Below are 72089 nucleotides of genomic sequence, written 5' to 3'. Positions count from 1 at the left end.
TTTTACTTAAACTCAATTAACTAATAACTACAATATTCCAAAAACTACGTGTTCATTTCAACTTGCTTTCTCTCTCATTCGCAGTTGCTTTCTCGATGTTTAGCTTTAGCCTCCATGGACGTGGAATTCCAATCATGAAACCTTCTTTTCCCCCTATATATACCCCTTTAATCCATTCCCTTCAACCCCACACCAAAACCCGCTTTCCAGAATGGCTAAATCGTCATCATTGTTCTTATCTCTTTTTCTTTTGATTGCCGCCGCCGCTTGCTTTTCATTGGTGGAATCTCGTCCACCATTTGCATGTGATCCTCGGAATGGGTTGACGAGGAGTTTGAAATTTTGTAGGGTGAATCTGCCGCTTCATATGAGGGTTAGGGATTTGATTGGGAGGTTGACATTGGCCGAGAAGATTAGGTTGTTGGTTAACAATGCTATTGCGGTGCCGAGGCTTGGGATTCAAGGCTACGAGTGGTGGTCCGAGGCTCTTCACGGCGTCTCCAATGTCGGTCCTGGAACGAAGTTCGGTGGCGACTTCCCTGGCGCCACCAGCTTCCCTCAAGTCATCACAACTGCTGCTGCCTTCAACGAATCTCTATGGGAGCAAATCGGACGGGTAAGAATCCGGATTTATATATATATATATATGAATAATCTGTATCATTACATATAAACTAGTAACTATTCTGAATTTTCTTATATTATTAACGACGTATATACATGATTATTTCAATTTGACTATCCTAGACTTTAAAGGATAATTATATTCTCTTTACCGCTGATTACATTTAATGAGTTCACGAGTTTATATTTAATATAATATAATGATAATGATGGTCAAAATTATTGTTATTATATAAAAGTATATAAATATTAAAATGATTATTATTTTAATGATTTGACGATAATAGTCAGTGGAATATATCATCCACTAAATCCATGAGGATTGATAATATTATTGGTTAATTTTCATTTTCATTCATCTAACATAATCATTAAAAATGCAGAGAGAATCTAAGGATGTAGGGTGATATAATGTTAATGATATAATAAATATATTTTCCAATGCATCAAATTATTATTTAAATAGGTTGGTTTCGTAGCATCTAAATCAGCCTAAGCCTCGCATGTATTGCATTGGAGATACTGAACAATTGTTTACTTTTAGTCCACTTTTGTCTCTAGTGCGTACGTGTATGTGCGTGCTCGTTTGTGTAATTAGATTATATGTAGAGAGAGTGTGTATTAAAATTTGTTTATATAGAGTAAAATTTTTAAGTTTTCTATTTTTCTATTGTTAACTTAATTAACTTTAAAATAATTTATTTTAAAATTATTTCCATTTTATGTCTATCATCTTAATTATTAAACTTAATTAATTTAATTATTTAATGTATATATTAAAATTTTTACTACTGTGTCAATCTATGTTACCTTTTAAAAATGTTAAATCAGAATCTTATTATGGTATGGATAAAAATATAATTTTATTATTATTCAATTTTAAATTTTAAATTATAAAATATGAAAATAATATTTTAGAATGTTAAGGGTAGGGCCCTTTGCAGCTGCTCTCGATGTGTCCATGTTTGATAAAGGGAATATTTAGTTAATATGTCAATGGTGAATCTTTTAAAATATAAATGGCCAATGACGTGAATAAAACTATAAAAATAATTTAAAATAATAACATATATAATTTTTAAATTTTATATATTTTTAAATTGTTAGATTAATTGAATTTGAGATTAATAATAAAAAATGAAATTCATCTTTAAAGAAATAGATTATCCTCAAATTTAAAATTTTTAACCGCACCTATTAAATTTAATTAATTTAATAATTTAATATTTTGTAAAATTTATAAATTTTACACCATATAAATATATACGGGTTCTTTCTAAAAATCATAAAATTATATTAATATTATAAGCCTTACGAGAATACAATTGGCCCGTTGGTTAGTTAATTTTTTTTTTGCGAATAGGGTAAACATGTAAATAATTTGGAAAAAATAAAGTAGAAATTTATTTTAGAAATCTACGATGTTTATCGAACTCGTCATGCCGAATTGATGAATTTTAATAAATAAATATTTTTTTATTCAAACTCATTACGTCTAGATGACGAGTTTTAATAAAATATAATTTTTCATTAAATTATCACATTGGGATAAAAAGTTTAAATAAAAATATTTTTTTAAATTCGTTATTTCAACAAAATGAGTTGAAACAAAATATTAATTAAACTGATTGCCGGAAAAAAACCTAAATTTTTTAATGTTTTGGCCATAAATTTAGAGCCAAGTGTTAGAGAGTTGGGCGAAGATTGTACATGCCAATTAAGTTTGTGGCCATGTAGTACAGTTGATAAACCTCACATCACATTCATTCCATAATCTAAAAACAAAGTTCGAAACAATGAGTTTCAAACGTGTTACGTGTACAACTCTACTTACTACTTAATAACAAGTAATTGACCTTCTACAATCTACCTACCTATATATAAAATTAGATACAGAGATAAACGTAGAATTTTATGTTAAATGATGAATTTATAAGAAATAAATTTATAAAATATATTAAAAGTAAAAATATATTATTAGTAAAAATATAAAAAAATATTTAGATTACATGAGAATTTAAAATTTTTGGAAAAATTACTGCCACTATCAACTTCTGGTCCCCCATCCTTATATTATGTGTTAGAGAAATGTTTTTAAAGATGCTATCTTAACATAGTTAATGACAAACTTTTACTACATGAAATTTGCATGTAAGACCACCACCTTTAATATCCTTTTGTCCTGGCTCTGTTTTTCTAATGATGCTGACAACTCTGTCTTCATCAATGTTCAATGTTTCTAATGAAACATAAGAAATTAACCTAACAGTTGGAGATTAGCTCATTCGTAGGAATTAATAATTGAAGTCCATGATGAAAAAAAAATCATTATCTGCATAGACGAGGCTACAAAATGACAAATGTACTGATGAACTTGATTCGAATATGAATCACAGGTGGTATCGGATGAAGCTAGAGCAATGTATAATGGAGGAATGGCCGGTTTGACATACTGGAGCCCCAATGTTAACATATTCCGAGACCCGCGGTGGGGCCGAGGCCAAGAGACTCCCGGAGAAGACCCTGTTTTAGCCGGAAAATACGCGGCCAGATATGTCCGTGGCCTCCAAAGTCCGACGGGGACCCGCCTCAAAGTGGCTGCCTGCTGCAAACATTACACCGCATATGATATTGATAATTGGAATGGTGTGGACCGATACCATTTCAATGCCAGGGTAAGCAAACAAGCCAACATACCCCTCCAACTTGACAACTTGTTTTCTAGGGCAATTAATTGCTGCAGAAGATAGCCATTTTTATATTTAATTTCGGTTTAAAATAATTTACTGAACATGAGGAAAGTCCAAAAGTTATGGCCAAAACTGGCAACTTTCAATGTCCATACCTTTGTAAGAACCTTAAAAACGACTACTCAATAGCTTTGGACAGATCTTATAGATTTTATATAGAGCTTGCAGCAGGAGTTGGCTATGGAATCTGGACCATCCAGTAAGCCTAATCAGACAGTCCAGGATTAACGTGACCTCTCTTTCAAATACCCTTTTGGATAAATAGATTGAGATTTAAGGCTAATGGGTTACTTTGGGTTCAAATTAAGGCTTTTAATTGATAATAATGGATTGCAGGTTAGCAAGCAAGACCTGGCGGATACATATGACGTGCCGTTCAAGGCTTGTGTGGTGGAAGGGAAAGTTGCCAGTGTAATGTGTTCTTATAATCAAGTCAATGGGAAGCCCACTTGTGCTGACCCTGATCTACTCAAGGGTACCATCCGAGGTCAATGGGGCCTTGCTGGGTGTGTTTCTGTCACCTTAATAAATACATAGGAATTCGATATACTTTTTTGCGGGTTTGGTTTCTGATTTTTATGTTATTGGTTGGATCAATTAGGTATATTGTATCAGATTGTGATTCGGTTGGTGTAATGTATGACACTCAACATTTCACTGCTACCCCAGAAGAGTCTGCTGCAGATGCCATCAAAGCAGGTCGGTTCCGAACTTGCATACTTTGAGGCTATTGCATAATGTTGATTTAATTATCATTGTTTGACCATTTAATTCTTTGCAGGTTTGGATTTGGATTGTGGACCATTTTTGGCGATCCACACTGACATGGCGGTGAGGAGGGGCTTGATATCTGAGACTGATGTTGACATGGCTCTAGCCAACACTATTACAATCCAAATGAGGCTGGGCATGTTTGATGGCGAGCCATCAGCGCAGCCATATGGAAACTTGGGTCCGAGAGATGTTTGCACCCCGGCTCATCAACAACTTGCTCTCGAGGCTGCCAGACAAGGCATAGTTTTGTTAAAGAATTCTGGGTCTCTGCCATTGTCCACTACACGTCATCGCACCGTTGCTGTTATCGGACCCAACTCTGATGTCACTGTAACAATGATAGGAAATTATGCCGGTAACGATCCGTTTTTCTGGCAGTTCTTCATTTTAAAGCCAAGTTCATGAATCCTGATAATTCCTTTGTTTCTTTGATGCAGGAGTGGCATGTGGTTACACAAGTCCTTTGCAAGGTATTGCAAGATATGCAAGGGCCATTCATCAACCAGGCTGTTCAGACATTGCTTGTGGCACAAACAATCAGTTTGAATTAGCGGAGGCAGCATCCCGCAATGCAGATGCAACCGTACTTGTAATGGGGCTTGATCAATCTATAGAAGCAGAATTCAGGGACAGGAAAGGGCTGCTCTTGCCTGGACTCCAGCAAGAGCTCGTTTCCCGTGTGGCTCGAGCCTCTAGAGGCCCAACCGTGCTGGTCCTGATGTCAGGTGGTCCTATTGATGTCACGTTCGCTAAGAATGATCCTCGAATCAGTGCCATTATATGGGCTGGTTACCCAGGCCAAGCCGGTGGAACTGCCATTGCGGATGTTTTATTCGGAACAACCAATCCAGGTAATCTTTCATTTTCAGGACATTTTAACGTCGAATTCCCACTTTCCAAGCTAATTTTCATATATATAACAGGAGGAAAGTTGCCAATGACATGGTACCCACAAGATTATGTTGCTAAAGTCCCAATGACAAACATGGGGATGAGGCCATCAGGAGGCTACCCTGGAAGAACCTACAGATTCTACAGGGGACCTGTAGTGTTCCCCTTTGGTCATGGCTTGAGTTACACAACCTTTAGACATTCTTTAGCCATAGCTCCAACTGATCTATCCGTACTTCTTGATACCAACCTGTTTGCCACCAAAAACTACTCGTTGTCAAGTAACGCCGTAAGGGTGAAACACGCAAAATGCGATTCACCATCGTCGCTTTTTCACATTGACGTGGAAAACACCGGCAATATGGATGGAACTCACACCTTGCTCGTTTTCTCTTCACCGCCTGCCGGACAAAAATGGTCTCTAAACAAGCAATTAATAAGTTTCCGTAGAGTTCACGTCGTCGCCGGGTCTAAACAAAGGGTGAAGATCAATGTTAACCCCTGCAAACACCTTAGCGTTGTCGATGAATTCGGAATTCAAAGGATTCCAATGGGTTCACATAGTTTACACATTGGTGATCTCAAGCATTCTATTTCTCTCCAAGCAAATCTGGAGGGCATTAAGGCCTGAACTCTGAAAGAGTAAAAACATACTACAACTTAAGATAATTTTAATTAATCTTTAAGTTCACATAAGAAATCTCTCTCAAATCAAATGAGAAAAAAGAAAAAGCTCAAACAGTTTGGGAGAGTTTCACTTTCAGCTGCACTTCCAAAGGGAAGAAAGGGGTCATACTTTGTTTGGATTTTAATAATTGTAAAATATCTATTTTGTTTATGAAAACAAAATTGATTTAAACAGATTTGCTCTGTAATTTAGGGTTTGGATTATATTATTTGTAAAACTTCAGATTCAAAACTCTGAAGATTTATAGATAAATGAAATAATGATAAATTTTTCTATTATTTTACTCCATTTAAGATCTTGTTTTGAATCTTATAAATTTTCAATTCAAATAATGCAATAACAAAATTTTGCATTAATATGTACTAGAGAAGTCCTCTCGGATATCTCCGTCAAATCGACTGAGTTTGGTTCGAATTCAATTTTTTAATAAAATATGAAATAAACTATATTTTACAGATATTTAAAATTGAAACTGAATGAAAACTGTAATATTCGGTTTGATTTATTTAAAATAGTTATTTTATTTTATTTTATTTAAAGTTTTGGTTTGATTTGGAACAAACAGTTTCTCTATGAAAAATCAGAACCAAACTGAATTATATAGTCATATGTTTAAATCAAATTGAAACCAAATCGAATCGAACTATATAATTTAATTTAAATCAATTTTTTAATTTTCTCAATTTCGTTGATCGACCTTACAATCAACCATCAACGGTCAGAGCTCAAACACCATTACACCAATCCCCATACCCAAGCATCACCATAGTCATTACCTGAGTACCCAGCCCACAAACTGAAACTATATTCAATCTTCGACGTCTATGCTCTAGCTCACCCAAAATTAAGCTCCATACGCCCCCGACCTAAGAACATCCTCACCAAAGAACCAAAAATTCATAGATGTGAATCCTAAATCCAAAATTGCTCAACTTAAAAGATTGGAAAAAAGTGTTTTTAGAAAAGGAAAAGTGAAAAAAAGAAGCTTACCTTTCAATGTAATGATTAAAAAATTTGTTTAGGGGTTCAAATGGTAAAAATGTTCGCTCCAATATAGAGAACAAAATATCTTATAATCGTAATGATATGACACTATGATGTCGAGATAAATAAGAGAGAATCGAGGAGTTCTAATCTAGATCTAAGTCACTCATGATATGTACTAATAAAATCAATTTCGGATATTAGTTAAAGGCAATAAGATAAATTTTTAACAATATTTAGAAACATTTGACTGTCATCGAAGAAAACGTCTTGTGACCGATGACGATTAGGTCAATTTCTAAAGAATCAAAGAAAAATAGAGAGAGAGAGAGAGAGAAAGGAAATTGAATTTATAAAGCCTCCCAAAATTCTGTAAAAATCATTTTAGCCTTCCTCGTCGAATTCTTTCCATTTTCTAGAATTTGATTAGTTTTTGTTTTGTCAGTCGTCACAAATTAACACCAAATATCGCCGTATGTGAAAAAATAACTAAAGATGTCTTCTAAGTTCGTTTCTCATTTTAGAGTAGAATTCAAACTTATTTTTTTCCTAAAAGATTCCCAAAAGCCTAGATCTAAAGTAATGATAGATTCATAGTACTTAAAATTTAATTTTTTTCTTGTTATTGTATATTTTATTTTTTTAACTCGTCTCGAAATTTTATTTATATTCACCCATTCAAAAATTTTATATTATTAATATATGTATCTTTATTCTAAAAATTATTTCTGGATGTGACACTCATTCAAAATTAAAACATTTAAGTTCTACCCTCAAACGTGGTTAACTTAATCTTCAAATGGAGACATCACTAAATTATGTCGATCCACGACGTAGGATGAGGCTCTCTACCATTTTGATGGGCGAAATAAGATCTCAACCATAGGATCCAAAGGTATTTTCTTTTGAATTTTCTCTATTCTCTTTTTTTATAATGTTTTTCTTTTATTTCTTTTATTTTCACCCCTGCTTATACCATATACAATAGCAGAAGTCCGGATGCTACCAAAGGAGGATTGGAAATCGTTAGAAGCTATTGCAAGCGTGTCAGACGACAAGAGTAGGGTCCAATGGTTCTGATGTTGATGTGACGACTAACTAATCAAAGAAGTTAAAATTTGGATAAATTACAGGTTTAATACTTAAACTACCGGTTTTGATTTATTTTAATACGTAAACGTTCAGTTTTTTCAAAATCATACTTAAAGTTTAATTTTTATTTCATTTTGATATCCTTTCAAAATTTAACGTAAATTTTTTGAAAAAAATAAGAGTTTAAATATTAAAACGGATCAAAATTGATAGTTAAGATACTAAAGTGTTAAGTTTTTAACAACAGATATTATAATGAAACAAAAACTAAACATTAGATATAGTTCTGAAAAAATTAAAAGTTTAGATACTAAAACATACTATAACTAATAATTTAGATATTAAATGTGTAGTTTTCCTTTAATTTTTATTTTAGGTTAAAGTTAGTGGGCCAAATATGAGTTTCTAAGTTTAGTTGATTTATTCGATGGATTAATTTAAATTTTATTCGATTAACGAGTTTATTGTAATGTTTCTTTTAAGTAAATGATTTTTTAAAATTTTTATATAAGGGGGTTTTCTATGTAAGTAGACCTTTTAGTATAATCTTAATCCCAATCCCTCAAATTCGAAGTAAAGATCCGAACAAAATTTAATATTGGCATTTCACAGGTGGAAAGAGTAAAATAAAAGAAATATAATTAGAGTCAAATTCTTTGGGAAGACTTGGACTATATCATGAAAGCAACTAGGCTGCTGAAAACGTAACCTATAAGAATAATAATATAGGAATTTATGTCGTACGACAGTCTTAATAATTGGTTAAGAAAATATATTATCGAAAATATTATTATTTTTTAACATTTTCAGTAAAAAATTACTTAAATATTATTTTTTACTTAAAATATTAATGTTTTTAACATTTCCGGTAAAGTGTCTAATATTAACATTTACAGTAGAAAACAACAATATTTTAGGTAACGTTTTATCGGATATGTTAACAAACCCGGTAAAGCCTCAATAATAACATTTTAGGTAAAAATAATAATGTTTTAGGTAATTTTTTACTGAAAATATTAAAAAAATAATAATATTTCTGGTAATATATTTCTTTAACAGTATATTAGACTGCCGCACGTAAGACTTCTCCTAATACTATATATAAAGTCACTACATGATTTTCAAACTCTATAAAATTTGTTTGACTTCAATTTTATTTCATGCTATGCTTAGAATTTAACTCTAAGAAATAGTATGAATTCATTGAATAGTCTTAATAATAGATATTATCAATAAGATCGATGATTAACATAAAAGAATTCATATTTCAAGATGAATATGTTTTAATCTTAAATAATATGTCATCCGTCGTGAAAGTAAATTATTTTTTATTTGAAAAAAATTATTTTTTAAACATTGATGCCCATAATATATTTTATCAAAGTATAATATAAATGAAGACAACAATTAGAGTAGAATTTTTAAATATAAACAAATGATTTTATTTATTCTTTTTTTTTTTAAATAAGTAATATTTATTTAAAATTTTAATTAATCATTGACAACACAGACACACTCAACATATGCAATTGCTCAAACCAAAAAACTCTAACAAAAATAACTCTCATTTTAATCACTAACGTCACTTCAAAAAGAATTAAATTTTAAATTTTATTAAAACACGCGAACATGTGACATAATTTGATATTAACATATTATTCTACGAAAAATTAATATAAATATGACGAAAATAAAACAATTAACTAATGATTTAAATTACTTAAAGTTATTATTAAACTAAATTTTATAAATAAATTTTATATAAAATATATTTATTCACATTATGAGTGACAATATAATATTATGGAATTTAATTTTTTTTCTTTTTTTGAAAATAAATTATTTTTAATTTTAATTTTTATAAAATTTTTAAAGTCTTCTTCATGAATTAAATAGTATTAAATATGGATAGAGTCCAATACCTAATTGATGGTTCAAGTTTAGCATTCTGAGTTGATTTCTTTGACCTCCAACATACCCGTCCTTTTCGTCTGTAATGAATACTAGGGTAAATTATGTATTTAGTACCTAAATTATTAGTTTTAATCTATTTTAGTACCTAAACTATTAGTTTTAGTCTACTTTAGTACTTAAACTTTCAATTTTCTTAAACCATGACTAAATTTTAATTTTAATTTCATTTTAGTACTATATTCAAAATTTAACGTTAATTTTTTGGGGGGAAATTGAAATTTTAGGTACTAAAACGGACCAAAAATGATAGTTTAGGTACTAAATACAATTAGCTTTTTTACAACGGGTACTAAAATGAAACAAAAAATAAACTTTAGGTATAATTTGGAAAAAAAATTAAAAGTTTAAGTACTAAAATATATCAAAACAAAACTGGTAATTTAGATACTAAATGTGTAATCTACCATAAAACTACGAGAAAGATCTTTTATATTCTTTTTTTAACCTTAAAGTAAGGGTAGAACTAGAAATTTATTAAAGCGGAAATAAAGAAATAAAACAAGTCTAATAATATCAACTAATCAATGACCATATAATAATATTTAAGTTTCTTCAATTGAGAAGCCAATAAAACTTATTTTATTTACTTCACACGCACGCACGCACACATATACATGTATTAATAAAGATTAAGAAAAAGGCAAGGTCCAGGCTACTCATAGCATGCTTGGTATGACTCCATTACAATTGATATTGTTGTTAATCACTTCTAGTTCATTCATTCGTATTACCAGTATTAAAAGCAGATTTTCTATCCAAACCACTGCTATTTATGCTAGTCCGTCAGCTGTAGGTAGGAAATTTTATGGCATTTTTTGCGTTGTCTAGCCTCCTTTATCTTTTCACCCTGGAATCCCAGATCCTTTTTGGTGATTTTAATTCTACTTTTAGTGCAGATGATAGGAAAAGATGCTCATCCTCTACAAGGCCTAGTAAAGATTTTTAGAACCTTCTTTTCGACCATGGCCTTCGTGACTTGGGTTATAATGGCCCTGATTATACTCGGTTTAGAGGAACAACTTTTGTTTGACTTGACAGGTTTATTTATAATAACAACTGGGTTAAGTCTTTTCTGGAATCTTCTGTCCATCATCTTCTCCGTATCAGCTCTGATCATCACCTTATCGTCCTTCAGGTTGGGAATCACTCGTGTTCTTCAAACTCTGGCAATTTTCGTTACTTCTCTGGTTGGCTTTGACATGAGGACTTTGCTAGAATAGTTGAAGATAATTGGATAACCTCTTCTTCTATGAGCGCGACCATTCTTACTTTCACTAAAGCAGGTGATTCCTGAAACAAATCTATATTTGGCTATCTAGGAACTAAAAACCATATTATTATGGCCAGACTAAGGCGGATTCAGAAAGCCCTATACTCTCATTGTAACGTTATAATCCAATACGATCCGAAGATCGATGGACCATGACGTCACATGGACCACCGAAGTAGCCGAACAAAATTTTTCATTTAAAAGCAACACATTTATTTGCATAAATCCATATTTTGACAATCATAATCACATAAATTCATAATACCTGTTTACAAATCGGGAGCCCCCCAAAAATAACTTGAAATTAAAATTTACAAAAAAATTATATATAAGTTCAACTCGACATACATAGGTTCATTTACAATACATATCCTCTATTACATAAGCCAAGATGTACTCAAAAGCTGGTGATTGATGCTAAATGGTCTAGAAAAAGGCTCATCTAAAAGCTCATGCTCCTAACTCGCGCACAGAAACAAATTTCAAACATTGAGCTCACAAGCTCAGTGTCACAATAATAACCAAATTACACTACATGCATCCTCTAGTGTACATACTTAAAACATAATTAAAATATATTTGTTACCATACGAATATGCTAACCCAACATAAATACATAGGTAGGCATCATGGTACGGCTGAGCGGCTATATCTCGGAGCTCACACACCCCTCTATCCTACCTAGGGTGGAAATCCGAAATTCTACATCGGATTGCGTCACCCGCTAACTTGTTCCGTTGAGCCTTGGTACATCTACGCACAATTAGCAAAGATGTGCCTAATGCACTATCTTAGGGTTGGCCATTTCTTAACATACAAACATTCTCTTATTCTAAAGTGAGTCGAGTGTCTGACTCTTTTCTCGAACACTATACAAGGCAAGTCTTATAATTCCCTAGAGTATAGGGTTTTTAAGTGAAATTAACTTTGTTAATATCGTTCTTACTTGATTCTTATTGAATGAGTAAAGAGTGGTTTAGGTCCCTTAATCATATTTCCCCGAATTTATTATCTTTTCACATGAAGTGGTATCGATACTGGCTTATCAGTATCGATGTTGGCACAAAAGTATCGATACCCCCATAGAAGTATCAATACCAACAACTTAAAAACAACCATGAGAAAAGGAGTTGTATTGATACCCCTATAGGGAGTATCGATACTCGACCCTTGGTATCGATATTTCCATGACTATCAGTACCAAAATTACCTTCTGAAAATTTGATATCGAAACCACTCTTCCAGGTATCGAGACCAAACCTAGAGTATCGATACTCCATACATTAATATCGATATTTCCACCTAAAAACTTATATATGTTTGCTCAATATAAAAATAATATTGATACTTACACATACAATATTGATACTGGCATCTAAAAATGCCCTGTTTAGGCATCTTTGACCTTTCAAAATCATCCTAAAGGCCCTAAGGAGGTCCCCAAACATTATTAAAGTCTTATTGAATTTATTAGAGTCATAAAAAGACATTATTTAGTAATAAAACACGTAAATATGAGATTTACCATGAACATGCTCTTAATCATTCAAAATCTAGTGCAAGCTACATAAATGCATGATAAGGCTTATAAATGGTATAGGAAGGTTAAAAGGGTGTTACCTTGTTGTTTTAGTTGATGGAAACTCCCCAAAATCACCCAAGGGTCAACTTCTCTTTACCTCTTATCTTGGACCTTTCTCCAACTTCTTTCACTAATGCATAAGAAAAGATATTACTAAATTATTTATGAGACTATTGGGAACCTAAAAACATTTCTTGAAATTCATCCTACCCCCAAACACAAGCTAGAATCCTTAATTTCATAAACCCCAGCTAAAACCCATTTTTTGTTTAAAACTTAAAACTTGACATATGGGGCTTAAAATGAATCTCTTGAAATAGAGAATGATTTCCTTACCTTAAATAAATTCAGCCAAATGATGAACTCTTTAAAGATTCACTTGCATAAGAAGAAAATGAAGAGAGAAATGGGAGAGATGAGGAAGAGTGTTTGGTGAGGAAATGAGAGTGGTTCACGCTGATAACTTAGAAAATAAGAGGGTTTTGGTTCTTGGTTTAAAAAAGGGGGAAATCACACTTTAGGTCATCTTTCTTTTTACTTCTTAATAAACTTATCACAAAAGTCTAACCATTGGTCCAAATCAAGCCCAATTCTTATAATTTATATCTATCAAATCTAACGGGTCTTTTTGGGCTCAAATTAAAGGTTTTGGGTCAACCTAGACTACTAACTCAGGGTTTGGGTATTACACTTATTCTTCACGTTTCTTGTCTAACTTAAAATCGGAGTTACTTGTTGAGCTTGAAAATCTCTTAGACTAAGAGGAACTCATTTGGCAACAAAAATCCTACTCTGAATGGATTGCCCTAGGTAATCACAATATTCATTATTTCCACATGAAATCCATTTGTTGCAAACAAAAGAATAAAATCACTACCCTATAGCTTCATGATTGAACTTGGTGCAAAAAGAAAAGTACTTTTAAAGAATATGTTGCCCAATTTTCCAACAACTTTTTACTGATTCTGATTGTTGCCCAGTTACTTTTCCTATTAGAGGTTTTTTATCCAAACCTACCCCTTGAGGTCACTTCTACTCTTAACAATATTCCTTTTACCAAAGAAATACTCAGTGCTCTCATGGATATGGCTCTTTTGAAGTCCTTGGGTTGGGATGGCCTTCATGCATATTTCTTTCAGAAATAATGGGGTATCATTGAATCTTTAATTACTTCAATGATCCAAAAAAAATTGGGGTGTTGATTTGGAGCCTAAGCTTAATAGAATAATCCTTGTTCTTATCCCTAAGAATGAGAACCCTGAGTCTCTCATAGACTTTAGACCTATCAATCTATGTAATGTCCTTTACAAATTGATCACCAAGGTGATTATCCTAAGATTGAAGTCAATCTTTTCGATTCTGATTGATGAATATCAAACTAGTTTCATTGAAGGGCAGAACATTATCGAAAATATAATCGTAAACCAAGAAGCGGTGCATTCTATGAGCTCATCCAAAAGCAAAGAATATTGGATGGCTATCAAAGTGGACCTTGAGAAAGCTTTTGATCGGATTAAATGAGATTTCATTATTAACTCTTTAAATGATGTAAGGCTCACACTAAATATTAAACGTGTCATAATAAGTTATATATCCTTCTTTAGCTTTCAAATTCAATGGAATAACATGCTTCACATATGTTCTCTCTGAATAGAGGCATTCGATAAGGCAACCCCTTCTCGCGTTATCTCTTTATTCTTGTCATAGAATGCTTGAGCCATCTTATGACTCATGTCATCTCTCATGGTGCATGATAGACTTTTCGTTTTAGCCATGGTAGTACACCGTTGTCACAATTTTTTTTGTAGATGATCTCATTCTTTATGCGAAAACCAATCTAAAATAATCCAAGACTATTCCAAATATTCTCGACACCTTTGGCCAGTTTTTGGGACACCGTGTTAATAAACAGAAGACACAAATCTAGTTCTCGCCTAATACTGATGACTCTGTTAAAGGAATGATTAGCTCTTTACTGGGCTTTCAATAAGTTAATTCTTTGGGAAAATACCTAGGTGTTTCAATTCTTCATATGTAAGCTAAGTGCTCGCACTCTCTCAATGGTAGGTCGTGTGACTCTGATAAAGTTTGTTCTATAATCAATTCATGTCTATTTTATACAAACCTCTTTGTTACCCAAGAAGGTTTGTAGTGAGATTGAAAAAACTTTAGAGGTAATTTATATGGGGTTCAACGATTGGAGCTCCAAAAATATCCCTCATTAACTGGGAAACTCTTTGTTAACCACCAGATTATAAAGATCTCAGTTTGAAATTTGCCCCGATTCGATTCACAGAACAAATTGTACATCGCTTTGGAGAGCTATGTTGAAAGTTTGGAATGTTTTAAAATCAACCTTGGTCTAATTCATTGGTTATGATCGCTCAATTCATCTATTAAATGATGCTTGGGTTCCAAGTCTTGGACCTTTGCATCATTTCATGTTGCATGATATTGCCACTCAGTGTGATCTATCTTTCTCGGGTATCATGGATAACACAGGACACTAGGATATTTCTAAGCTCTCCATTTTCTTCATCTCTGAAACCATCTCCATATTCTTGGCATAAAATGTCGAGATCAAAATGGCATTCCTGATAAACTGATTTAGCGGTGGACTCCCAAGTTTTCCTTTGAAATTAATTCAGCTTGAACATCTATGGGACCCAAATTTGCCCATATGAGATTTGATTTGGAAGCTTCATATTCCCCAACACATTCGTTTGTTTTTATGGATGGCTTTTAACCAACAAATAATGACTAATACAGAGCGTTGTCAACATTCCATTGCCCATAATTCTTACTACCCTTGTTGTAATATAGTTGTGGAAAATGTTCATACTTTAAGAGATTGTCATTGTGCTAAAGTTGTCTGGAGGAAAATCCATTCACTTTCCCTCATTAATAATTTTTTCCATTCAAGTTATGATGATTGATTTTGTCTAACCTCAATACTCATGATCTTCACATTGAAACCAACACTTCTTGGTCATTAATATTTGCCTTAACCCTCTAACAAATATGGAAAACCTGTAATAAGGCGATCTTCAATAAACTTGATTCCTCCTCTGATTCTATTGTGACTATAAATATCACATGGGATCACTACTATTCTGAAAGTTATCACCATGTTGTATCCATTAAAGATCCTATAATGGCTTGTACTCATTGGCATCCTCATCTTGAAGGCTAGATATGTTTGAACACATATAGAGTCATTTCTGTAAATTTTATTATTGGTTCTATTGGTGGCATTTGTTGGATCCCTCCTTAATTGGAGAGGTTCTAGAAAATTCTAGAGCTTTCTAGAGAAGTGTAGAATTTTTAGAACATTTTGGAGAACTCTATAGAAGTGTAAAAATCTCTAGAAGTTTGTGGAAGAATGTTGAATCCTCTGGAATATTTTGGAGATGTGTTGAACCTTATGGAAGAGTATGGAAGGGAGTAGAAGAGTGTTGAGCTTCTTAAAATGTGTAGATCATTCTAGATAATTAACCTTCATCCTTGGATGTAAGTAATCTTTACCATTCATTGTGGAGATTTAGTAATATAAATAGGGTGGGAAACTTCATTCCTAACCATCCAAAATCCAAAAACACTAAGAGAGTCCGCTTCTTAGAGTGAGAAACTAGAGAGTCTCTTTGAGAGAGAAGAGAGATAGCTTGGGAAGTCTTTATCTTCAAGCTTGAGTGAACTACCAAGTGTGAGTCAAATTTTGTGAACACGTCCTTGTAATCCTACTATTCTTTTATATAGTGAAAGAATATCCAAATTGGAGAATTATACTCTTTTGTTATCTTTACTATCATTTAATCTCTAATTGTTTATCTTAACTTCACAAAGCATGAAAGACCATTATTCACAATAGTGGTATCAGAGCCAGGTTTATCCGTAGCCGTAATTAGATAGTACAGTTCAAGATGGAGGATAATGTCGCTCATTATGGAGACATGTTCAAGCTCACAGCTAATAACTACTTATATTAGAAGTCGATGATGGGGGACCACCTGTACTGCAAGGATTTACATGAGCCCAACACAAAAATAAGGTAGAAGGAAAGAGTGATGCTCAATAGGAGCTACTAAATCGGAAAACCATTTTTATGATCTTTAAGTACATTGATAAAACCCTCTTTGAGCATATTTCTACTTATACAAATGCTTATGAATTATGAACAAAACTTGAGTCCATGATTCAAAAGAAAACGCTTCATAACAAAGCCAATTTAGTTCTATGGTTGGTGAAATTAGAGTATAAGGATGGTCAAAATATGATTGAGCACTTAAATAATTTCAAGGGACTCGTAAATAAATTAACAAAAACCGAGATAAAAATTGATGATGAGTTGCAAGCCCTTCTACTCCTTAGTTCCTTACCGGAAAGTTGAGATACACTCGTTGTTACACTTAGTAATTCAACTCCGGATGGAAAGCTCACCATGTATACCGTTAGTTATAGCCTCCATAGTGAAGAAGAAAAGAGAATGGAATGAGTTGAGTATATTCATCCTGAAACTAATATTATTTAGAATCGGGGTAGGAATGAACTTCATGGACATAGCAAAAGCCGAAATATACATCAATCCTGAGGTAGTTTCAAGTCACGCTCGAATATTACATGCTACTACTATAGAATGATGGGCCACAAGAAAATAGAATGATGATCCTTCAAGAGAGACCAGAAGGTCGGTAATGTTAAGCCAGACCAAATCAGCCCAACGAAGAAGCAAGAAGAGAATAGTATTAATTTCATAGTATCAAAAGAATATATGTTATATCTTGTTGATGAAGGTAATATCCTAAATATTGCTTATGATGATAGTTCTTCTATTGTCGATTCTGGTGCTTCCTTTCATGTTACTCCACATGGAAGTTTCTTCTCATCCTACTAAAGCGGTGACTTTGGTACGATGCAAATGGGAAATCAAGACAAGAACAAGATTGTCAGGATATGAGACATCATCCTGACGATAAACACTTGATGCAAACTTATCTTAGAAGATGTAAGGCATGTTCCGGACATGCGCCTCAATCTTATCTCTGCTAGGAAGTTAGATGATGTTGGTCTGATAAATTACTTTGGTGAAGGAAAGTGGAAGCTCACCAAAAGGAAGCCTAATAATGGCTCGAGGAAAGAATGAAGGGTCATTGTACGTGATGCAAGCTAAGCTCTGCAAAGGAGAGGTAAACATCATCACTGAAGATGTAGAGATATGTTATAGACGACTTAGGCATATCAGTGAGAAGGGTCTTCATATGCTGGCTCTGAAACAACTCATTCCTGACGTGAAAGGTAAACAACTTGACCTTTGTGCTCACTGTTTAGCTAGAAAACAATACAGAGTTGTTTTCCAAAGATCTTCTCCGCCCACAGGGAGAAAAAAAATCCTAGACCTTGTACACACCAACATGTGTTCGATGTCCGAGAGATCAATTGGTGGTGTATTATACTTTATCACCTTCATTGATGACCATTCAAGGAAGGTGTGGGTGCACCTGTTAAAATCAAATGATCAAGTGTTTGACGCATTCAAAGAATTTCATGCCCTAGTGGAGTGTGAGACCGGACGGAAGATCAAGTGTGTGCAATCTAATAACGAATATGAGTATAGAGGTTCTTTTGAAGCATATTGCAATAAATACGACATTAGACTAGAGAAGACTCTACCCAATGCACCACAATTGAATGAACTATCTGAGATAATGAATAGTACTATTGAAGAAAGAGTTAGATGTGTGCTTTCTCATGCTAAGTTACCCAAATCATTCTGGGGCAAGCTATAATGGCAGTGGTTGACATTGTCAACCTCACACCATCGGTTACCTTAAACGGGAGCATCCTAAAAGAAGTTTGGACATGCAAAAAGGCTTTATACAATCATCTCTAGGTATTCAGGTATAGAGCATTTGTTCACATACCCAAAGATGAGATAGCAAAGCTTGAAGAAAAGACGAAGGAATACATCTACCTTCATTTACCTAAGGATGAATTTGGTTATCGGCTTTGGGATCCAGTCAAGAAGAAGGTTGTCCGCAACAGAGATGTATTCTTCGAAGACCAAACAATCGAAGTTATCAAAAATTTAGAGAGGCCGACAATAACACCGAACCTAATCCAGTTCGATGTGAGGATAATAATACACAAGAAAACAATGATACTGAAGATCATGAACCTATGTTAGAGTAAAGAACTAAAAGACTCATGATGAACCAACTAAAGAAGAGCCTCAATCTAGCTCTCCAAAAACACTAAAACCGAGACGATCCTCGAGAGATAAAAGATCATCCACTCAGTATAATACAAACGAGTGCATTATGCTCACTGATGAGGGGGAGCCTCAAAGCTATAAAGAAGAAATTAGTGATAGTCATAAAGAATAGTGGAGAAAAGCCATGCAAGAATAGATGCAATTCATGCATGAGAATCATACTTATGAACTTGAGGAGCTACCAAAATGGAGAAGAACCTTGAAGAATAAGTGGGTATATCGGATCAAGACTAAAGATAGCAACTCAAAGCCTCGCTATAAAGCTTGGTTGGTTGTCAAAGGATCCGGACAAGAAAAATGTATAGACTTTGAAGAAATATTCTCTGATATGGTAAAGATATCATCCATCTGAATGGTCATTGGTTTAACATTCATGCAAGATTTGGACATTAAATAGCTCGATGTCAAGAAAATGTTCCTACATGGCGATGTAGAGGAAGAAATTTACATGGAGCAGCCTGAGGGATTCAAAGTTCAAGGCAAAGAAAATCTAGTGTACCATCTGACTAAGAGTCTATACGGGCTTAAGCAAGCACCAAGGAATTGGTATAAAAAGTTTGACTCTTTCATGGAAGAACATGATTTCAAGAAGACGGAGAGCGATCATTGTGTCTTCACAAAAAAGTATGTAAGTGGTGAATTTCTCATACTTCTACTCTATGTTGATGATATGTTAATTATTGGATAAGATCACATAAAGATAGCTGCTTTAAAGAAAAAATTAAGCAAGAGTTTCACCATGAAAGATTTGGGATCGACTAAACAAATCCTTAGGATGTGAATAGCTCATGATAGATCAAAGAGACTGTTATGGCTATCCCAAGAGAGATGCATTGAGAAGGTGTTAGTAAGATTCAACATGCACAAATCAAAGTCGGTTAACACACCACTTGCTGGACACTTCAAGCTGAGTTCGAAGCAGAGTCCCACAAGTGAAAACAAAATGGAGGAAATAAAGAAAATTTCATACTCATTTATAGTAGGCAGTCTCATGTATGCAATGATATGCACAAGACTAGATATCACCCATGCAGTTGGAGTCGTGAGTCATTTTTTTGCCAACCTAGGGAATGTATATTGGGTTGTAGCCAAATGGATCCTCCGATATCTACGAGGAATTTCCAAAAGGTATTTATGCTTTGGGAAAGGAAAACATGTATTGGAATGATACACATATGCAAACTTGGTCGGTGATATTGATTCAAGAAAATCAACATCGGGATACCTTACTACTTTTGCAGGGGGAGCTGTCTCGTGGCAATCAAAGCAATAAAAGTGTGTTGCATTGTCCACTACCGAGGTAGAGTACATCGCATTTACTGAAGATTGCAAGGAGATGTTGTGGATGAAGAATTTGTTGTTGAAGCTGGGAATAGATCAAGAAAAGTATGTCTTAAAGTGCGATAATCAAAGTGTAATTTATCTGACAAAGAATTCAACATTTCATTCCCGCACAAAGAACATAGACGCTAGATATCATTGGATCTGAGAAGTTATCGAGGAAAAGCAAATACATCTTAACAAAGTTCATATAGATGAGAATTGGTCAGACATGATGACCAAAGTAATATCGATAAAGAAGTTCGATGATTGCTGTCAAGGTGTCAGCTTGCTACTAACTCTCAGTTTAAGTCAAGAGGGGGAGATTTGTTGGATCCCTCCTTAATTGGAGAGGTTCTAGAAATTTCTATAGCTTTCTGGAGAAGTATAGAATTTTCTAGAACATTCTAGAGAACTCTAGAGAAGTGTAGAACTCTCTAGAAGCTTGTGGAAAAGTGTAGAATCCTATAGAATATTATGGAGATATGTGGAGCCTTATGGAAGAGTATGGAAGGGAGTGGAAGAGTGTAGAGTTTCTTAGAGTGTATGGAACATTCTAGATAATTAACCTCCACCCTTGGATGTAAGTAATCTCCACCATTCATTGTGGAGGTGGAGTAGTATAAATAAGGGTGAGAAACTTTATTCTTAACCATCCAAAATGCAAAAACACTAAGAGAATCCACTTCTTAGAGAGAGAAACTAGAGAGTTAGAGAGTCTCTTTGAGAGAGAAAAAAGATAGCTTGGGAAGTGTTTATCCTCAAGCTTGAGTGAGCTACCAAGTGTGATTCAAATTTTTTGAACACATCCTTGTAATCCTACTATTTTTTTGTATAGTGGAAGAATCTCCAAATTGGAGAATTATACTCTTGTGCTCTCTTCACTATCATTTAATCTCTAAGTGCCTATCTTAACTTCACGAAGCTAGAAAGACCGTTATTCCCAACAGTATTTCAGAGGCTTTGAAGTTTCTTGGATATTCGGGTTTAATAAAATAATAGGTATCACTCAACCCCTGAAGGCTGAATTATGGGCAATTCTAATAGGTTTACAACTTGCTTGGGACCATGGGTTCTAGAAGCTAATTATCCAAATTGATAGTAAAGAAGTTGTCCAACTACTCCGTGATAGTAAAGCTGGATTGAGTTCCAACTCCCTTGTACGTACCATTGATCGAATATACTACAGAAGTTGGGTGATTGATTTTGCTTGGATTCCCCATGGCGGTAATACACCTGCTGATAAAATGGCTAAACTCGACAACATCCAAGACCATAGCTTACATGTCTTCGAAGAGCTTCCTCTGTCTCTATTACAATTTCTAGATTTTGATAAACGATGTAAGGTTTATCTTTGAACTATTTCCAATTCAAAAGAAAAAAATATATGAAATAATAGCGGCAGTACAAAAACTGTTGCTAAGGGCAAAAGCCTTTCTAATAGAAAAGAATGATATTCTGATGCTTAAAGACGGTTGTTACATGTAATGTCGGTATACACATTATTGACGGAAAACATAATCGTCGATACGTACTTGAGCTTTTACCGACGATTTAATCACCACTAATTTTACAATTGTTAATATAAAATACCATTTGTAATTAGCGGAATACAAAATTCAACTTGAATTGAAAAAAACAAAAAAAATTACTCATAATTTCATAAATTTGATGTGAAAAATTTTAAATAAAGTTTCAATTATATAATAGGACTCGAATAACTCAAAATATTTAGTAATTATTGAGTTAGTTTTTAAGTTTGAGTTGAGTCCATCGACTTTGTATGAAATATGCATATCACATATGGAAAAAAATATAAAGAAATATATACATGTATATCGTATGTAGTTATTAAAAACCATTTAAATTTGGATAAATTCGTATCATAACATTATAAATGTTTACGATTAAATTAAAATATAACTTGAATAATTCGACTCAAACAAATTTCATAAATTTGATTCGACCAACTTTTTTAAATAAAGTTTAATTTGTAAAATAAAACACGACAACTCTAAAAACTCAATTTTTGACTCGATTCGATCAAGTACTCACCCCATTTGCAATAGTAATTATTCTAATTCCATTAGTGATAGAAATGTTTATCCAATATTGCAGGTAAGCAAAACCCAAATTTTTGAACGTTTATTTTATTTCATTAAATGTATAGTGATACAAAGCAAACTCTTTAATAATGATAATAAAAGAAAAGATGACCAAACAAACCCCGGTGGCCATGCCACTCTTATTGGAAACAACCGAACACAGAAACCACACAACTCATTAAAGCAATCTTGTCTTAGTTGCAGACATCGGGGTTTGCCAAGAGATAAGCTTCAATAGCCTTGTAAACTCCGTCCATTCTTCCAATGTGCTGCTTAATTTCTTCTTCACTGAATACACCGTCACCCACGGTGTGAAACTTCATCAAGCTCTTGCAAACGGTTCCTCCATTTTCAGCTGCCACAAACTTATTGTCGTACGAGATTTTCTCAAGCTTGTCTCCCACAGGCCCACCTTCGATCAAACTGTAACTGTACGACAAGTTGTCTATGTCTTGTTCTTCGATCGCGTGCTTCACGTATTGAAACGGAAGGCCTATGCAAATAAAACGATTTCATCAAACATACTCGTCTTGAATGCATTTGAGAAAAAAACGTAATGTTAAAATTAGTTCTCAACGTTACACACAGTTACTTTGCTTTTATTCTTTTTTTTAAAAAAATATTTTTGCTTCCAATGTTTTAATTTTTGATCAAAATATCTCTTATTAGATGATAATGGTAATTAATTAACGATCAACACATGTAACTGATATGATATTTTTATATTTGTTTAATTGATGATGTGTTATGTGTCATATAATGATTACTTTGAGTGCTATAACGTATGTCACGTCATCATTTTAAGTGATGTGGTATATATTAATCATCACTTTAGTGATGTAACACACATCACGACATGAATTAAACACGTATAAAAATATCATGTAAGTAATATACATTGATCCTCTAAAAAGGAGTAGAAGATAAAGTGGCTTTTGCGCAAACTTTAGAGGTTAATTTTACCGTATGCCAAATAAAATGTCGAAAGAAAGTAGGAATTAAAGAAGTAACCTTCAGCAAAGTTGATGCAGACGATGCTTCCAGGGCCACCATTACCTTGGAGCTCGACGCTCTTGATTGCATGAGGGGCAGCTTTGGGAAAAAGCTTGTCGGCTTCAAGAACAAGGGCTTTGAAAAGCCTGGCCGGGGAGATTGGGGAGGTAACCTCAAACTCATAAGTAATAACACCCATTATTCCAAAGGGAGACTTACGGATTTTTTGAGGATCAAAGGAGGATTGAACGAGTGTTTTGAGGTGTGGGAAGATACCACAACTTAAGATGGTATTTATAGACTGATCTTGAAGCTTACAAACTTTTTTCTTTTTGAATTTTCAATTGGAATTATATCCAATGGGTATTAGTCAAAGAAGTATTAATCCCAGAATTTCTTAGCAATTCTCCAACTGACGACTTCAAATATTTCAGTTTTCAGATACTTACTACATAAATTTTAAAATTTTGCAAATTTTCAATATTAGAATTTATAAGGTGATAATAATTTTGATTTATCATACGTAAATATTATGTTTAGATTTCTAACCTTATTTAATTTAATATATTGAATTATGTCAAAAGTTATTCTAATTAAAATTCGTATGTATACTTCGGTTTATAATTTTTTAATGAATATATAAATAGTAAATTAGTAATTACCATAACTCAAAACGAACCAATGTTTGCTAGTTTATTGTCATTAATGAGAACAGAAAAAACAAAAAAAATAATTGCAGTCAACTACTGGGGAAGACTTGGATTAGAAAGCAAGTAGCCAGCGAAAAACGTTACTGAATAGATGATATATCAAGTTATTACGTTATTTTCAAATTCATATATAGTTGACTTGCAATTCTTTGTTACACAGTTAAGACTTTCATTCTAGAAACGATATAGCACGAGATTAACATTGTTTCATTTATATAAAAGGTTAAATGCACCGTTGCACCGTTGCCCCCAAAAAGTATATTATTTGTATTGAGTTATTTTTAAAGTATTTTTTGAAATAGTTTGTTTGTTAAAGTTTAAATCGTTATTTCATTTATCTCAAATCATTAACTCCGTTAAAAAAATTGGCGACTAATCAAAATATGCCATATCACCCATTAATTTTATTTTTTAGGGTTAAGTACTAAATCTTCCCTCGGCTATAAGATACTACTTTAATAAGTCTCTCGACTATTAAAAGTTATAAAATAGTCCTTCAACTATTGAGTGTTGCTTTGTTGAGTCCCTCGACTATTAAAAGTTACAAAATGATCACCTGACTATTTCTTATGTTCAAAACTCGCCATTTTCCGATAAAAATCTGAACGTTAACCTGCTAACTGTGATATGATAAAATCTAATCCCAGAATCTCAAATGAATATCAGACCCCAATCATCATGTTAACATTCAACTTAGACAACTGTCCATTTTTTAATGGAAATGGATGAGTTTGAAACATAATGAATATACAACTGACCATTTTTTAACTTTTAATAGTCGAAGGACTTAACAAAGCAACATTCTATAGTCGAATGACTATTTAAAACTTTTAATAGTCAAAGGACTTAATAAAGTAATACCCTATAATCAAGGGACCATTTGTGTAATTTATCTTAGTTTTTATTATCTAAATAAATGAAATTTAATTAAAATATAAAATGAAAAAGAAAAAAAATACCCCCTTTTTTCCCACCTCCACCGTAGCACTACCTTCCCTTTTTCCCTTTTTCCCTTTTTCCCTTTTATCCACTCTGTACCTTAATCTCTCTCCGGCTTCTTATACCCTCTCCATTAATCCTTCCAACTCCATTGATGTTGTATACCTTTGCTCCTTCCTATTCACCTCATTCCCCTTTCAAAAAGATCATACAAATTTAACATCGAAGACAATTATATTGTGTGAATAGCATTAACCTCATTACAAACTACGTCATGTTTCATCTTTCTACCCTTTTAACCGTTATCTACGTACTCTTTTGTAGATTGAAATGGGTTCTAAACTAGTGCAGGGATGCTACAATTTCGGTTATCCCTGTCAAGACAATCGAACCCCTCGACTTTTTATCATTGGTTTGTTACTGAAACACGCTCGAAGAACTGGATGATGGAGACGAGGACATGTCCAAAGGAGGCGAGATCGAAAATAGCAATGACGTCGTGCCTAAATTGAGCATCTTGTATTAATGGGCTAGTTACCTTTCTCAGCGACGACCCACAAAAAATGGGAGCGATGATGCTACTTGTTTATGAGAAGAAATCTTATGGTAAAATTGGGCCAATAATCCAAGTGGATTGATTAATTGGCTCAATAGATCAACACCAAATTTATTTTAGAATTTACGATAAATGCTACAGTATAGGCGAACTCGTCACTCCCACATGGCGAATTTTTTAAATATTATTTTTGTAATGTCCTAATCCACTACGACTTAAAGATCGATGGACTATTATGTCACACGGACCACTAGAGTGTTAACCCAAAAAGTTTTCTTTTAAAACGACATATTCATCCACTTAAATCCATATATTTAAATAAACAACAAAATAAATACATCATACTAGTTTTACAGATATGAGGAGTCCCAAAATGATTTGAACTTAAGTTTACAAAATAAACATGTCATTACGACTCGACGTATAAAGGTTCATATACAATAATACATGCCCACTGACAAAAGTCCAAGACATACTCAAAAGCTAGCGGTTGTCAGACGATGGCTCCTCCAAAGCTTCTGCTACTAATCTGGGCATGAAAACAAATTCTGAACGCTGAGCTCACCAACTCAGTACTGCACTAAAAACTAAATTATACTATATGCACCCTCTAAATCACATGATCATATCATAAACGTTAGCATATGAGTATTCTAACTAAATTATACATACAGAGGTAGGCATTATTTTGTGGCTGAGGGGCTACATCTCGAAGCTCACGCACCCCTCTATCTTACCTAAGGTGAGAATCCAGAATTCTACACCCGGCTAACTTGCTCCATCGAGCCATGGGGCATCTACGCCCAGTTAACAAAGAAGCGCCTAGTGAACAGTGAACTATCTTAAGGTTGGCCAAGACTTAGCATACAATCATTCCCTTGTTTCTAGAGTGATTTGAGTTTCCATCTTGTTTTCTGAACAACACATAAGGCAAGTTTTATGATTTCCCTAAGTTATAGGTTTTCTAGGTGATATATCACATTGTTAATGTCATTCCACTTGATGTCTTATTGAAGAATTTAAGAATGGCTTGGGTCCCTCAATAATGTTTCTAAATTTCTATAAATTTTTTATTTTGAAAACTGAGTTGGTATCGATATTGAACCTATTACTATCAATACTGACCCTATTACTATCAATACTGACCTAGGAGTATCAGTACTCCCCTTAAACTATCGATACCAACAACAACAAAAATTAGCTATAAGAAATGGGGTAGTATCAATACCCCTATGAGGAGTATCGATACTTAACCCTTGGTACCAATAGTCCCATTAGTATCGGTACCAAAATTGTATTCTGGAAATTCAATTTCGAGACCCTCCCTCAGGTATCAAAACCGAGCCCTTGGTATCGATACTCATAATCTAAAACCCATTTATTTAAGCCTTGCATAAGAACAATATCGATAATCTTCCTCCAATATCAATACTAATGCTCGAGAATGCCCTGTTTAGCATATTAAATCCTCTCTAAACCATCCTAGAGGCCCTAAGAAGGTCTCTAAACGTTATTAGTATCTTATTTTGTAACACCCTCAGACCGATATGAATGACCTGATCCAATCTGAAGTGTTACATTAGGGCCACCGGAGTGGCCCACGATAAAAATCCAAGAATTAAAAAATTTTATTAGATCTTTTAGAACTGTAAAAAATACAATTTTAGAAAAACATTCATATATTAAAACAAAATTCAATAATGTAGTCCATCAAATTAGCTTATAGACTCCATATGAAAACAAATATGACCAACATGCCCCCTAATTACACATATATTATACTCTGCAAGCAACTCCAAAAGAACTCCCAACTGATGTCGATACTGCACAGAGTCAGAGAGATGCAGAATTAAGCTTTCGTCCATTTTTCAGTCTTTTAGGTAAATTTTGCATGATTGTGATTCCTCCACTGAACCTTAACCATTATAATACATTTAGTCGATAGAACTTTCTCTGATCATAATTCCATAATCTTAACAAAGTAATCCTTGTAGAACCAATCAGACCTTAATTATCAATCCTTAATGAGAATAACTCTTGCTTACCTTCAGTGCAACATGCATACATAACTAGTTTCTTTCATACGTAACGAGATCACCTCGAGATTTACACTTTTACCACGTACATGAATGTTTTCCTTTAATCTCATATTAATCATACCAATGATGTACGAGGCTCAATGCTTATCGGATTTCAATTTTATAAAACATGGATGAGAATGATCCCATATATTATTCAATTCGGTTCATCAATACAAAACTTAAGGGAAAAATAACTTTATCAAAGCCTGGACCAAATACTTTGCTCTTCAATCCACTCAAGTAGTTGTTTTAAATCTTTGAATTTCACTTATAACTTTGGTTACGAATTTATCCTCACAGAACGTCTGGGTAACATAATCCAATTTCATATCATGAGCCATGTCAACATTCTCAAATGAATAGCTCTCATGTTACTCACGAAGTTCTTTACATAATATGGATGAATATTGATGATATTCATTTTTCACAGGTCGAGCCCTAACGGATAGAATATTTGGGTATACTTATTACAGATAGAGGACTCGACATCGGAGTTCCAGCTCTGAAGAGTACGACCATAATCTAAGGGCATGTACTGACCAGACATCTTATGACAGTCGACCGACCGGTCTACCGAGAAGAACCTGACTCAACCTAAGCATTGATACCACTAAATGTAACACCCTCAGACTGATACAAATGACCCGATCTGATTCGAGGTGTTACATTAGGGCCACCAGAGAGACCCACGATAAAAATCCAAAAAAAATTATAATTTTTATTAGACCTTTTAGAACAGTAAAACATTTAAAAAATAAAAATACAATTTCAGAAAAACATTCATGTATTAAAATAGAATTAAATATTGTAGTCCATCAAATCAACTTACTCTGCAATCAATGCTGAAGAAACTCCTAACTGATGTCGATACTGCACAGAATTGATTCCTTCAACTTGAAATGATGAATAACAAAGTGAGCTTTGGGAAAAAATCAGTAATACAAAACTATCGGATGATGTCGAAGACATGTAGATAAATGGTAAAGCATAAAATTTCCTTATTGATTCAAGCATCTACAGGATTTCGTGAGGAGCCGAGGTTCCACTGATATTTTTTCAGGTAAAAGATATGAAGCTTACAGTTCAGAGTAAACGTTTAGAGGAACAGATTCAGGAGATTGAAATAGGAATAGACATGCAAATAAATGGTAAAGCATAAAATACCCTCCACCCGTACATCAATATGCAGTTCCCCAGAACTGCTTCCATAAGGACTTTACCCTAGGTCCACTGGGCATAGGAGCTAACCTAAGGGAGTACCTTGAGGCCTTAGAGCCTACCCAAGAAATATCTTTGGGCCTTAGATCCTACCAATGAAGCACCTTGGGGCCTAAGAACCTACCCAATGGAACATCTCGGGGCCTAAGAGCCTACCCAAGGGTCACCTTAGGTCCGTAAGGATTTACCAGCTTGATCAGAGCTAAACCTCCATACTCCAGCCTACCCAGATAACATCTCAATAAAATAATTCAAGTAATAACCAGTAGTTCCATGATTCATACATCAGGCATGTTTCATTTTTCCTATAAAACAAGCAACCAATAAATCAATATATCAATCAGTAAAAAAAAATCGTAAATCAACCAGATATCAATTTATAATTTTAATACTAATAAAACAGTCATGTCGCATATAGGGAACACACTAGAGGGTCCAGTTATTTTAACAAAATAAATGACATCAAAAATGGATCTTAATTGGGAAAAATGTTTCTAATCGAAAGATAAAACACTAAAAAACATCATATTGGGTTCGAATTTAGCGAAACAAACAGACTCAGGACGTCGAAAAGCATCAGAATTAGTGATCTCAGAAAAAGTCAACACCCAGTCAATGTCGGTCAATGCTAGTTAAAGTCAACAAATGCCGACGGTGTCACCCACATGCAAGATAGTTGTTTCACCACATTCACTAAGAGAGGGAAGAATTCCCTTTTATTTTTCTTCCCAATAGGCATAAGTTCCCTTAACCTTTTAACTTAGGGATCAAATTATATTTCTTTTTTTTTCTCAATAGAAATTGATTCAAGATTTATATATTGAATTAAGACAACTCGAGTTTTATGAATGATGTAAAACAATCCTTAAACATATATTAAAATAGTAAACCACACGAATATTACTTAACTTTAGGATACCATTAAACTTTTAATTACTTCAATTATAACACTACACTTTGGTTTTGACTTCAATTATGCCATTGAGTCGTTAAAATTTAAACAATGTAATGACATGGGAAAAACATAATTTTGGTATTTTATTGATACCTAAAATGACGTAGTTTTAGGCATTGAACTTTAAGAGTATATCGATTTTTTCACTAAACTTTTAAACACTAGAACTGTGCTTTTATGGATGTCATCGGTAACAATCACCACCAGTCACTGATAGTCTTTCGTGACAAGGTTAGTACCAAAATGTTTGTAATTCACGGTTCTTTCTTTTCCTATGACTGGTATTCCATGAAACTCATTTAAAATCGAAGAAATTAAACAAAAAATTCAATCATTTTTAGGGGTTTAAGGACTTTCTTAGATTTGAAGGGTTTGAGATGTTTGTTCGAAAATCCAAAGGGTGAGAACCATTATTTCGAGAAGATGAACAACATATCTCAAAGCTAGTCTTATCGGACAAAAATATAAGGAGATTGGAGTATTAGCACTTCAATTCTTTAAATGTATTTTGCTGATTTTGAAATACGGTCGTTTTGATATTGATCTTGCTGCAAAAGACAATTGGTGATGGGCGACAATTGCTTGCAAATGACGGCTAGAAAAGTTTAGTACAAAAAAATGAACCTTTTTAAAGTTTAGTAGTAAAATTCAAAACACTCCTACGGTGACTAAAACAATGTCCCTTTGGGCATCAATAGTTGCATCAAAACGATATCATTTTGGGCACCAATAGTTGTGACAAACTAATGTTGTTTTGTCCAAATCATTATAGTGACAAAAAGATCAATTCATGTCATCGCACGGTTAAAATTTAACGATTCAATGATAAAATTAAAGTCAAAATCAAAGTTTAATGCTCTAATTGGAGAAATTAAAAGTTCAATGGTATAAATGGTACACCACCTAAAGTTCAATGGTATTAAGTGTAATTTACCCTTAAAAATACAAATATAATATAAATTAGTTTTTTTTTTGACAATTTCTACTTAGGTGGAGGGATTGAACCCACAACCTAACGGAGAAAGAAGGTGTCAACCGAAAGCTTTTAATTACTTGTTCTAGAGATTGTTGACTAATATAAATTAATTTTACATAACACGTAATATAATTCAAAATATGTGGCCAGTCCCTTGAATGAAATTAAGATTTAATTCTTAAAGACTACTCAAAGCTGAACATTGATAAATGAACATTTTGAGATTAAACAACATAGGTTTGTTTGTTGATTTGGATGGTAGAAACACTCACACTTCTAGGTTTTTGGTTCGAGCTCTTATCCGAATTCGGTGTCTCGTTGTATCACTTGGGTAAGAGTTAGGCTGCTGCTATAACAGCTGTAGAGACCGACGTAGTTTGTCAACCTTGCACACTGCGTGCAGAGTTCTTGCTGTCGTTATAATTAGGCTTTCCTTGAGTCCTTGTTGGAAAATGAGATTGTAAGATAATCCACTTCTCGTTGCATACATTATCCAAAACAATCAAGAGTCTTATCTCCCATATTTTCTCTTTTAACTTAAACTATATTTAATTCAACGTTAGGGCGTTGTAATTTACATATGACTATGACTTTATTTGTTTTGTAATACAATTGTATATATAATTTCAGCTCCTAATAAACAAAATTATTGGTTTGAAAAAAATAATTCTAAATTCAATATAAATTCTTCTACTTATTTGATATTTTATAATTTTTAATATTAAATTTATTTAGATGAAGATATCTAGTCCAACGAAAAATCTTTGTCTATCTTTTTGCTTAAACATTATAAATAACTTTGAAATCTTTGGAATCAGCCAATCGATTTTCTGCTTTTAATTGTCTTCTCCTTACTTACTGCTTAAGGTTTCAATATGGGACTTGCTCATAATATCGTCGGCATTATAGAGAATGTCATCTCTTTCGGCCTCTTCCTCTCACCAGTGTAATCACTCTCTTTATTCCTTTTCAAGCATTTTATCATTTTTTTTTTTCTATTGAATTCGAAATTTTAGCTAACAGTTGTTGTGAATGTAAATAGGCCAACGTTTTACCAAATCAACACAAATACGATCCTATAATATGTATTAGAATTTGTTATCAAAATTTTATATTGATCTTGTATGAAAGTTTATAATGAGAACCATTTGATAAAGAAATAATTTTTTATTAATTTTTTTCTAATTATTAATTTAATATTTTTATTAATCATTTTTACATTGATATGTATGAAAAGTCTATAATGATAACTATTTGTTAAATTTTAGTCGTACATAAGTAAACTTTCTATTATAAATCTAATATTATTTCCTTTGTTTTAGTTGTTTTCTATTATTTTTATTATAAATCTAATATTTTTATTACAAGTAAGATAAGTAAACTTTATTTACTATTGTTTTCAATCTTAAAATTAGTTATATTCCTCTTATGTAATAACATAAGTAAATTTTCTATTAATTTCATTATAAATCTAATATTTTTAATAAATTATCAATTTTATTTAAATTAAGATTAATTTCCGTTCAGAATGCTCTCGGATCGGGTTAAACTCAATTCGGATTACTTTCAGATCAGGTTAAAATTTGGTTCGAGTTGCTTTCGCCTCAGGTTAATTTTGGTTCGGTTGCTTTTGAATTGAGTTAATTTCGGTTCGGGTTGCTTTTGATTTAGCTAAATGTTAGATCATGTATGGTTCTGATCGGGTATCGAATCAAATTTGATTATCATGCTCAGGATAATATTAGGTATTGAGTCAGGTAAATCGGTTCAGATAATCAGTTCAGGTTAAGTTTACTAAATCTAGTCAAAGTCAGTAAATTCAATGGTTAATAAACTGATTGCTAGGTTTATTTGGAACGATTCGCTCAATAAGTCAATTCATTGGTATTAACCCTAAACCTAACTCAAAATCTAACCGATCAGGTATTAAACTGACTCAAAAATCAATCGATCTGATATTGATAAGAACAAAAAAAAACAACCGATCTGATAATCACCCGACCTGAAAATTGACCCGACCTGGTACCCGACTCAATCTGATTGATCGTACACCCGAACTAGATCTGAACCAGATCCGACCCGACCCGAACAAAATTAAACCAAATATAATCTAGACCCAAAATGATCTGACTCAAACCAATCCGAATAACCCGTTTGACACCTCTAACTTTGACATCCTAAAAATCGAGATGTAATAGATAGAAGGTTTACCAAGACAGCCTTCACAAGAATGAATGACGCTAATTGAAGGATAGGTACTTAGGATCTCTAGAATAAAGCTTAGGTAGCATACACTTAAAGGACTTGAAGGGTTTTTTAGTTTCTCTCACTTGATTTTTTGGAGTGTTCATCAATGGAAAATAAAGCTTAAAGAAGATGATGGGGAAAGGCTTTGTTTTCTCTTCCCAAGCCGGTTTGATGAGAAAAATGAGTGAATGGAGTAATTTTTGGAGCTTTTGAAACACATGTTTAATTAATGGATTTCCAAAATCAACATAAAACATTATTTATAAATCCCAAAATTTAATAAAATATTAGCTTGACACATAATCCTTCAATTTTCGTAACATTCCAATAAGTCAAGGTTTAGTAAAATCACCATGCAAAGATTCATATTTAACTTATCTTACATTTTAGTCTTTGAACTTTCTTTTTGCTCTAATTATTATTGGATTGATTTCTTTTCTATTAAAGAATTTTGGCTAATCTCAGACTGTAACAGTGCTGCAACTATTAATATATTAAAAAATAATTGCATTAAATTTTGCTCGTATAACAAAGAAACATGACAAGGGGAAAAAAGAAATTATAAAAAGAGAGAATATAATAAGAAAAATATCCAAATAAAACATATCAACGCACTAAACCTAAAAGAAACTCTAGCCTAACAAAAGTTGTGTTCCCTTTGGAACTCAAAAAAGAAAGAAGGTCTAAAATATTCAGGCTGCTCCACTGGGTTCGTTAGAGAGCTGAACCTATGATGGCTTCTTCGCTTGGTCTTTAGTTCCGTTGAAGTAAAAGTAAGCATATACACCCAGCTGCATTGCCCCAAAGATGGATCCTAGTCCATTGGAAAACAGGATGAAGATGTCGAAATGGAGAAGGGCATAAATGGTCCAACAGATGACATTAGACAAGCAAGCGAGAGCCAAAAAGGCATGTACTCCATACTCTTTGTTTCGAAAACCTTTTTTCAATATGGCCTGAGGTGAAGCGTACAAGATAATGTTGAAAACATCAGCTATAATTCCCACGAATAGAACTCTATGACTGTGCAGGCACAGCATAGCCACGGCCACAAGGATTACTGTGAAAATGCTTCACAAAGGAGGACACAGCCGACACGAAGCTACACAGTTTATTCAAACACAATTTAAGTCACCGTAGGCATTCATTAAAATTAAAGAAAAAAGGGGTGTCTGATTCACATGTACGTACCCTTTTCTTGCGATCATTAGCATAAACGACGTAGACGGTTAAGTAGAGAAGTTCAACGACAAGGCCAACGCTATTGATGGTCAAAACTAAAATATTGTCTTTTTTAACAATGGGGAGCCCATAGAACATCCAGATGATGCAGTTCATCACAGTGCACAAGTAGGGATGTGACTGAAACTCCTCCACTGCCTTCTTTTTGTAGATTTGCTAAAACGTTGGCCTATTTACATTCACAACAACTGTTAGCTAAAATTTCAAATTCAATAGGAAAAAAATGATAAAATGCTTGAAAAGGAATAAAGAGAGAGTGATTGCACTGGTGAGAGGGAGAGACCGAAAGAGATGACATTCCCGATATTGCCGACGATATTACGAGCAAGTCCCATGTTGAAACCTTAAGCAGTAACTAAGGAGAAGAGCCGAAAATTGTGAGGGATTATTGGCTGATTCCAAAGTTATATATAAAGTTTAAGCAAAGAGATAGAGAAGAACTTTAGTTGGAATAGAAATTCCGACTAAATAAATTTAATATTAAAAATTAAAAAATATTAAATAGGTAGAATAATTATATGGAATTAAGAATTGTTGTTTTAAACCAATAATTGTGTTTATTAGGAGCTGAAACTATATATCCAATTATATTATAAAACAAATAAAATCATAGTCATACGTAAATAGCAACAGTACCCTGGTTCAGATATACAATAACAATGATTTAAATATGGGTAAGTTAAAAATGTTGTTGGGGATAGGACTCTTGATTGTTTTAGATGATGTAAGCAATGAGAAGTAGACAATCTCATTTTCCAGCAAGGACTCTACGGCTGTTATGGCAGCAGCCCAACTCTTGCTCAAGTGAAATACAATGAACCAGTTTTAATCAATATGTTAAGCTAGGGTTCGTGATACAACGAAACGTCGATTTCGAACCACAAACCTACAAGAGTGAGTATTTCTATTATCCAAATCAACAAACAAACCTATGGATATATTTAATCTCAAAGTGTTCATTTATCAATGTTCAGCATTGGGTAGTCTTGAAGACTCTCAGAACCGGATTTTGTTGCGCATTTGGTCTAAAATGTACCTTATCAACATGTTCTTCTTAAGCAATGACATAGTGTACGGACCGATTTCTCCTAAAAATTCGTAAGTTTGTTTCTATTTGAGGATCAAAATGACCACGCTCCTTTGTATTCAAAGATGTCAAGTCGAAATTGGAGATGATTTATTCTTTCACTCAAGAATGTCAAATTTTAGAACAATCTTACTCTTTCATACTCGAAGATGTCAAGTCGCAATTGAGGATGATTTGTTCCATATGAAGATACTAAATCTGAGAATGCTCTTGCTCCTTTAGAGTAGGGACCAAATAGCACCGTTTTAGATTTAGACCATTTGTTGAATTTTGGTATACTAATTAAGTGAAGATACATGTTTGAATACGTAGGCTTAAAAGTGATTTTACATGACATGCTTAATTTCGAGTATGGGTGTTAAATTTGGTTTAGGATAGTCAAACATGACATGACTATTTGGTATTTGTGACTTGCTGGCATCTTCAATTGATCATTAGAAGGCTATTTGGTGTGCTTAGTTCATGAATTTGTCCAAAAGTTGCATCAATCTCTTAGGTTCCTAGTGTTCACATAGACGATGTTACGTGTTGAGCAAGATGGTTTTTTAGTGTACTTTTAGTTAGAGAGCCTCATTGAGAGAGAAGAGAGATAGCTTGGGAAGTCTTTATCCTCAAGCTTGAGTGAGCCACCAAGTGTGACTCAAATCTTGTAAACATATCCTTGTAATCCTACTATTCTTTTGTATAGTGAAAGAATCTCCAAATTGGAGAATTATACTCTTGTGCTCTTTTTACTATCTTTAATCTCTAAATGTCTATCTTAACTTCACGAAGTGAGAAAGACCGTGATTCCCAACAGTGGTATCAGAGCTAGGTTCATCCGTAGCCGTAATTAGCTCGTACAATTCAAGATGGAGGATAACGTTGCTCATGATAGAGACATGTTCAAGTTCACAGCCAATAACTACTCATATTGGAAGCCGATGATAGAGGTTCACTTGTACTGCAAGGATTTGCATGAGCCCATCATCTACAAAGATAAGGTAGAAGGCAAGAGTGATGCTCAATGGGAACTACTAAATCGGAAGGTCGTTGCTATGATTCGTAAGTACATTGATAAAACCCTCTTTGAGCATGTTTCTACTTATACAAATGCTTATGAATTATAGACAAAGCTTCAGTCCATGATTAAAAAGAAAACACCTCGTAACAAAGCCAATTTAGTTTGACGGTTGGAGAAATTGGAGTATAAGGATGGTCAAAGTATGATTGAGCACTTAAATAAGTTCAAGGGGCTCGTAAATCAATTAACAAAAATTGAGATGAAAATTGATGATGAGTTGCAAGCCCTTCTACTCCTTAGTTCCTTACCGGAAAGTTGGATACACTCATTGTTACACTTAGTAATTCAGCTTCGGAAGGAAAGCTCACCATGGATATTGTTAGTGATAGCCTCCTCGGTGAAGAAGCAAGGAGAATAGAATGAGGTGAGTCTATTCATCCGAAGCTAAATTGAGAATCGCGGTAGGAATGAAACTCGTGGACGTAGTAAAAGTCGAGATCTGTATCAATCTCGAGGTAGATCCAAGTCACACTCGAAGATTACATGCTACTACTGTGGAAGGATAAGCCACAAGAAAATGAAATATCGATCCTTCAAGAGAGAACAGAAGGTCGGGAATGTTAAGCCAGACCAAATTAGCCCAACGAAAAAGCAAGAAAACAATAGTAATAATGTCGTAGTATCAAAAGAAGATCTAATATATCTCGTTAATGAAGGTAATATCCTAAATATTGCTTATGATGATAGATCCTGGATTATCGATTATGGTGCTTCCTTCCATGTTACTCCACATAGAAGTTTCTTCTCATCCTATCGAAACAGTGAGTTTGGTACGATGCAAATGGGAAATCAAGATAGGAGCAAGATCGTCGGGATAGGAGACATCATCCTGATGACAAGCACCAGATGCAAGCTTATCTTAAAAGATATGAGGCATGTTCCGGCCATGCGCCTCAATCTTATCTCTTCTGGGAAGCTAGATGATGCTGGTTTGATAAATTACTTTGGTGAAGAAAAGTGGAAGCTCACTAAAGGAAACATAATAATGGCTAGAGGAAAAAAAGAATGATCATTGTATGTGATGCAAGCTAACCTCTGCAAAGGAGAGGTAAACATCACCACTGAAGGTGTGGAGATATGGTGTAACATCCTCAATACCGGGTTAGTGACTAAATTGGAAAGTTTCAGATTTTGGTGATTAAAATAGAATGAATGAATAGTATAAAGATTTATATGTAAATGATTGTGTAGGATTGAATTGAAAGGAAGAATGAATGGAAGGGAAAAAGAGCCATTTGCAAGGAAAATTAATTAAAGAAGGGATAAGGATTTATATGAGTACAAGTGGGATGAAAAGAAGAGAACACCAAAGCCTTCCAGAGTTATCTTCTTCTTTTTTCTTCCTTGTACGTGTGAACCAAAGCAAAGGTAAGATTTCTGATTATTGAGTTTCTTGTTAAATTTAATATTGGGTTTTGATTATTAGATGATAACTAAGCTTAAGGAAAGCTTAAGTTATCTTAACATCAAAGGATGATTGAGTTAGGAGAGATTTAAGATTTGAAGTTCTTAAATGAAATCTTGGAATAGAGTTCATAACTAGAATTGAAAGTTATATTTGACTTGTCATCAATCTAGTTAAGATATACGAAGTGTTAAAAACGGAATTCAAACATGTTGATTTACTAATGTAATTCTTGAATTACATATGAAGGATATGATTTGAAGGTTTAAGATGAAATAAATGAGTATAAATTGGTTTAAGGATGTGTACTAGAGTTAAGAATGAAAAAGGGGATTAAACATGAAGGATTTAATCCAAATGAATGAACTTTAGGGTTCAAAAAGAGGATTATGGCAGAGTGCACCGATGCACATTCATGGTGCATCGATGCATCAAGGTTAAAACCCAGAAATTGTATGAATGTGCATCGATGCATTGGTAGTGCATCGATGCACTCTTTTAAAATAAAAACATCGAATGCAATTGGTGCATCGATGCATAAGGAGTGTATCGATGCATAAGGAGTGTATCGATGCATCACAACAATAATACTACATCGAATACCTTTTATGCACCGATGCATCAGTAGTGCATCGATGCATACCTTCATTAAAAGAAGAAATTGACTTTTCTCTTAGTCTAAAGAGTGAATCATTAGAGTATATTAGTTATAATACTAATATAGATCCATGTGCGATTATGTAGATACTAAAAGTAAGCTTATTCCGGAACGATCAAAGGATTAGAATCGAATCAAAGCAAAGCTAAGGTGAGTGCATACTATATGTATATTATAATGGAATAAGACTTGTGATAAGTCTAATCCTTATGTTAATTTTTATAATACAGTAGTTGTGAACATGCATACATGATAATTATTGTGATACATGCATAAGATCTATATATGTTCATGTGAGATGATATGTGATATGAGAACATAATATGAAGTGATATGAGATACATGATCACAAGAGAAATGATATGAGTACATGAACATATGAAATATAAGAATAATGCCCATAGTATACGATATGAGAATTACAGGTGTAATTGGCATGCCAAGAGTCGAGGGTATAATAGTCCTTCGGGACGTAGTCCTTCGGGATGTAGGAGTCCTACGGGACAAATATTGAACTAAGGTTTGGTGCCCCATGAGGGAATAGATACGAGCTGTGGTGACAGCATTAGTGCACAACCTCAATGCACTCACATACCTCTAATCTCAATAATATACATGGTCTATGCAATTGAAATACCGATTTACAGTGAAAGTGATACAAGAAGGTAAGTTTCGTATGTGCATTATATGTTATCGTGCGATAGATACATGCATATTGAAATGTCATGATCCAATTGTAAGTATGAACATTCATAAGTTTATTGTTGCATATTCATTTATTGTCTCACTAAGTCTATGACTTAGCGTGTAAGTGATTTATACGTAGGTACCAAGAATCAGGAGAAGTGGAAATAGAAGTAGCACGGATAGCAATACTACTAAGAGATCAGATCAGAAGTAATTGACAAAGTATGTATTTGGTTATGTATAGAGTGTTAGCATGTAATAAGTGTTAATTACGAATACTCTGATCGATTTTGTATTTTAAGGTCTTATGTAAATTAAAGTATTTCGTTTTAATGAAAGTTTTAAAAATCCCCGGGATTTTCTATAAGAGTCAAGGTTTTGAAAAGTCAATGTGACACCTCAGACTTGTATTCGGGTCGGATATGAGTTAAGGGTGTTACATTTAATGGTATCAGAGCTACGGTTTAGTCGATTCTCGGCATAAACCGAAGTCTAGAGTATCTTATAAGGTATACATGCCAACAAAATAGTGGAAACTTCTGATCTGATGGAATAATAAGTATGTTGTTTTGCTAATAGAACTATATGGTTGTATTTTTATAGATGTCTGGACAAAGTAGATCTAGAAATGAAGTGGGAGATGATAGACCCGCTGAAAGCAGTAATTCACCTGCCCTGGTCAGGCAGAGTGAAGAACATACTTCCTCTGGAATGCTGTCAATGATCAAGATATATTCTTTAGAACGTTAGACGCGGTATTGACGCGTTTCCAACCTCATGTTACTTCAACTCCAAAAATGAATGTTGCGAAAGAGTTGAAGGGATTAGGAGCTCCAGAGTTTAAAGGGGAAGCCAATGAAGGTCCTGTTATTGCGGACCTTTGGCTTAATGACATGAAAGTCATGCTTACGGGACTTCATTGTTCCAATGCTGAGAAGTTGGATGGGATAATTTCATTATTGAGAGGACAAGCAAGGATCTGGTGGACCAATGTTACATTGAGAATGTCTAACGCCCAAGTAACTTGGTCTTTATTTTTAGAAGAATTCAAGCATAAGTACATCGGAGATCAATTTGTTCGTCAAATGAAGCAAGAGTTCATGAATCTGAAGCAATGGAATCACATTATATATGAGTATGAGTGTGAATTCAATAAGTTGAGCCGCTTTACTGCCGAGTTAGTTCCTACTGAAAAGGATGCTTGTGAGTGGTTCGTAGAGGGTTTACGTCCTCGGTTAAAGGAAATGTTGATTGTCTTGAATTTATCATCAATTCAAGAAGTAGTTAACCGTGCCAAGGCTCTGGAAAGAGCTCAGAACAAGATATTTGAAAATTCGAGAGCTCAGACAGTCAAAAGATCAGGTGCTTCTTCGAGTTCCGCACCATCAAAAAGGGGCAAAGATGCTAGTGTTCGACCCCATGTTAGATCAGAATCAGTGGCATCCTCTGCTAAAGGATCAAATCAAATGAGGGGTAGATAAACTCAGTCAGTGGAATCTGGAGCTGGGAGAACTAATCAGAGTCAAGCCAGACAATGCCACATTGTGGAAAGAATCATTCAGGGATATGCCGGATGATTTCTGGAGTCTGCTTTAGATGTGGGGACGTTGGGCATTTTGTTCGGGATTGTCCAATGTTAACCAGTGAATCTGTACAGCCAGAGAGGTCTGTTTCTGTAGCCCAGAGGGGAAGAGGTAGAGGTAGAGGAAGAGGTCAGTCAGAGTCCTCTGCTCAACAGGAGATACACTCCACTACTCGAGTGTACAACCTCAAGACAAATGAGGATTGTGATGACCCAGATATTATAACAGGTACCTTTTATTGTTTGACAAAGGTGTTATGTATTGATTGATCCGGGATCTACATATTCATATATTACTAGTACGTTAGTAAGAGAATTGAACATTTCTTTAGAAACTACTAGTAATGAAGTAATAGTGACGAATGCACTAGGGCACAGTGCTCAGGTAAATATGGTGAGCTGAGGGTGTCCCATACGGATTCAGGGAATTGAATTTCCTGCTAATCTGATGGAATTACCTTTTGACAAATTCGAAGTGATACTGGGGATGGATTGGTTATATCGTTATTACGCTGATGTCGATTGTAGATTGAAAAGAGTGACATTGAGAAGTTCTGAAGGAATAGAAGTTATTGTATTTAGTGAAAGATGGAATCCATTAGCAAGTGTGATTTCATTGATGACTGAAAAGAAGTTACTGCTACAGGGATGTCAAGGGTTTATTGCTAATGTATTGGATGTTAGAACCAAGGAGAAAGGGATTGAAAAGATTCCTATAGTCAGAGAGTTTCTCGATGTATTTCCTGCAGATTTGCCAGGTTTACCTCCTGACAGAGAGGTAGAATTCCAGATTGAGATAATACCAGGAACAATGCCCATTGCAATGGCACCATACAGAATGGCTCCAAATGAATTACAAGAATTAAAGATTCAATTAAAGGAGTTATTGGACAAAGGGTTTATTAGACCAAGTGTATCACCTTGGGGAGCTCTAGTTCTATTTGTTAAGAAGAAAGATAGATCAATGCATCTTTGTATCGATTACAGACAACTCAATAAAGTGACCATCAAGAACAAGTATCCATTTCCCCGAATTGACGATTTATTTGATCAATTAAAGGAAGCTTCAGTGTTCTCAAAAATTGATCTACGTTAGGGTTATCATCAATTAAAGATTCAAGAAAAATACATTTCGAAAACGACGTTTAGAACAAGATATGGTCATTATGAATTTATCGTGATGTCGTTTGGAGTTACAAATGCACCAGCTGCTTTTATGGATTTAATGAACAGAATTTTCCAACCGTATTTGGATCAGTTTGCTGTGGTGTTTATTGATGATATTTTAATATATTCAAAGTCGGAAGAAGAGCATAGTTCACACTTACAGATTGTTTTACAGATTTTACGAGACAATAAGCTTTATGCTAAATTCTCTAAATGTGAATTCTGGTTGAATGAAGTGGCATTCCTTGGACATGTAATTTCTGCAGAAGGATTTCGAGTGGATCCCCAAAAGATTAAAGCTATTCTGGAGTGGAAAGTTCCAAAGAATGTATCGAAAGTTAGAAGTTTTCTGGGGTTAGCTGGTTATTATCGAAGGTTTGTTAAAAAACTTTTCGATTATAGCATTACCCATGACTAAACTGTTGAAAAAGGAAGTAAAATTTGTTTGGACTCAAGAATGTCAAGAGAGTTATGAAAAGTTAAAGAAGACTCTTACAGAAGCTCCAATGTTAGTTCAACCCGAGTCTGGAAAGAACTTTATAGTGTATAGTGATGCGTCTCATAGTGGTTTGGGATGCGTATTAATGCAAGAAGGCAAAGTGGTAGCCTATGCTTCGAGACAACTAAAACCGCACGAGAAAAATTATCCAACACACGACCTAGAGATGGCGGCGGTAGTGTTTGCTTTAAAGATCTGGCGTCACTACTTGTATGGTGAAAAGTGCTACTTGTATACGGATCATAAGAGCTTAAAATACTTGATGACTCAGAAAGAGTTGAATTTAAGACAAAGAAGATGGGTGGAATTTCTCAAGGATTATGATGTGGTGATTGATTTCCATCCTGGAAAGGCAAATGTGGTAGCTGATGCCTTGAGTCGAAAGACGTTTGCAGCTTTGCGAACTCTTGATGCTAGATTATCGTTAAGAGAAGATGGTGCAATTTGTGCAGAATTGACAGTCAAGCCCGTTTGGCTAAATCGAATTAAAGAATTGCAAGTTAAAGATGAAAAGTGTTTAAAGAGGATACAACAGATAAAGAATGGAGAGGGTATGGATTATGAGATTAAGTCTGATGAGAACTTGTATTATCAAGAAAGATTAGTAATTCTGGATGATGATGAATTAAAGAATGATTTGTTAACGGAAGCTCATTGTAGTCCATTGACAATGCATCCGGGAGGGAACAAAATGTATATGGATCTTAAGAGTCAATATTGGTGGCCGGGAATGAAGAAAGACATTTCAGAATTTGTATCAAAGTGTTTGACTTGTCAACAAGTCAAAGCTGAACATCAAGTTTCGTCAGGATTGTTACAACCAATTTCAATTCCTCAATGGAAATGGGAAAACATAACGATGGATTTTGTGACGGGTTTGCCTTTAACTCTGAACAAAAAGGATTCAATCTGGGTAATCGTGGATAGATTGACTAAGTCAGCCCATTTTATTCCAGTACGAACTGATTTCTCCATGGATAGGTATGTTGAATTGTATATTAGAGAGATTATACGATTGCATGGTGTACCTATTTCCATAGTTTCTGATCGGGATCCTAGATTCACATCACGGTTTTGGAAGTTATTACATAGAGCATTGGGAACTCGATTAAACTTCAGTACAGCGTTTCATCCTCAAACCGATGGTCAATCCGAGTGAACTATTCAAATTCTGGAGGATATGCTAAGAGCTTGTGTTATTGAATACAAAGGATCGTGGGAAAGGTATTTACCACTTGCTGAATTTGCGTACAACAATAGTTATTAGTCAAGCATCAAAATGGCTCCCTATGAAGCTCTATATGGAAGAAGATGTCGTACGCCCTTGAACTGGTATGAACTTAAGGATCGAGAAGTTATTGGTTCTGAGTTGATTCAGAATACAGAAGAGAAAGTTCAAGTAATTCAAAATAATCTGAAAGCTGCAGCTGATAGACAGAAATCGTATGCTGATTTAAAAAGGAAAGAAATTGAATTTCAAGTCGGAGATAAAGTGTTCTTGAAAGTGTCTCCGTGGAAGAAAATATTGAGGTTTAGACGTAAAGGAAAGTTGAGTCCTCAGTTCATTGGACCTTATGAGATTACTAAGAGGGTAGGATCAGTAGCATATCAGTTATTTTTGCCACCTGAAATGGAAAAGATACACAATACTTTTCATGTCTCAATGCTTAGGAAATATAGATCTGATCCATCTCACATTGTGACTCCTGAAGAAATTGAAGTCCGACCAGATTTAACTTATGAGGAAGAACCTGTTCAAATATTAGCTCACGAAGTTAAACAACTAAGGAACAAGACTATTCCATTGGTTAAGGTCTTGTGGAGGAATCACAAAGTAGAGGAAGCAACATGGGAACGTGAAGAGGACATGAGGATTAAGTACCCCTACCTCTTTGCATAATGAAAATTCGAGGACGAATTTTCTTAAGGGGGGAGTTGTAACATCCTCAATACCAGGTTAGTGACTAAATTGGAAAGTTTCAGATTTTGGTGATTAAAATAGAATGAATGAATAGTATAAAGATTTATATGTAAATGATTGTGTAGGATTGAATTGAAAGGAAGAAGGAATGGAAGGGCAAAAGAGCCATTTGCAAGGAAAATTAATTAAAGAATGGATAAGGATATATATGAGTACAAGTGGGATGAAAAGAAGAGAACACCAAAGCCTTCCAGAGTTATCTTCTTCTTCTTTCTTCCTTGTACGTGTGAACCAAAGCAAAGGTAAGATTTCTGATTATTGAGTTTCTTGTTAAATTTAATATTGGGTTTTGATTATTAGATGATAACTAAGCTTAAGGAAAACTTAAGTTATCTTAACATCAATGGATGATTGAGTTAGGAGAGATTTAAGATTTGACGTTCTTAAATGAAATCTTGGAATAGAGTTCATAACTAGAATTGAAAGTTATATTTGACTTGTCATCAATCTAGTTAAGATATACGAAGTGTTAAAAACAGAATTCAAACATGTTGATTTATTAATGTAATTCTTGAATTACATATGAAGGATAGGATTTGAAGGTTTAAGATGAAATAAATGAGTATAAATTGGTTTAAGGATGTGTACTAGAGTTAAGAATGAAAAAAGGGATTAAACATGAAGGATTTAATCCAAATGAATGAACGTTCGGGTTCAAAAAGAGGATTCTGGGCAGAGTGCACCGATGCACATTCATGGTGCATCGATGCATCAAGGTTAAAACCCAGAAATTGTATGAATGTGCATCGATGCATTGGTAGTGCATCGATGCACTCTTTTAAAATAAAAACATCGAATGCAATTGGTGCATCGATGCATAAGGAGTGCATCGATGCATCACAGCAATAATACTACATCGAATACCTTTTATGCACCGATGCATCAGTAGTGCATCGATGCATACCTTCATTAAAAGATGAAATTGACTTTTCTCTTAGTCTAAAGAGTTAATCATTAGAGTATATTAGTTATAATACTGATATAGATCCATCTGCGATTATGTAGATATTAAAAGTAAGCTTATTCCGGAACGATCAAAGGATTAGAATCGAATCAAATCAAAGCTAAGGTGAGTGCATACTATATGTATATTATAATGGAATAAGACTTGTGATAAGTCTAATCCCTATGTTGATTTTTATAATACAGTAGTTGTGAACATGCATACATGATAATTATTGTGATACATGCATAAGATATATATATGTTCATGTGAGATGATATGTGATATGACCTGTGATATGAGAACATGATATGAAGTGATATGAGATACATGATCACAAGAGAAATGATATGAGTACATGAACATATGAAATATAAGAATAATGCCCATAGTATACGATATGAGAATTACAGGTGTAATTGGCATGCCAAGAGTCGAGGGTATAATAGTCCTTCGGGACGTAGTCCTTCGAGATGTAGGAGTCCTACGGGACGAATACTGAACTAAGGTTTGGTGCCCCATGAGGGAATAGATACGAGCTGTGGTGACAGCATTAGTGCACAACCTCAATGCACTCACATACCTCTAATCTCAATAATATACATGGGCTATGCAATTGAAATACCGATTTACAGTGAAAGTGATACAAGAAGGTAAGTTTCGTATGTGCATTATATGTTATCGTGCGATAGATACATGCATATTGAAATGTCATGATCCAATTGTAAGTATAAACATTCATAAGTTTATTGTTGCATATTCATTTATTGCCTCACTAAGTCTATGACTTAGCGTGTAAGTGATTTACACGTAGGTACCAAGAATCAGGAAAAGTGGAAATAGAAGTAGCACGGACAGCAATACTACTAAGAGATCATATCAGAAGTAATTGACAAAGTATGTACTTGGTTATGTATAGAGTGTTGGCATGTAATAAGTGTTAATTACGAATACTCTGATCGATTTTGTATTTTATGGTCTTATGTAAATTAAAGTATTTCGTTTTAATGAAAGTTTTAAAAATCCCCGGGATTTTCTATAAGAGTCAAGGTTTTGAAAAGTCAATGTGATACCTCAGACTTGTATTCGGGTCGGATATGAGTTAAGGGTGTTAATATGGCATAAACGACTTGTGCACATCAGTGAGAAGGGTCTTCACATACTCGCTCGGAAACAACTCCTACCTAACGTGAAAGGTAAATCACTTGATCCTTGTGCTCACTATTTAGCTGGAAAACAACACAGTGTTACTTTCCAAAGATCCTTCTCCGCCCACAAGGAGAAAAAACATCCTAGACATCGTATACACTGACATGTGTTCAATGTCAAAGAAATCAATAGGTGGTGCATTGTACTTTGTCACCTTCATTGATGACCATTCAAGAAAGGTGTGGGTGCACCTGTTAAAATTAAAGGATCAAGCGCTTGACGCATTCAAAGAATTCCATGCTCTAGTGGAGCATGAGACCGGACAGAAGATCAAGTGTGTAAGATCTGATAATGGAGGTGAGTATAGAGGTCCTTTTGAAGCATATTGCAAGAAATATGGCATTAGACTATAGAGGACTCCACCCAAGACACCACAATTGAATGGACTAGCTGAGAGAATGAATAAAACTATTGAAGAAAGAGTTCAATGTGTGCTTTCACATGCTAAGTTACCCAAATCATTTTGGGGTAAAGCTATAATCTCAGTGGTTGACATTGTCAACCTCGCACCATCAATTCCCTTGAATAGTGCATCCCAGAAGAAGTTTGGACGGGAAAAAGGGCTTCATACAATCATCTCAAGGTATTCGAGTGCAGGGTATTTGTTCACATATCCAAGAAATCCAAACTAGAGAAACTAGAGAGTTAGAGAGCCTCTTTGAGAGAGAATAGATATAGCTTTGGAAGTCTTTATCCTCAAGCTTATGTGAGCCACCAAGTGTGAGTCAAATCTTGTAAACACATCCTTGTAATCCTACTATTATTTTGTATAGTAGAAGAATCTCCAAATTGGAGAATTATACTATTGTGCTCTCTTTACTATCCTTAATCTCTAAGTGTCTATCTTAACTTCACGAAGTGGGAAAAACCGTGATTCCCAACACTTTTACATATGAATCATGTTGAGAATTCTTTTAATATCATTAGAATTTGGCTAGCGATTATTAGGATTAGTTTAAATTGGTTTCAGTTCATTTTGCAGTTATTTTTGGAATTGTAATTATGTGTTTAAGTATTGATACTAATAAGGGTCAGTTTGATAATATTTCTGATAATGAAAAAAATGATTTTTCAACTCGTAAGTAATGTTAAACATCGAAAAATGGATTTGAAATCATGGTTGAGAAATTTAACCTAACTTCAAAAGCTTAAATTTCTAACTTTTATTGTGAAAATTTGTTTTTTGAATGAAATTGTATTTTTATACTTAGTTATTTCCTTTTAATTTATGACATAATATCCGAAATAAACATTACATATGCCATTAACCTCACCTGTCAGTCATGAACACAAGTGAAAGTACATCCACCAAATACATTATATCAACCTCATCATAAGGTCAATGTACATATGCCATGAACCTCACCTGTTAGCCATTCCAGTGTTACTATTTACTTACCATATATTATAATATTTATTCTCTTACTATCATAATGTAAGCACTTTGCATGAATCTTTGAAGGTTTTTGTATACTTAATATGAAATCGTCACTCATGGATGTATAGTTAAGATTTATTTTGACAAAAAAGATTTAGACACTTAAAATTAACGAGAGATATAGTTTAAATAATTTTTAATTAAATTTAATTTTAATTAAACTAAACTAAAGACACTCAAATATTAAAATATTATCAGTCAAGAAACTAATTATTAACAGTTCATGAAATTGCTGATATGGACTTAAAAACTTTATATAATTATACATTTAATCTTCATTGTTTACATTTTCTATCAATTAGGATCAAATTGAATTAAATTAAAATTAGAATCAATTTGGTAGAATGTGTAAGAATGAGGAATAAATATATAATTATACAATTTTTTAACTACCACAGCATCACTTCCATGTTAATCGTTAACAGTTAATGTCTTGATTAATAGTACAATTTTAATTGTTGAGTGACCTAATTAAAAAAATAGTTCAATGGTCTAAATAAAACCTACTCCATAGTTTAGTGACTACTCAAATCATTTGCAGTAAAAAGTTAGGGTAAATTACACAAATCATCACTCAATTTTTTTACTCATATTTTGATCACTCAAGTTTAAATTTTTAATTTTAAAAATTAAACTTTATACATTTAACTTTTTCCGTCGCTCTTTATAAGTTTTTATTTAAAACTTTATCTAAAGTGTTTCTTTCTTTTGCTATGATGTAGTGCATCAAAGACTAAGTCAAGGCTGGTAATAAAAAATTAATTTATTAGGTAATGACGTACCCCGTTATAAAATAATGACAGAGTAATAAAAAAGAGTTAATGTATAAAGTTTATATTGAATTGATAATTTTTAAATTTGAATGACCTAAATAAGAGTGAAAAAAATGTTGAATTGTAATTTGTGTAGTTTACCCAAAGAATTGTTTCTGGAATTTTCTAGATTTCCTATTTACTTGTACTCCAAAATTTAAAAAAAAAAAGGAAAATACTAAAGAGAGAAAATTCATTAGTACTCCCAAAATATAAATATAAAAAAATTCCATTATTCATCTCAAACACAACAGCTAAAAATCCTCAGCTCTTTTTTTATTCATCTCATAATTCACTATAAAACCATACATATACTTACACCACTGCAAATCAAACCAGAAGCACCCTTTTCTTATTCAACCGTGTTTTTTTTGGGTTCCGTACAATGTCGGGTTCTGGTGGTGTTTCGACCGCTAGAAGCAGAGGCGGTGAGAATCGGTTTTATAATCCGCCGCCGATGAGGAAACAACAAAAGCAACAGATGCAGCAGCAACAGACGGCGAAGAAGATGCAGCGCCGGGAAGAAAGACCGTCGATTTCCAGGACTTCGACGGAGAAGAGAACGGATCGTGAGGAATGCGCTATGGCATCTGCGTCGTCATCGTCGTTGAACAATAGTGATAATAATGATAAGGATCAAAAAAGGAATGATGAAAATTCCACGAATTTGGATCGGTTCTTGGAGTTTACGACTCCTGTGGTTCCGGTTCAATATTTCCCCAAGGTAACAAAGAAAACCCTACTTTTATCAATCACGATTTGTTTTTTCTTCTATTTCTATTTCCGGTTCAATATCTTTGATTGATTACAAATGATAGTATTTTTCCTTTTGGAGGCTTGTCCTAACTTTGTAATTCGATGCAGTACTGCAATTACTTGATTTTAATTTCTTATTAAGCAAAACCCAACAAAAAATTGAACAAATTGTTTTATTCTAGTTGTTAGAAAACGTTGTAAGGTTGAATATTTTGTATAATAATAGAAACCCTGATAACTAGCAACTATTAATTATTAACAAATGCATTATAGAGAATTGTGTTTTCTCCCGAAATGATTTGTTTAATATGAAGTCATTGATTAATCTTGTATTGGTGAAATTTTACTTTGGTGATTCTATAGACAAGCAGCATTAGAGGATGGAGAGGTAAAGAACAAGAGCTCGGACTGCAGTCTCCGCCATATTTTATGCTCGAGGATTTGTGGGAGTCTTTGAAGGAATGGAGTGCATATGGCGCTGGTGTTCCTCTTTTGTTGAATGGGAGTGACTCTGTAATGCAATACTATGTGCCTTACTTGTCTGGTATGCAGCTGTATATAGATCCATCTAGACCCTCCACGAGGCTGAGGTAAGTCATTCACTCCATATCTATAATCTATGTAATCATCTGCTTTTGGCCAATAGCTTGGCTATCGTACAGTGCCTTTATTGAATGAGAATTTATGATAGCCCTCAAAAGTTTTTGGATCCTCATAGCTCATTTCGTTAATTGGCTGTAATCGGATTATTAGAGTAAGATTTATTGGCTTGGGAATCGATTCTCGAAACTTGCTTGATAGTCAATGTAATCTAGATTGTGTTTTATTATTCCCAAAGTTTTGCTGATTTGCTTTAAACTATCTGCTCTGCTTGGTCAATAATCTTAGTGAGATAAATAGAGGTTGAAGTGCAACACGATGAGTTCTCGTGAGCTGTAAATCGTTAGTAGTTATAATTCATCCTTGAAGTTCCATATTTATAACAAGCTTGTTGTGTTATTTCATTTTAGTGTCTCATTTTTCAACAGGAGGCTTGGTGAGGAGAGTGATGCTGAGTCATCAAGGGAGACAAGCAGTGATGGTAGCAACAGCGATTGTGGAATGGGAAGAAGAGCTAACAATGTTGTCCAGGGGGCTCGGAGCCAGCTGAAGGTTGCAGATTCATATATCGAGAGACTGACGAGACTGTCGCTTAGGAATAGATCCTTTGGGGGTTCTTCGGGTGATGAAAGTGATAGTTGTAACCCTCCTAATCAGCAGCTTATTTTTGAATATTTAGAACATGATCAACCATTTAGTCGTGAGCCATTGGCAGGCAAGGTAGTTCTGTTACCCTCTGTTACTTTATCATTTTTTGCTTGTTGTGCTCTTTCTAATTACCATGCTTCCTCCAGATTGCAGTTCTTGCATCTCAATTTCCATCATTAAAAACATACAGGAGCTGTGATCTCTCACCTTCAAGTTGGATTTCTGTGGCATGGTATATATTTTCTTTCTTTTTCGGAAGTTATCCAGCTTGTTTATTGCTATTTTGATTTTAAACCCAATTATATCTGACAATTTTTTCCTTAAATGAAGGTATCCCATATATAGAATACCGATGGGACCAACTCTGCAAAATCTGGATGCCTGCTTTTTAACCTATCACTCACTGTCTACACCTTCACCAGGTAAGCATCTTAGCAGCCCTTTATATGTGGTTGCATATTCGTATTGTTTCCGACATACACTTTGTACAATGCATTATTGATATATTTCGGAACAGGTACCAGCATCAGTATGGAAGGGTTCCCCTTCCGGGGCTTTAATGCAAGGGAGTTTCATGTTGCTAACATGCCCTTGAAGATACCATTACCTACATTTGGACTGGCTTTCTATAAGTTTGAAGTTTCATTTTGGAATCCTGATGAAGTTAATGAATCTCAGAAAGCTAATTCCCTTTTACGAGCTGCTGATAGCTGGCTCCGGCTTTTGCAAGTGAATCATCCTGATTTCAGGTTTTTCATTTCCCACAATACATACTGGAGGTGAGCAACTTGATACTTTACAACAGTTTTTCACTTAACTCGGAAGAGAATAGCCGTTCCCTAGCAGGTAACACTTCCAAACTGCCCCATTGATGGTTGTGCTTATGATGCTCTATCATGAATTGATTATGGTAAAAAAAAAAGTTAAGAGACTCTGATGCTCTATCGAATATGGTCAAAAAATTTGAGACTGATGCTCTATCGTACCTCAAATATGGTAAAAAAAAAGTAATGGCGATATGATACTTCGTTTCATCTAATGAGTTTCTAGTGATACTCATGGCTTTGAAGTGATAGATGTCAATGACTACACCTACAACATCTTAATAACTTAGGTTTGATTTTGATGATGTTGAAGAAGAAAATATGTGATATTTGTATATACATTTTGTCATTCTGAGTTCCAAAATGTGTAACAGACTACTTGTACTAACATTTTTATAGATAAGACATGAAATTTTAATATACACGATTGTATTCTTCAACCCTTCAACAGCCCCTTCCCACACACATTTACACTAGCCATGTTTGCAATATTTGTAATTATAATGAAACATTTTAAGTAAATACATACAATGTTTTCAAAATTAAATTGATAAATTGTTTAATAATATGATTTAGAAGACTTCTGAGTAAATAATTGCGCATGATAATTTAAAAATCGTTCAATTAAAAAATATTAAAAAAAACAAAGTTTCTGGTTTGTCTTAACTTCCTCTTAACGCCAAATTTGCTTATAACCAGACAAATATTACTCGGTTAAAAGTAGCTACTTGTGAGCCGGATGTCTTGGGTTGAAGCATTTTCTCTTTCTTTAGCAAACACAAGAAGCAACCATAGAACCGATTTTGGAGGGTAACTCGGTGTCCAAGAATATCAGCTCAATACCAGCAGCAGCCGGGAAATGCAAGAATTTACCGCCAACGCTCTGCACAGCCTAAACATGCTAATGTCATTTACTCCGCCACGATGGACGTGGTTATTCTTTTTTACGGTATATTTACTTAGATAATATGGTGGCTGGAAATAAAGAAAGGCCCATATGAGATTTAGGGCAATTTATTTTTAAAATTATGGTGAAATGAGCAGTATATCACTTGGTATTTTTTGAAAGACGTCAGGAATACACAACGTCTTCTGAGTTGATACGCTGCTAAGGATGATTACATGTATCTTAAGGAAGACATCGTGTCTTCCAAGCGTCTTTCCGAAGATGTTAAGTTGTCTGACCGTCTTTCTTCATCTACTGTTCATTTCAACTTGATTAAGAAAATAATTTCTCCAACATTCCATGCGAGCTAGTTTTTTAATATCACATTATTCCATCGAATTTGCCCTCCTTTTACTTAATGGTTGCTTGTTAGTTTGTACCAAAACTGAACTCTTGGTCATAGGGTTGCAAAGAAATCACAAATATGGTTTCAATTCAAAGTAAAAGGAAACCGCATAGCATCGCTAATTATTCACCGTCAATCCCAAAGCATCGAAGTTGAAAATCATTGCAAGGCAATATACTATCCCATAGTTATCCATTTCTCTAACGTTAATCTTCTGTTCCCTAAAATTGTAAAATTATCGCACTAATCCATTGTTTGTCACTCCATTAAGATAATGAGGCAGTTGATGAATCTAAAAAAATTGTTTTTTAAATAACAAGTTATTTTTTTAATTTATTATTTGAAAAATGTATAGTTTAAAAAATTGCACGCTTTATATATATTGTTTGTTTATAATTTTTATAAGTTTTAAAAAATTTTGGTTCTTATTATTTTTTTGAATTTTTAAAATATTTTATTTTTTCAATTGTATTTTTAAAATCAACTTTCTTTAAATGTCATGTCACGTGTTCTGATCATGTCATTTACATATCAAACAAACGATGAACATGATAATAACTTTTTACAACTTCAAGAGAGTATATTAATAGAAAAAAAACTTTAAGGTACAAAATGGAAAAAGGGAAAAACATTGGGGTAATTTGTGTGTTTACCCCAAAGTTAAAAATAACAAGGGTTCTGTTTTCGTGTTAGGTTCACCTTAATCCTAAATTTACAAACACCCAGATCTTGTAGCTCAGTTGGTTAGAGCACCCGTTTAGTAAGCGGGAGGTCTTCAGTTAGCAAATTTATGATGTTCTAGTTCACTTCCATATATATCCGAACTTGGGTACTGCACCAAACTGGTAGGTTTTACTTGGCAACCGCAAGCAGCAAAAGGAAAGTAGAGAACATTGGACGCTGCAAAGAAATCGTAATCATCATTCATACACATGATAAAATCAATACATTATCCCAAGCAACAAAAACAATGATGCTTCATCCCTTCTCTTTTGTTTCCACCAAGTTGATGACATCTGAAACCTTGAATGATTTTTCGAGGATATCAGCAACTGTAACCTTCATCTCAACTGTCATCCTCTCAAATATAGCCGTCAATAAGTTCACATCCGACATGGCTCTATGTGCTGTTGCATTTGTTGTGTCGATGCCAGTGTTTACTCAATGCCTGCAGTGAGTATTGTCTCGATCCGTTCAACTTCATCCACTCTCGTCCTAGAGGACCGTTGTCGAAGAACCAATAATTATATGGAATATCCATTGAACAACGAGTGAATTCCTTCATTAAGGGTACGTCAAAACAGCGCGCATTGTGAGCAATCAAAAGACAAGGGCTCCCGGGAATCCGTTGACTTCTTCGTTCATCCTAGTCAATACAGCAACAGTCATCCAATATAAAGACGAATCAATGAACTAAAACTTCAAGTAGTTGCAGATTGGTAAGAAGAAGAATGTACCTTGGGACACCTGGTCGATTCACCATGGCAGTTGAAATATCATGAATGTGAGAATTCGGAACATGTCGGTCAGGATTAATTAGGGTGTGCAGGCAATTGTTCTTGCCCCCCAAAAGATCTCGGATTGCGAATTCGATAATCCGTCCAGTCTCTCTGCAGAATCCAGTGGTTTCAATATCGAAAACAAATATACTCACAAGTTGCTTCGGGTCTTGGCTCTCTAAAATCCGGTGTTTAGCATCACAAAACTGGGTGCTTGTAAGGCAACTTGAAATAGAAGAAACAATATTACAGCTTGCCTGCACTTGTCCATCCATGAATTCGTGCCTAACATTACTTGCTTCACTTCTCTTATCGTCTCTAGTTCTTAGCCCACTTATTGTTGATTTAGGTCTCGAAACCTGATGCCTATGTACTCTCCCTTGTCGAAAAGGATCAACATTATTCGATCCGTGCACACAACTCCATGAGAACGTCGTAGCTTGTGAAAATTGTGTGACAAACAGCTTACACATACCGATTGAAAGCGTGGCAACGACTGGACTCCGCAACTACGAAATTGCATAAGGGAAATGCAGATACCACCGGTCATCGTCCGGGCTCGACCGACTGTGGAAACAAGGAAACAGCTTGGGGTGATAAATAGGGAATTCTTGTAGCTTGCCATTTCCACTAGTTTCACTTCCAGATGTTCATCAAAATTCAATAATGATTACACAATGCCCCAGATTTATCAAACAATTATGGTTCCCACTAAGAAATGAAACTTTATTGCACAGAAAATAACAACCAAAAGCAAAGCTGAATACTAATACCAACAAAGTAATGCATTTGCAACTAAAACACCCAAATAGACCATGAATACAATATGCTTACGACCAACAATCATTAAAACCCAGAAAACTTATAAGATAAAATCACAACATTAACAGAAAAAGAACCCAAATCAAGAATCAGGGTTTTGGTCAGATACAATCCAAGAAGCAGAGAATAACAAAAAGGTGACGAGAAAAACATTACCTTTTAAGGGGTTCAGAAGCTGGGAACCACAATGGACAATCAAACTTCCATTTTGAAGTGAAAAGATGGTTTTTTTTTATGGAAGACAAAGCCATTGTGAGTGGCAGACAAAAAAGAAGAGCGGGTTTTGCAAGTTCGAGTCCCCAAAATGTAAGTCGTGCGCGCTTTTTCAATTTCCAGTTCGTTTACAACCCAAACTTGTTAGACTCCATTTGGATGAATGGCGACATTAAGAGCATCTCCAACGCTGCAATAATGTGGCTCATATCTCCACTTTGGAGTGGTCCAACGCTGAGTTGAGGTGATGAAGTTTATTATCACAGTGTCGAGGTTGAATATTATAGTAATTAGATCACCTTTAGTAAATGCAACTATACTAGTAAGGTTTGATTTTTATTATGAGATGTAATAGAGTGATTGTCTCGAAAATATGTAATCAGAAATTTGATTTTATTATAGAAATATTTTCATGATCAATTGTTTATCTGTTAACAAAACACTCGATGACAGATGTAAAATATAGAAAATTGCACAACTAGCTCTGAAATTGAATAGGTGTACGGGGGAGGTAGAGATATCCATGTAGAGGTGGCAAACCGATCATTTGGATCGAGTTTGATTAGGATTATTTCAGTTCGGGTCGTTTTGGTTTAGATTTAATTCGAGTCAAGTTTAGGTCGGATCAGGTCATTTTAGGTTTCGGTTTTAGTCGGGTCTATAGTAAGTCGCGTCGGGTCCGGGTCGGGTCGAGTCATTTTGGGTTTCGATTTTATTCGGGTCTATAATAAGTCAGGTCAGATCGGGTATTAGGTTGTGTCATATCGGATCGGTTGATTTCGGGTCGGGTCAATCAGATCGGTTGATTTTAGAGTCAGGTTAATATCCGATCAAATATTTTCGGTTTGAGTCAACTTTGGATCTTCATATCAATTCATGTTAAGTTGGGTATAAGTCAAATTAAGTATATATAGAATTATTGATATATTTTTGTAAAAAAGATTGAGTTTGGGCAAATTAAATTTGGGTTAATTTTGGTTTAGGTTATTTTTGGTTCAGTTGCTTTCGGTTCGGGTTACTTTCGGTTTAGTTAAATTTAGGTTGGTTTCGGTTCTGTCTGGGTTACTTTCGCTTTGGCTTAAATTCGGGTCAGTTTCGGTTAGATTCGGTTTTTTCGGGTTTCGGGTTAAATTTGGGTCATCATATTCTGGTCTATTTTGGGTATCGATTCAGGTAATCGGATTCGGGTCAAATTTGACAGGTCTAGATCAGGTCAAACATAAAACCTTATGTTAGGGGGAAAATATTATAAATAAAAAATATAAAAAAATTAGAAGAATAATTATGAGTGTCACCCCTTGATCTATCATTGAATCCTAGTGCGAGGGCATGCAATTAGAAAATTGGGTCATCATATTCTGGTCTATTTTGGGTACGATTCAGGTAATCGGATTCGGGTCAAATTTGACAGGTCTAGATCAGGTCAAACATAAAACCTTATGTTAGGGGAAAATATTATAAATAAAAAATATAAAAAAATTAGAAGAATAATTGAGGTCACCCTTGATCTATCTTGGAATCCTAGTGCGAGGGGCATGCAATTAGACATGGCAAATTTGACCAATACTTGATTATCCGAACCGATTTACTTGAATCGAGATTCGATATATACCCGAATATGATAACCCAAAATTGATCCGAAACCCAAAATAAATCGAATCGAACCGAAACTGACCCGAATTATAGTTTAATCGAAAGCAACCCAAACCGAAAGCAACCCGAATTTAATTTGCCCATACCCGAATCGAACTTTGACATGATTTTAACCCGATAATTGAATCTAAGTAACAAAATATTATTTATTTTTTATTATTATATATTTTAGTAATTATATAAATAGTAGAATGATATATTTTATTCTCATTTTATATTCTACAATTAGTTGATCACCATTTAGTAATAGTTTAATGTTCAATATAATTTTTACTATGTTAAAAGATCTCTCTGCGTTCAAATAACTTCTAAATCAATCCTAAAATTTATTGATTTAAAGTTATTTTTATACTTTCAAATATTCTAATTGATTTAATTCATTCAAACTTAAAATTTAGTCTCGAATTTGGGATGTGAACAATATAATCACATATAATTTTTTGAATTAAGTTAAAGGTAGTACCGATGATTAAGGCGACAAAGAGTGAAGACGGTTGACCTAAAAAAATAACCAAATTAATTTGAAAATCTAAAGGTTGAACCGAACCAAAATCAACATGAATGATCCTAAAATCTAAGTTTGAACCGAATCGAAACCAACCGATCCAAGATAACCCGACACGAAAACCAACCGATCTGATTTTGACCAGATCCGAAACTAACCGATCCGTTTTGACCCGATCTGATACCCGACGCGAATTGAATTTCCATTGGCCCGAACCCGATCTGACCCAAACCAAGCCGAATTCAAACCGAATGTAATCCTAACCCAAAATAACCAATCAGAAATGACCCCATTCGAACCTATCCGAATGATCGATTAGCACCTCTGACTGCAATGTTGGCAGGGAGAGATTACTTGGTAGGCATTGAGAGCAGACTTGTAGCATGCCTTCCCCCCCCCCCTTTTAATTTGGCACTTGACAGTGAGCAAAGTTGCGGCAGTGGAACCGTCCAATAATGCACGTTGACTTCATCATATATGCCCATAATGCAAACCTCTTCTTATCAAAAAATAATGCAAACCTGATGACACTATTCTCACTCCCCTTCAAAGTGGGATTGGGATCAGATTGATGCGGGCACCTATTGATATGCTAAAAAAACAAGTCAATATTAAAAATACACTTTAAGTATGTGTTGTTATCTCTAAACATTTCGAATTTGAACATCCTCAAAAAGAAGCCAATATTAAAAATAAGTTACAATTTGAGTACATGAGAAAAAATCATACATTCAAATTGTTTATGATTTAATTCATTTTATCTATAAATATTTTTAAATTCGATTCATCATACTTTTAGAGTAAAAAAAAATGATGAATCGAAATTTAAAAAATTTTTAAAAAAATGATTCCAGATATTCTGGAACGTTGATAGAGAGAATTTTATACTAAAAGAGAAGTGGTTAAAGTTTTAGGGTTTTAGGAATGATGTACGTGAGCAACTACAAATACAATAGACCCCTTCAAATTGGATGCCAGTTGTTTCATAGAATTCCCATACCCAATAACTAAAAAATAAAATAAAGTGCATCATCGTTTGCTCTGAGGATACACAAAACGTTATCCCACGTTATTCGCATGATCACCCTCACTTGTCAATTTGTACATGGAACAATGTAAAATCATGTCAATCGTTTCCTATTTCTTTTTTATCATTTAACAATAAACGTTCAATCACCTTATTGTGGTTGCTGGTGCTCGAACCTGTGACCTCTAAGAATAACAATAATTTTTAATCACTAAATTAGTCGATTCATTTAACTACTTCCCATTTCTTTGACCGTGGTAGTTGACCCTATACCCTAAACCCAAACATGAATACAAGGGAGAATGTAGTTTTCTATGTTTCTCACTTATAATTCCAGGTTGATATGCTTTTGGTCAGTGTTTAAAAATATTCTTCAAAATTATTAACTTTTAAAATATAGAGATTTTAAACATCTCATTCATATTTTAAAATGGGGGTTTTACTAATAAATTTTAATTTATAAAAAAATTAAAATTTGCTAATTTTGATCATCAAAAGTTAAAATATATTATTTTATTGAGAAAACAAATAATATATAAGTTTATATATTTTTACCAACAACACATTTAATCTAATGAGATCAAGTGTTACATTTTTTAAACATATCAAAAGTATTTACACAATAAAGTGAATTAGGTTGGAGTGTTAATGAATTGTTCAATAGATTAAATGTCAATGATTAATTCAAAAAACAATATAATTTTTTTCATAAAACAACAGTAGTAACACGTTAAACGAATAAATTATGTTTAAGATAATTAATCATTTTCATTTGTGTTTGTCATTTGGAAAGGGACGTTATGGAAAGAAACGCACGTACGATGCAAACACGTAGAACCGTCATCTCTCCGCGTTGGTTTTCCATTTTCTACTCTTAGGATGGGCCCGCTCTCGCCGACAACCACAAAGGAAACACCACGTGTCCACCCCTGATTTTCAGAACGCGATCATCCAAACGTCCCGTCTTTCGCATCCCTGATGACGTTCCCCTCAAGTGGGTTTGTGGGTCCCATGCTTTCCTCTGAGATGGGTCCCTGTCCATGTCGATCCCTTAGCTGGATTTCTATGTATCAGTAAAAAAACCAAAACAATCAATCCGATCATTTTTTTTTAAATATATTTTAACAAAATTAAACAATTTATAAAATAGATTTTTATTCAATATAATGAAAAGAGATATTATATTTTTATTAAAGTAAACAAAAAATTATTAAAATGATCAATCATAAATTTAAATAAAATATCAAATACATAAAGTTAAAAAATTCAAATTTCGTATATATGAATTGTTGGTGTCAATTAAAAATGATACTAGATATTATTGTAATTTATATTTGCCTTTTTATTCTTCTATATATTCATTGATAAAATAATTAAAACTCACTATTTTAGGAAAAAAAATAAACATTAAATTAATAAATTCATATACAAATATTTTATCATTGTATCTATTAGTATTTATTAAATAAGATTTTAAAAGTATATATTTTAATAAAATTAGAATAAACTACCCACTTAATACTTAAACTATTAGTTTTAATTCGTTTTAGTACATAAACTTTCATTTATTTTAAAATCATATATAACATTTATTTTTATTTAATTTTAGAACATCGTCATATACTTAACAGAAGTGTTGTAAGTGTGTTATGTGCGTAGATAGGAAACAAAAATGCAGAGATAGAGAGGAAGAAAGAAGAAATTTAGATTTGAAGATTTGAGAGATTATCCAGCAAAATTCATAACAAACGATTACAACTTATTTATATGCCTATCCTTTAGAAAAGGACAACATCGGTTAGAGCCTTGGAAGGTTTTCTCTCTCCATCGGGGTGTAAACAAGCGAGTTGAGAGTATTGCTGAGCTCAACCGATTCAAAAAATTTTGAAATGAAGTTCGACTCGACTCGAAAACTCACGAGCTTAAAATTTTCAAGCTCGACTCGAACTCGAAATCCTGAATTGAAGCTCGTGAGCAGCTCGAAATGAAAAAAAAAAATTCTTAAACTTAACTCGATTGAAACCTCAAACTCAAACTTAAACATGAACCTTAAATACATGAAATCTTACTGTATTTTTTAAAAAAAAATCAATACATAAATATTAATATTATTAATAATTTATTTTTTAAAATAAATGTTAATATATTATATTTTCGAGCTGCTCACGAGCTTTTCAAGTCGAATATCTAGTAGTTTCGGCTCGTTAAGAACTTGAGTCGAGCTCGAGTCCATTCGATTCGAATATTTATCGTCTTAATCGAGTCGATCTCGAATAACTCGCGATCTGTCTCGTCTATTTACAACCAATATTAATAAAATAAATTAGAGTGATTAAAATAAGAGCATTTTGAAAGTGAATAGTTAAATTAAAAAATTAACTTAACGACCATAGTAGGAGTGAGAAGATAATTGAGTGATAAAATGATGTAATTTATGCATAAAAATGCAGTACTGATAAGTTTTAACAGTGGCTACTAAAATGAACAAAAAGTGAACTTAGTATGATTATGAAACAAATGAAAGTTGAAGTATATAAATGAAACAAAATAATAGTTTTATATTAAACGTGTAGTTTACCCTAAAATTTAATATTTGATTTTTTTTGGTTTTGAGCCGAGTCCTTTATACCAAGAAGAACTCTCAATTAGAGATGATAGCAATAAATGGTTTTATAAGATTTTGTAAAATTAAGTTTGTGGAATTATTTTAAAATTTAAAATATGTTTATTATTCACATTAAATTTATATATTTTTATCTATATGAATTCAGATAGATTAAAATTATGTTAGATATTAAATTTGTTAATTAATTATAAATAAACAAATAAAACTGTAAACGAATTCATATTTTAAAATTAAAGCATATTAAATTTAATTTTTTTATACAAACCGTTAGTTTGTTTAAAATTATATGTTAGATATTTAAATTTTTTAATTAATAATTTAATAAATAAAGTAAAAAATAAAATACTAAAAGAATTCATATTTTTAAAATTAAACCAGATTAAATTTAATTTTTTTATAGAAACAATTAGTTTTATTAAGAAGACAAAATATCCAAAATTTCAATGAAGGCTTATAACTATAACGGTAAACTAAACATGTAATTATGAACATGTAATTATGACATGTTTCCTATAATAATTGACATAAAAACTAGTCACTTAGGATCATATGAGAACCATATTAAGGAAAATGTTAAAAACGAATAAAAACTCGAAAAAAGATAAATATGAACAAATATGATTACACCAAAAAAAGATCAAACTACTGAAAGAACACAGACAAAATCATAAATCAAGATGAACAACGTAAGAAAACTATCCATGAACGCAAAATGCGTATCAAAATTTAATTCGATGGTCCAAAACATGAAAGATCAACAAGAATATAAATATCATCTTGATCAATTAAGATGATGTCAAATCCAATCCTAAAAAAAGATAAACAAGAAGATCGGATAAACGGACGAAAACGTGCCAAAAGGTAAAGGAAAACATGTCATAAAGACATAAAATTATATGTCATAAAGATCAAATTACTACAAACTGAAAACAAAGGATAAGAAAATGTGATATAAGGAAGTAAAAGAGAAAAAAAATAAAGAATATTAGTGATTGATGACTAACACCAAAACTAGTATCGTCACCTATCAAGCAAAGGTGAATAAAAGAAAACTAAATTAGTGACTTGTAGAGAGAAAACTTAAACCGTACTTATTAAATATAATTTTTTAATAGCTTGGAGTGATTACAAGTTAATATATATTCGAAACTTTCTTAATCTATTGACAACGCGCATACACTCTATAGATCAAAATGGTAGAACCCATGACCTCTATTTGGAGAACATTATTCCCTTTTAACGTGCAAAACTAGATTTTATTAGAAAAATTCATTTGATTTTATACAAACCTTATAAATTTGATTCGACTCAAAAAATTTCAAATAAAGTTTGAATGATAAAGTATAACTCATCAACTCGACTAACTCAAGATTTTTCAACTCAATTCAACTCGACTCAGTTGAATATTCACTCTTAATTTCTCATACCCGGTTCATCTTTCATATTAAGTTTAATCTCAACCAAATTCAAATCACATGCTCCTTTACCACTATGTAATATCTATGTAACTTCAATTCTTATTTTTAACAACAAATTTACCTTTTTGTACAATTTATTCCTTTAATTTGGCCTTTTTTAATTTAGTTTTTTTATTGCAAGTTTTGGTAAATTATTTTTCCCATCAATTTCTCGACTCTTTTATACTCTCATCAATACTTTATCTCAAAATGTAATTTTTAAAAATAAAATTATAGTTACAAAACATGTGTCCACTCTAAAAAACGCATCAATAAAATTCAAAAGCTCAAACAACTATAATTTAAATTAGAGAAAATATTCAAATTGGAATCAATCCGTACTATAATTTTATAAATAATTATAATTAAATTTAAACATAAACTCCAATAATACGATTTGACTTGAATTTTATAAACCCAGCCAACAGACATGAAAATATTTAAAATAAGCTTTTGAATTTTGTTGACGTGTTTTTATTTTATTTTTTTAATGAACACGTGTTTTATAAATAATAAGATACACTACATGTAAAATTAAAAAGTAATTAATTTGAATATTTGTTACTAAGTAAACTTATTACCATCTCTATTAATATAATGAATAACGATAAGCCAACGCAAAGCATGCTATTTGATAATGAAAATATATATATTTATATATAACACATGATTGTAACACTTTGAATGGTTAACGTAAAAGCTAACTTTTGGATAACAATATATAATATTATTTTAATTTGGTTGAAAATGTTGGAATACGGAGAATTGCGTATATAATAAAACATCAAATATTTTATTATAATAAAGTTTTCCAACTTCTTGCATAACTATAATTTTGTCTCATCTTATGTGTTAAATTTGTGTAACACTTCAAATTTTGACCTTCAAACAGACTTGGATCAGTTTGTTTCTAATTAAATTGTATTAACTAAGAAATAAATTAAAAATAAATAAATCATTTCATATCATTTTTTAGGAAGAAATGTATATTTTAAAGATTATTTTTTTCTTCTAAAAACAGTGTTTATAATGTATCCAATGATGTACTAAGGGATGATTATTCTTGAAAATTTTAAATCCTCATACATTTTATATATATATTTATATTTTCTATTGATTATTTATTTTTGTCCCTAAAATATCATAAATTCACCCGCCTAACAAATAATTTTTTGTCAGTCTCTGAGTATATCTAATTACATAAGACTTTGATTGTGTCTAATATATATAACTTTTAATGTTGAATCATGATACCCTGAGGTTTGAAATTCAAACACACACTTATCAATATCAGAATCGCATGATTTTTGCGTAGTAATCCAATAAGTAATATTATGACATTTCAATCTTGTACATTGTTCTTTAATATGTACTTATACATAAATTCAATATCTTAAATTCACCAGTCAGTTCTGAAAAAGGGATGGGCGCACGTTAAGGGGATGCTCTCGGCATAAGATAGGAGGCTTTTCTTTGTCGAAGATTTCCTTTCTCATTCCTTTTTTATTCTTTTCGATTCTGTTTGCAAAGGGTTTTTCTTTAATCTTCTTCATTTTTTATGTTGGGTTTGTGAATTGGAGGAAGCTATTTGATGTCAATCAAGATCATGCCCTAGAGTTTTCCCATACTATTCAAGATGGACCTGTCACGGTTATGCCTCCTGTTGAGGTGCTGAATGAGGGGATTAGTGTTTGGCAACACTCTTTGGTAGCTTAGTTTATTGGTAGATCTTTAAATTTTGATTTGTTGTAGAAGATTGTGTATATTCTTTGGGGAAACTTGGTGAGATTAGTGTGAAGATGGTGAGGTAGAATTTGTTTATTTTTCAATTTCCAAATGCGGCTGCTAGGGATTGGGTTTTGGAGAACGGGCCTTGGCATGTACATAACAATTTGATGATTCTAAGGAAATAAGAGTCGAATTTGCAGAAATTGGATTTCAACCTTGATCGCATTCTAATTTGGGTTCATCCAGATTACATTCCTTTGGAGTTGTTTACAATGAAGGGTTTGAGTTATATCACCAGTGCCCTTGGAACACCTTTTTATGTGAACAACATTATTGGGTTGAGGGAGCGATTAACTTATACAAAGGTATGTGTTGAGGTGACTCCTAGTTTTGTTTTTCCTCGTAGCATTGATGTTGTGCTTAGGAATAGTACTTTTGTTACTATTGGGATAGAAGTGTATTGGATGCATGTGAAATGTATTTGTTGTAATACATTTTCTCATTCAGATAGAGCTTGTCATCATTGTAATGCTAAGGAAACACAAGTTTAGAGGCCTAAGAAACCTATCCAATTTAGTCAGGCTTCTTTAGCTGTGGATGTTAATGAGTCATGCAGGGATGAGGAAGTTGTTAGAGTTTTTTAGTGTGAAGGTGTTAGTGTGCCTAGTGTGGCTAGAGTGGATGAGGGAAAACTTGTTGCTAGTACTAGTATCGTGAGTGATTTGCAATGTCAGGAGCATAATGGGAGTTTGATAATTTTCCTATTTTACATGTTACTAAGTCATCCTTATAGAAGAATAATACGAAGAAGAAAAGTGATGTGAGGAAGGGATAATTTGAGGGTTCTAGCAGTAAATTTGTTGTTTTGGATCATATTAATCATAGTAGCCTTTGGATATTCCTAGGAAACCAAGAGAGGCAGATGCAAGAGTCTCTCAATTGTTAAATGACTTGAAAGCTAAAAATAATATTGGTGTGGAGAAAATGAAAGGGTCTACTCCTTCAGTAAGTAGTTATGATTTGTCTTTATCTTCATGATTGTATGTTTTTGGAATGTTACAAGGTTTAATAAGCCTCAAAAGTAGAGGAAATTAGATCAAAAGTTGTTAAAGATGTATGTGGATGTTTCTTGTTTAATGAATACTATGGCTAAAGTTAGTAATACGCATAATATTATAAATTACAATTTCACTGATTGGGAGTGTTGCTCAAATTACAGTTTTTCTGAAAATGATAGGATTTGGGTTCTTTGGATGAGACACATTAATATTTTGATTTGTAGTATTATTGATCAATCGATTATGGTTCTAAGGTCTTTTAAGGATTTTAAAGTCTTTATTATTATTGTTTATGGTAGTAATGATGGGATCACTAAGAGGTTGTTCTGGCAACAACTTCTGGATATACATGGGACTATTGGGTCTTCACATTGGATTGTAGGTAGAGACTCAAATGTCATTTCTTGCTCGAAAGAGTCTTCAGACTTTGATAGGGTGGGAGTTCGGTCTACTGTTGACATGAGAGATTTCTAATATTGCCTTAATGATTTGTCTTTGGAGGAATATTCCTATTTTGGTCCTTTGTTTATATGGTCTAACAAGCAGGAGGGTAGTTTCTTAGCGAAGAAGTTAGATAGGATTCTCATTAATCCTTCTTGGGTTGCACTTCTTTAGGATTCATATGTGGAGTTTTTGGCCCGAGCTTCTTTAACCACTATACTAGTATTGCTTGGTTCAGTAGGGAGAATCTTGTAATTAAGTCAAATCTCTTTATTTCTTTTAAATTTTTGGGTTGCCCACCCTGATTTTTCTAGGGTTATTGATGAGTTTTGGAAGGAACTTATGTTTTGCAGTGATACCTTGCACTGTTAGTTTTTTAAGCTTAAAATATTGAAAAGATGTTTGAAGGCTTTAAACAAAGCTCATCATGAGGATATTTATGTTCGAGTGAAGCTTAAGAAAGAGTAGTTGAAGCAACAAAAAGTGAGGAGTCTCCTTGGGAGCTTTCCAGTTGATGTTGTTAAGGAGAAAACATTATTTGAGGAGTTGTGTGAGCTTGGGAAAGCTAAAAGTCTTTTTTCAGGCAAAAGGCTAAGAATAAAGGGTTGTATGAGGGGTAATCTATTAGACTTTTTCACCATATTGTGATGAGTAGGCATAAAAGGCACACTATTAGAGCCTTACAGGATAAGTCTGGGCATAAGTTAGATACTTTTGAGGGCATGGTCACTGAAGTTACAATTTTCTTTGTAAACCTCATTGGTACAAAGGATGAAATTATGTAGGGGTATGATGTGGCTAAGATTGAGAGTGTTCTTCAATACTCTCTCCCTATTGGGGTTGCTGAGGTGTTAACTAGAGAAGTCACTAATGATGAGATTATGGCTGCCATCTTTGGTAGTGATAAGGCCCTTGGACCAGATGTGTAATACCCCCAACCCGTATCCAACCCGGATCCGAGTTCGAGCTGTCACATTGATATTTTCCAAAACATTTTCTTTTACATGTGGATGAAAATCCAATTCACAATTCAATAAAATGAATTATTTTACATTAATTGAAATAAATGGGTTTTACAAAACATATTAGAGCTTATATTATTCAAATCTTTAGACTACATGCCAACTACATTCTATTAAACAAATGCATATTTAACTACATTTCTGATCTGAACCTTGGAAAGGAGAGTTTGACCTGTATTGCTCCTCTCAGTTTCACTTCTCGCTTCTGTAACCTACGTGTGAAACAATCACACGCTAAGTCTATGACTTAGTGAGGCATTAAACTTATAAAAAACTCTAACTATTTACACATACATGAACATATCATCTCATGATGCCACACCAAAACAATATAACATTGTATACAACATAATATACACATATACATATCACACATTATTTCCATCTCTAACCTTATTCCACCAACAATATTCTTATCATTTATATCTTATAATCATATCCTCTTATATCTATTCTTCTAATCAACATCTGATTGAATTAACCAAGCAATACAGATATCACCATATAAATCATATCAAATTACCTAGTAAGAAATACCTACATACAAATAAATCATCGTTAGTAGTTTATCCTTTAATCACATACTTTTATACTTAACCTTCTTAATAAAATACTATACCCATACATCATCATATCCTTTCTATAACATTTATCATATCACAAACATATATTTGTTATTATCTCTTGATTAGCCCATGTACACATGTGAGAACTATAGATATGTGATTCTATAGAGGTTGTGCACTAATGTTGTCACAACAGCTCGTATAAGTCCCACTGAGTGACATATGAAATTTGTCCCGAGTGACCTATGTATTTATCTCGAATGACCTTTGTATACTATATATCCCGAAGGACCGCGTAGACCCTCGACTCTTGGCATGCCAACTATGCCTCTAGCTCTCATGACAAATAACATGGGCATTATCTTTATACTTATCATTTCACATAACACGTAGTTCACTTTCACATATCACGTAGCTTATATCAACTTTTCGTGTCATTTCACATTTCCTGTCACCTTGCTTACATTTTATTATAATGACTTTTCATATTCACATATACACATAATCTTATAGTCCGTTCACATATCTCATCATCAATTTTCATAAGATCTCATCCAGTCACGTAGTTCATTTCCATATAATTCACATGTACCTGTATTCTTTTTCATATAATCACATAGTCGTATAATATTTCATATGACCTCATATATCACATCACATAGATACATACTCAAATACTCATAGTTACATAGTACTTAAATTATTCCTATATACATCATTCATGGTCATATAGCTTCCATCACAAAGTCACTTATTTTATCCCTTGTTCTCATATGTTCATATTTATCCTATAACACATAACCTATGTCATATTTATAAACATATATCTTATACTATATGTGCATATCATCATTTAATATTCAAATTTCCTAAGTATTATTCTCAGTTCATTCTATAATTCACTCTTATCTAGTTTTCTTCAATTCTCCATAAATCATATAACTCTAATGCACTAATTCTCATAATTACTCATATTACTATGTACTTGTCTCGTTCATATTTCTATTATTTATATAACCTTTACACATGTTTACCTAGTTCAGCTTCATATAACTTATCACATATGCAAATCTTCTAATAAATTATCATCAAAAGCTCTTATAACATCTTCCTATGGCTTTATAGATCTTTACCATATATCTTATTTATTATAAGTTTATTTAAGCCTATAAATCTTTCCCATATAATTTATCTTACATGTTCATATAATCACTTCTATCAATGTCTCATAATATATATATTATTCTCATATTGTTCTATAGGTCAATTCTATTTAACTTATCTCATTTTTCATTTAATCCCTTAAGTTGATTATACCAATTCCCTTATTTTTAAATCGAGTAATTTATATCTTGTTTAATATCTTATGTCACTTTCTCTTGTTATCACATAAGTCATTGGTATTTTACATAGTTCGTGATCCTATAACTTATATCCCATGTTCATATAGCTCATATAACATTTTTCCTATAATACATAAATCATTTCCATATAACACATATCATATAAATTCATACCACATAACATGTAATACGAACAAAGCATATTCACATAATATAAAAAATAATCATACTTCTAATCATACAATCCTATATTCAACATATTGGAAACAAACTTGTCGCAAGTCCAATTTCCATATACAATACGTATATTCTAATAATATGCACTCACCTGGCCTCACTAGTCAATACCGATCTCTTATCTTTCCCTTGATCGATCTTACTTGCCAAATGTTCCGGAACTTGTTTAGGCTCAATATCTACATAAACATAATTTCCAAGACGATTATCAGAAACCTAAACCTTATAATTCGATGCTAATAACTTAAACTAATTTATTGAACTATAATTCAATTTTCCTTTAGGAGGTATCGATACCCTCCTTAAGGTATCGGTACCCACATTGCATTCTGAAATTTTCATTCAAGATGGTATCGATACTTGTTGAATAGGTATCGATACCCCTAGCCCAGAAATCACATTTTCAACACGAAAATTACTTCATTTCATCTCAAACACTTCATATTTCAACCCCTTTTTTATACTTAACTTGCATACACTTACTTAAACCAATTAATTTTCATTCAATACCTCTTAAACTTAAAAATTCACTCCTCCACATAGCATTCAAGAATCATACAAAATTTTCTATATGTTCTAAATCCAATTCTATCACTCCAAATATCTTAATTCAACTATTGACAAGTCAAATTTAACTTCAAATTCTACTTATCAACTCTTTTCCAAAATTTAATTCAAAAACTCCAAATCTTTAATCTTTCATAACTTTTTATTCTTTGTTTAAAAGTTAACTTAAGCCTTCCTTAAGCTTTTCTATCATCTAATGATCATAACCCAATCTTAAATTCAGCTAAATATCAACTAACAAGAAATCTTACATTTGCTCTTGGCTTCCACACGTGAAGAAGAAAGGAGAAGAAGAGAACTCTAGAAACTGGAACCTTGTCTCACTTCATTTCTACGTGTTATATCCTATATAAAGGAGGAAAAAATCTTTCTTGTGAAATTACTAGTATACCCTTCAAAATTTCCATAATTATCATCTAATCCAATAAGGAATTATTTCTATTTAAGTCATTGAACTTTTAACTTGTTTCAAAATCGAGCACATAGTTTTCAAAATTTGTAATTTAGTCACTGACCTTGATTTGGGATGTTACAAGATGGTTATGCTTCTCATTTTTTTTTTCTAAATTTTCCTGGATAGTTGTGGGGAATGATTTCACTGCAGGGGTAACGCACTTCTTTAGTTTTTTTGTGATGCATCATGCGTTTAACTCCAATATTATAACTTTGGTGCCTAACAATCCTAGTGCTAGTATGGCTAAGGATTTTCACCTTATATCTTGTTGTTCTGTTGTTTATAAGAATGCCACCATGATTTTTGTTGATAGGTTGACAATTTTTTTTATGATATGATTAGGCTTAATCAAACTGTTTTTGTGAAGGGGGGATGCATTATGAACAATATCTTTTTTGCTCAGGAAGCGGTTAAGGGCTATATTAGAACGTCCATGTCTCCAAGGATTGCTCTTAAGGTGGACTTGCAAAAGGCATTTGATTATTTGGATTGGGGTTTATTTTGAATGTTCTACAGGCTATGTAGCTGCCTGGAGTTTTTAGGGGCTGGATTGTTGTTTGTGTAACTTCTTCTATGTTTTATATTTTCTTGAATGACAATTTTGTGGGTTATTTCAAGGGAGATATGGGTAGGCAATGAGATTCTATTTCCCCATACCTATTTGTTTTAGCTATGAATGTACTCTACAAGGTTTTGGATATGTATGTTGTAAAAGGGGATTTTTAACTTTCACTCGAAGTGTAAAAGATTGGCCTTACTCATATTAACTTCGCAGATGACCAATTAGTTTTCTGTAAGTGCACTTTGGGGTTTATCTTAGGTGTCCAATGTGCGTTAGGTGAGTTTTATGTGAAGTCGGGCTTGAAGCTAAATGCTGCAAAGAGTGATTTGTTTTCCTCCGAGGTTCTTGATAGTCAACTGCAGGTTATTCAGGTTGTTTCTGACTTTAAGCTTAATTGTCTTCATATTCGCAATCTTGGGGCCCCTTTTGTAACCCATAAACTTTTTGAGAATGATTGTTTGCCTCTATTAGAGAGGATTAGGGCTAAGTTAGGGTAATGGTGTAATATCACATATTTTGGACTAGTGACTAAAATGTAAATTTTGAAAGGATGGGAACCAAAGTATAAAGTTATAAAAGTTTAGGGATTAAAATTGTAAATTTTCATAAGTAATATTTTGGGTTCGTATTTGAGTAATTCAGCCGAAGGCAATTATTTTAGTTGGTTTCAGATTTTTAATCTGGAGTTTGCATAAAAGTTTATTAAATGATAAGTATTGGTATAATTTTCGGATAATAGGATTGAATCGGAAGTCTACAAAAATTTGAAGGAATGTAGTTTGGGGTTAGAAAAATTATATTAATAATTTGATTTATTGGAATTTAATTTGGATTGGTGGAATTCAGTGAGAATTTCACTATAAAGTGGAATAATGCAATTTAGTGACTAAATTAAAATTTTGAAAAATTTGATTTAAAATCATTGGAAAATGAGAGTGAAGCATTTGACCATTGAATGGATTAAATTTGATTGGTTTTGATTTCAATTTAATTTGGATTGGTGGAATTTGGTGAGAATTGCACTATAAATTGATTTGAATGGGTTAGAAAATTTTTGGAAAAGTTGATGATTAAATTGTGATTGAATCAAAATGAGGATCATTAGGAGATATGTTGCAAAGTTTCAGCCAAAAGAAGAAATTAGGGGGAAGTTTTGTAAAAAATTATTAAGGGTTTAGATTGAATGTAGAAGTGATTCTAGGTGCTTGAACTGATGTTTGAACCCAAATTGGAACTTTGTTAGGTTTTGAGGACTTTTACAAGACTTGATGATTTAAAGGGTTAATGTACAATTGTTGAGAAATTAAGATTCTTTGAGCAGAAGTAATGGGTTTCAACGTTTCATTTATGTTGCTCAATTACATACGTTTGCAATGGTTATTTCGATTTGTATATTTTAGCTTTTGTGATTGAAAAAAA

At 33.3% G+C, this 72089-nt stretch overlaps 3 protein-coding genes and 2 pseudogenes across 4 annotated transcripts; 2 read left to right on the top strand and 3 right to left on the bottom strand.

Moving 5' to 3' along the window:
- Positions 1–196: 196 nt before the first annotated feature.
- LOC120204422 (beta-D-xylosidase 1-like) lies at positions 197–5816 on the top strand. Of its 2 annotated transcripts, XM_039204516.1 has the most exons (7): positions 197–616; positions 3021–3299; positions 3711–3880; positions 3976–4073; positions 4156–4503; positions 4586–4999; positions 5072–5816. In XM_039204516.1, exons 1-7 carry the CDS (start codon positions 212–214, stop codon positions 5668–5670), a joined length of 2313 nt encoding a protein of 770 aa, XP_039060447.1. In that variant the 5' UTR covers positions 197–211; the 3' UTR covers positions 5671–5816. The 2 variants fall into 2 exon arrangements, with proteins under 2 accessions (XP_039060447.1, XP_039060446.1); XM_039204515.1 differs by having other exon boundaries at positions 4586–5816.
- Positions 5817–22465: 16649 nt separating this feature from the next.
- On the bottom strand, positions 22466–23542 carry LOC120204409 (major pollen allergen Bet v 1-F/I-like). The gene is made up of 2 exons (XM_039204505.1): positions 23334–23542; positions 22466–22815 (listed from the first exon to the last, which is right to left on the bottom strand). Exons 1-2 carry the CDS (start codon positions 23512–23514, stop codon positions 22517–22519), a joined length of 480 nt encoding a protein of 159 aa, XP_039060436.1. The 5' UTR covers positions 23515–23542; the 3' UTR covers positions 22466–22516.
- Positions 23543–33689: 10147 nt separating this feature from the next.
- LOC120204416 lies at positions 33690–34574 on the bottom strand (annotated as a pseudogene).
- Positions 34575–49015: 14441 nt separating this feature from the next.
- On the top strand, positions 49016–52017 carry LOC120204421. Its single transcript, XM_039204514.1, has 6 exons — positions 49016–49494; positions 49890–50116; positions 50555–50846; positions 50921–51006; positions 51105–51196; positions 51292–52017. Exons 1-6 carry the CDS (start codon positions 49156–49158, stop codon positions 51555–51557), a joined length of 1302 nt encoding a protein of 433 aa, XP_039060445.1. The 5' UTR covers positions 49016–49155; the 3' UTR covers positions 51558–52017.
- A 1832-nt stretch (positions 52018–53849) lies between these two features.
- LOC120204410 lies at positions 53850–54926 on the bottom strand (annotated as a pseudogene).
- Between the last annotated feature and the right edge of the window lie 17163 nt (positions 54927–72089).

This window comes from Hibiscus syriacus, unplaced genomic scaffold (genome assembly GCF_006381635.1).
Source record: "Hibiscus syriacus cultivar Baekdansim isolate YM2019G1 unplaced genomic scaffold, ASM638163v2 tig00010888_pilon, whole genome shotgun sequence".
Classification (NCBI taxonomy): domain Eukaryota; kingdom Viridiplantae; phylum Streptophyta; class Magnoliopsida; order Malvales; family Malvaceae; genus Hibiscus; species Hibiscus syriacus.
Note: the sequence above shows the minus strand (reverse complement) of the source record. Positions and strands in the feature narration are given on the sequence as shown.

Coding starts and splice junctions, on each gene's coding strand:
- LOC120204422 (XM_039204515.1), top strand. CDS start 212: ATGGCTAAATCGTCATCATTGTTCTTATCTCTTTTTCTTTTGATTGCC. Junction 3,300..3,710: donor GATACCATTTCAATGCCAGG/GTAAGCAAACAA, acceptor AATGGATTGCAG/GTTAGCAAGCAAGACCTGGC. Junction 3,881..3,975: donor GGTCAATGGGGCCTTGCTGG/GTGTGTTTCTGT, acceptor TGGATCAATTAG/GTATATTGTATCAGATTGTG.
- LOC120204409 (XM_039204505.1), bottom strand. CDS start 23,514: ATGGGTGTTATTACTTATGAGTTTGAGGTTACCTCCCCAATCTCCCCG. Junction 22,816..23,333: donor CTGCATCAACTTTGCTGAAG/GTTACTTCTTTA, acceptor TTATTTGCATAG/GCCTTCCGTTTCAATACGTG.
- LOC120204421 (XM_039204514.1), top strand. CDS start 49,156: ATGTCGGGTTCTGGTGGTGTTTCGACCGCTAGAAGCAGAGGCGGTGAG. Junction 50,847..50,920: donor GTGAGCCATTGGCAGGCAAG/GTAGTTCTGTTA, acceptor TGCTTCCTCCAG/ATTGCAGTTCTTGCATCTCA. Junction 51,197..51,291: donor ACTGTCTACACCTTCACCAG/GTAAGCATCTTA, acceptor ATTTCGGAACAG/GTACCAGCATCAGTATGGAA.